Below are 57500 nucleotides of genomic sequence, written 5' to 3'. Positions count from 1 at the left end.
GAGGGATGGGGTAAGAAGGGTTGAATCTATATGTGTGTGCGTGTATGCGTATCAAAGTTTATATATGTTTGGTGTGCTTATCTATCTAAATATCTAGACCTCATTAATTGACGGGTTGCTTACACTGGTAATCATAATTTATATTCTTTATGGTATGCTTTTCCATAAACTATTTCTGTAAAAAAAATATTGTATCTTTACTTTTTATGTATTAATGTTCTATATATTCAATATACTCCAAAGTTCTTCCTATTTTCCATCTATTTTCTCTTAGTTATCGAGTTTTTATTACCTAGTCTTATTCTATAATTTTGATAAAATGACAACTTTTAGCACTGTAATCTGTCAATTCCTTAAATCCATTATTCAAATAGCTTTTCCATATTTCTTAGTAGTTCTCTGAATGATTTCTCAAACTTACATATCCGTTTGAGAAATCCAAATAAATACATTTTATGTGTGAGTACGATCTATAATCTGGTTATTTTTTACGTATTTATTAATAAATTGTATCAAGCTCAATGTACCATGGTCTTCCATTGTCTTGGGTTAGAGTTCTCTTGCTTGAGGGTGTACTCGAGCACACTATTCTACCTTTTTTCTCTTCCTTCTGTTTTACTAAAGTTTTTATAGTTTATATAGGAGATATTTATTTTAATGTTACTCTTCTTAAAACATTCTATTTTCCTTTTTTCCTTTCCTCACTGGGCTACTTTCCCTGTTGGAGCCTCTGGGCTTATAGCATCCTGCTTTTACAACTAGGGTTGTAGCTTAGCTAATAATAATAATAATAATAATAATAATAATAATAATAATAATAATAATAATAATAATTCTGTACTCAAGTATCATGGATTAGATCTGTCTGTTTCAGGTATTATAATGGATGTATATACGGTTTTTGGTATTGAAATTCCTCATTGTCTTTATTTTTGTCACCTAGTAATATTCATCTCTTTTAATTTGGCTAGTAAATAACGCAGCATTCTGCGAAAAACATTAATGAATATATTTTTATGAAATTTTCACTGATAGCTCCTGGAACTGCTCAAGTGTGTACGTCAACAGTTACTAAAGAACAGTAGTAATATTCATCTCTTATAATTTAGCTAATAAGTAACGTAGCATTCTGCGAAGAACATTGATAAATATCTCTTTATAAAATCTTCACTGATAGCTCCTGGAACTGCTCAAATGTGTACGTCAACAGTTACCAACAGTTACTAAGTGACGTCACCTACAGTCAATACTCAGTGCTACGAAAGCGAGTTCGCTCATTTGCCCTTCGTTCTTCTGGATGCAATGGTTTACCGGCAGCGCTCAAGAGGTTCACCAACCCTAATGGAAACTCGCTGGTTTTAGTGTGCTTAATCACGGGTATTCTTAGTAATATGAACCTTTTATTTCCTACTTTGGTGAGTGGTAGCTAATATAAATAAGGCTGGTGAAAAGAATAAAACCAATTCTTTCTAGAAATATTTTATTTTAAGTAAGTTACCTTAACATGGTGAAAGGGTTTGTGTATTGCCATGATCAATCAAGCTCTACAAGTCAGGGAAATCAATACCAGGTTGGTTTCCTGTGAGCTATCAGACAAAATTCTCCCACCACCACCTATCCATACTGGCCAGCGTGGTGATGAAAACTGGCCAAACCCCAGGCATGAATTGTGAACTAGAAACGGTTGCATTTGCTATTTTGTTGTTGTTATTGTTATATGTCACAGTGAATAGGCTAATCAAAATGGTGGGCAGGGAATTTCATGATATTTAATTAAATAATTTTATTGGTTGCTGATTTAGTTTTTTAATGTATCGATAATTTATCATTGGGTGCCCCATTGGGGTACCAGGGTTTTATGGTGGGGCAATTACCAAAACCGAGTGAATTTTACCAATATGAATAGGTTAAGATGCATAGGCCACATACATAGTCTGGATATACGTAATTTGTATAGATCATTGTTATTCATAACGACCAAAGATACTTCAGGGCTAATCAAAGGTTTACATTATAACCTTACCGTTCACTAACCTAACCTACTCTAGGGCGATAAGTTTCACATAACCTGGGTACCCTTGGATTCACCCTCCTATTATGATAAAGTCTTCCATACAATAATTTATCTATATACTTGGCCAAGCTGAGCATCACTGTCTTCAGTTATTACCTTCTGGAGTGCACTGTAGCCTAACACAAAAGTGATGTGCAGTAAATTTGTTGCCAGTACAGTATGTGGCCTACCACTTTAATTCTAGTATAGTATGTGGCTAATCAGATTTGAATGTGTCCTGCTTAACTAGGATATCTTTCTCTGTATATTTATGAATTGAAGATAGTATTAAATGCGAGCGAAGCAAGTTAAGGCATAACGCAGACCGGGATCAGGTCACTTCGTATCATAGTCAGCTCGTACAATAGTCATCTTATACCCAAATAATCAGTTAATCCAGGCCATCGGGTAGTGTATAAGTGGTTGGGTCACCAATTTTTTGTCTGGCAAAATACTTGCCAGCTTGACTAACGTGCGTATCATAACATGTACCCTTTGCCAAACCAGAGGAGCAATAATGTAATGTTCAATTACGAGCAAAGCGAGCCATGGCGTTAAAAGACATAATTTTGCATAGTGATTGTTCACTAACCAGCATACTCGTTGATACAATTACGGTAACATGTACCATATACATTTGTAATTTTTCTTCTCATTATTTTAGATTTTCACATCAATTTTCAACGCAATGTTCATAGTGCTGGTGCGCATCAGTTATTCTTGTAACCTCGTACCCGCAACTTCGTACCACTGTACAGCAAGTTTTCTGTTTGCCAATATTCAATGTTATTTTGTAAACGTACCTCATATGAATATAATATAGGATCAGTAATAAGTTCTAATGGATTTGCTTACTAAGATAACAGCCATTTTCTATAGTATTTATAAGATACCCACCTGTAGCAGTGAACTGTATTGCAATTTAGGTAAAAAGTGATTTGGGTATGAAGTTACATAGGAGTGTAATTGAACAAAGTCATTAATTAGATAACTTAAAGAAAACTATATCACTTGCCCAAATGGCATTCTCCATTGTTACCAGTTTTTCTATAACCAGCCAATAATGAAATTTGATTTGAGCTCATTATCATATAGTTGGTTATGGAAAAGGAGGAATCGGTAGTCATATTTTAGGGTAGGCATCCCACTATACCAGTTCTAAAATATTGTAGGCCTCGTGCAAAAGCCAAGTTACGTACTGTACTGGCACCAAAATTTCTTACACCCTAACCTTGTGCAATGGGCAATGACCAGCGAATAGCCAGCTTTTCTTACCCTTGAAATCCCCTTCGTGGGGTAAAATTAAATTTCAAACTTTTGAAGATATTGCATTGTATAAAACAAAAGACATTCTAATTTATCTAAAATGAAATTTACCAAAATATTCGGTGACGTTTGTTAGTCGCAATGGGTTTTTCAAGTTCCAATGAGATTTAAACATAACATTTTTAAATATTTAACTTAGCCGGTGAATATATAGCTGCAACTCTGTTGCTCGACAGACAACTCTACGGAAAAACTCGCCAGCGATCGCTACACAGGTTGCGGGTTTGCCCAACAGCGCCATCTGTCGACCAGATACCCAGCTCTCATGTAAACAAAGAGTCAATTTTCTCTGTCGACGTGTCGACAAGACGTACTTTACTCGCTGTGGCTAAACTGGAGTTTTTCACATCTAATTGGTGAAGTACTATATTCTAGTTTTGAGCTTTCGCTGTGCAGGGTTTTTCTTCACACAAATCCTTGAACTCTTTTTTTATATCGGATTCTTTGTTGATGACTTTTTGATCGTTTTTTGGAATTTCCCTTGACCAATTCAAAATGGCTGACCCTTCACAAGTTCCCAAATTTAGGAAATGCAATGCTAGGGACTGTTCTAGGCGTCTTCCGAAGGCTTCTATCGACCCTCACACTGTTTGTTCCAATTGTCGGGATAAAACCTGTCAATTGGAAGATCGGTGTGAGGAGTGCGTTGGCCTTTCGGAATTCGATTTTATCGAATTTCAAAAGTACACACGTAGGCTAGAGAGAGATAGAGTTAGGAGAAGTTCTTCTCGTTCTATTGATGTATCCTCTCCTCATGCCCCACAACCTATTCCTTCCCCTGTAGTGGTTGCTCCTAACCCCCCTCCTGGCACTCAGGAACCATCGATGGCTGACATGATGCGTGCCATCCAGGCTCTGGGTGAGAGAGTTGAGTCCCTTGCTAGTGACCGTAATCAGCTCATGGCTGATGTTAAGGAGCTTAAGTGCCAAAGTGCAGTGGGAAGTGCTAAAGTGCCAAGTGATAGTGTTGTGGACAGTGTTGCGCTTGAGGGTTCGTCTGTTCGTGTCTGTCGTCCTCCTAGTCCGGGACCTCTTGCAAGCTCCCAAGTCCAGGGGAGAAGCAATGTCGTACGACGCATGGGTTCGAGAGGCTTTAATCAGCGAACAGACGTTCCCTCCGTGGTATCGGGCGTATCTCCCCAAGATCGCTCCTACCTACCAAAGACGAGAGAGCCCATTTATACCTCGTCGTCTGAAGGTGTTTCTCGCAAGAAACTTTGGACCAAGGTCTCGCGACCGTTAAAACGTAAATCGGTCCCTTCAGCACAAGTCCAACGGCCCGGTTGTAGCCACTGGGTCAGTTCGGACTCGTTGCCGTCATCCGATGACGGCTCACCGCCTAAGAGAGGCAAAGCGGTACCGCTTCAGACACTAACACCGTCTGTCGCCGCACCTGCTCCCGTAGACCCTAAGTGGTCTCTACTGCAAGACATGCAGTCTAAGCTTACGTCTCTGATGCAGGACTTTCATGCGGAGAAGGTTACTGCCGTACCAGCTAGTGCAGTACCTAGCCTACAACCCTCCAAGCGATCGGTTGTGCGTCCGGTGGACGCTGAGGTAACCTTCTCACGCACACCAGTTGAGAGAGTTCCTCCACCCATGCGTTCCAGTGTGGTCTGCCAGCCGCATGTTGACGTTAAGCGACGCACGGAGGTTGCCTTTGACGTTCTGGATGTTCAACAACCGTCAGAGTTGCCTTGTTTTGACGCGGTGCGTCAACCTCCGCAACCCAGTGTGGTTTCCACTGCGCAACCCAATCAGTCTAGACAGTCTGGGGTAGACGCTGTGCGTCCCCGCGCTACCATGGTTGTTGCCAGCTCACAGACTGGGCAGCAGGTCCATGACGTTGCGTCCGGCTCAGTCACGCATGCACCAGTGCGACCGGACTCAGCGAACCAGCCGTTACCCACTCCGTTGCCATTTCCTCATCAGTTGTCGGATGAGGAACTTTCTGATGATGATGTTGCTGCACATATAGATGAACCACAATCAGAATTGGACGAGCCTAAGTCTACTCAACCCTCTTTGGACTTTAGAAAAGTTTTGGCCATTTTCAAAGAGCTGTTTCCTGACCAGTTTGTTTCTGTGGCTCCTGGTTCTCCGCCTTCAGAGTTTGTTTTAGGCATGTCTTCTACCACTCCTGCCTTTACTAGACTCGTCCTCGCACGCTCGTCCAAGAGAGCTTTGCGGGTGATAGGAGACTGGTTACAGTCCAAGAAGAGTTTAGGGAAGACAGCATTTGCTTTTCCCACTGCTAGACTCTCTTCTAGATCGAGCGTCTGGTATGCCACGGGAGAAGTTCTCGGCTTGGGAGTTCCTGCCTCTGCCCAGGGCGACTTCTCAAGTCTTGTAGACTCTCCCCGCCGCCTTGCCATGAGACGCTCAAAGATTTGTTGGTCATCATCGGACCTGGACCACCTTTTGAAAGGAATCTTTAGGGCCTTTGAAGTTTTTAACTTCTTAGACTGGTGCCTAGGAGCCCTAAGCAGGAAGATCTCTTCCACAGACAAAGAGACTTCTTTGCTCATTATGTCCTGCATGGACAAGGCCGTCCGTGATGGGTCTAATGAGCTTGCTGCATCATTTGTGTCCGGAGTCCTAAAAAAGCGAGAATCTCTCTGCTCATTCCTTTCTGCTGGAGTTACACCGTGCCAGAGATCTGAGCTTCTCTTTGCTCCTCTTTCCAAGTGCCTATTTCCAGAAGTCCTGATAAAGGAAATAGCCGCTTCGTTAGTGCAGAAGGACACTCACGATCTTGTTGCGTCCTCAGCTCGCAAAGCTCCCCCTTTGCCTACCTTGTCAGCTAGACCAAGGATGGACACTCCAGCGTCTCGCTTTATTCCGCCCTTTCGTGGCAGAGCCTCCAGCAGAGGAGGTGCTCGTGCCGAAGGGAAGCGAGGGAAGAAGAAAGGATCCAAGTCCTTTAAGGGCAGAGTCTGACTGCCCGCAACTTCAGACAGCAGTGGGAGCCAGACTCAAGAACTTCTGGCAGGCCTGGGAGAAGAGAGGCGCAGATGCACAATCTGTGAAGTTGCTCAGAGAGGGGTACAAGATCCCTTTTGTACGAAAACCCCCTCTAGCAACGTCTCCCATCGATCTCTCTCCCAGGTACAGAGAGGAAGAAAAGAGACGAGCCTTGAAACGGGAAGTGTCTCTTTTGCTAGAGAAGGGAGCGGTGGTCAAAGTCTCGGACCTTCAATCTCCGGGATTCTACAACCGCCTCTTCTTGGTTTCAAAGAAGACAGGTGGGTGGAGGCCGGTGCTAGACGTCAGTGCGCTGAATGTCTTTGTCACAAAGACGACGTTCTCCATGGAGACCACAAAGTCAGTCTTAGCAGCGGTCAGAAGGGAAGACTGGATGGTCTCTTTAGACCTAAGGGGCGCCTACTTCCACGTCCCCATCCACCCAGACTCCCAACCTTTTCTGAGATTCGTTTTCGAAAAGGTGGTCTACCAGTTTCGGGCCCTGTGCTTTGGCCTAAGCACAGCTCCTCTCGTGTTTACGAGGCTGATGAGGAATGTAGCCAAATTCCTCCATTTATCGGACATCCGAGCCTCCCTTTATTTGGACGACTGGCTTCTCAGAGCCTCTTCCAGTCGTCGCTGTCTGAAGGATCTAAAGTGGACTCTAGATCTGACCAAGGAATTGGGTCTCCTTGTCAATTTGGAAAAGTCGCAACTGGTCCCATCCCAAACTATTGTGTATTTAGGGATGAAGATTCACAGTCTAGCTTTTCGGGCTTTTCCGTCGGCCCCCAGAATAAGTCAAGCCCTGTTATGCATCCAGAACATGCTGAAGAAGGAACGCTGCTCAGTCAGGCTGTGGATGAGTCTGGTAGGGACGCTATCATCCCTGGAACAATTTGTGTCATTAGGAAGACTACACCTCCGTCCGCTTCAATACCATCTAGCTTTTCACTGGAAAAAGGACAAGACGCTAGAAGCGGTCTCGATCCCCATTTCCGAAAAGATGAAGTCTTGTCTGACTTGGTGGAAGGACAGTATCAACTTAAGAGAGGGTCTTCCCCTGGCTGTTCAGACTCCCAACCACGTTCTCTTCTCGGACGCATCGGACGTGGGCTGGGGCGCGACATTAGACGGTCGGGAATGTTCAGGACTGTGGAACTCGAGTCAGAGGATCATGCATATCAACTGCAAGGAGCTGTTGGCAGTACATCTGGCCTTGAAAAGCTTCGGGTCTCTCCTTCGAGGCAAAGTGGTGGAAGTGAACTCAGACAACACCACTGCCTTGGCGTACATCTCCAAGCAAGGAGGGACCCACTCACTGACGTTGTACGAGATCGCAAGGGACCTGCTCATCTGGTCAAAAGGTCAAGACATCTCGCTAGTAACGAGGTTCATCCAAGGCAACTTGAATGTCATGGCAGATTGTCTCAGTCGGAAAGGGCAAGTAATTCCAACAGAATGGACCCTCCACAAGGATGTATGCAAGAGACTTTGGGCCACTTGGGGCCAACCAACCATAGATCTCTTTGCAACCTCGCTGACCAAGAGGCTCCCAATTTATTGCTCACCAGTCCCGGACCCAGCAGCAATACATATAGATGCCTTTCTCCTAGATTGGTCACATCTAGATCTCTACGCATTCCCACCGTTCAAGATTGTCAACAAGGTACTGCAGAAGTTCGCCTCTCACGAAGGGACAAGGTTGACGCTAGTTGCTCCCCTCTGGCCCGCGAGAGAATGGTTCACCGAGGTACTTCGATGGCTAGTAGACGTTCCCAGAAGTCTTCCTCTAAGGGTGGACCTTCTACGTCAGCCACACGTAAAGAAGGTACACCAAAGCCTCCTCGCTCTTCGTCTGACTGCCTTCAGACTATCGAAAGACTCTCGAGAGCTAGAGGCTTTTCGAAGGAGGCAGCCAGTGCGATTGCTAGAGCAAGGAGAGCATCCACCCTTAGAGTCTACCAATCGAAGTGGGAAGTCTTCCAAGACTGGTGCAAGTCAGTCTCTGTATCCTCGACCAGTACCTCTGTAGCTCAAATAGCTGACTTTCTCTTATACCTGAGAAAAGGAAGATCCCTTTCAGCTCCCACTATCAAGGGCTACAGAAGCATGTTGGCAACGGTCTTCCGGCATAGAGGCTTAGATCTTTCCAACAATAAAGATCTTCAGGACCTCCTTAAGTCTTTTGAGACCACTAAGGAGCATCGTTTGGTTACACCTGGTTGGAATTTAGACGTGGTACTAAGATTCCTCATGTCAGACAGGTTTGAGCCGCTACAATCAGCCTCCCTGAAAGATCTCACTTTAAAGACACTTTTCCTGGTATGCTTAGCCTCAGCTAAAAGAGTCAGTGAGATTCATGCCTTCAGCAAGAACATCGGATTTTCGTCAGAAAAAGCCACATGTTCGCTACAACTTGGTTTTCTAGCCAAAAATGAGCTGCCTTCTCGACCTTGGCCTAAATCGTTCGGTATTCCCAGCTTATCGGAGATTGTAGGCAATGAACTAGAAAGAGTCTTATGCCCTGTGAGAGCTCTTAAATTCTATTTAAAGCGCACTAAACCTTTACGAGGCCAATCTGAAGCTTTATGGTGTTCAGTTAAGAAACCATCTTTGCCTATGTCAAAGAATGCTTTATCCTACTTTATCAGACTGTTAATACGAGAAGCTCATTCACATCTGAGTGAGGAAGACCAAGCTTTGCTTAAGGTAAGGACACACGAAGTTAGAGCTGTTGCAACTTCCGTGGCCTTTAAGCAAAATGGATCTCTGCGAAGTATAATGGACGCAACCTATTGGAGAAGCAAGTCAGTGTTCGCGTCTTTTTATCTAAAGGATGTCCAGTCTCTTTACGAGGACTGCTACACACTGGGACCATTCGTAGCAGCGAGTGCAGTAGTGGGTGAGGGCTCAACCACTACAATTCCCTAATTCCATACCCTTTTAATCTTTCTCTTGAAATGTTTTTAATGTTGTTTTTTGGGTTGTCCGGAAGGCTAAGAAGCCTTTCGCATCCTGGTTGATTTGGCGGGTGGTCAAAGTCATTTCTTGAGAGCGCCTAGATTAGGGGTTTGATGAGGTCCTGTTGTATGGGTTGCAACCCTTGATACTTCAGCTCCTAGGGGTCGATCAGCATCCTAAGAGGATCGCGAGGCTCCGTAAGGAAGACGTACTTAAAAGGCAGAGTAATTGTTCAAGTCGACTTCCTTACCAGGTACCTATTTATTTTGTTTTTGTTATTTTGATAACTTCTAAAATGAAATAAAAAACTCTTAGCTCATAAAATGTAAACATATATTACTGGTCTCTACCCACCATCCTGGGTGTGAATCAGCTATATATTCACCGGCTAAGTTAAATATTTAAAAATGATATTTTGATTATAAAATAAATTTTTGAATATACTTACCCGGTGAATATAAATTAAATGACCCTCCCTTCCTCCCCAATAAAGACGCAGTGGGACGAGGAGAAAATTGAGTCTTTGTTTACATGAGAGCTGGGTATCTGGTCGACAGATGGCGCTGTTGGGCACACCCGCAACCTGTGTAGCGATCGCTGGCGAGTTTTTCCGTAGAGTTGTCTGTCGAGCAACAGAGTTGCAGCTATATATTCACCGGGTAAGTATATTCAAAAATTTATTTTATAATCAAAATATCATTTTGGGGCTCCTGATTGATTTTGGTGTTGTATCAGTGCATATCTTTTAAGAGATTAGGATCATATTTGTTTTTCCCGTGTTGAAATATAAATGGATAATGCTCAGAACCAATTCGTCCTTTTATCTTAGGTACAATCTTGAAAATCCGCTTTAATTGACCGCGAGCGATGACTTTTTAATGTGCATAATCAATGCATTTTTCCTTTTGCTGTTTTGGTAAATTCTATACTAAATTTGATGATTTCAAAGGCTAAGCTTTACGTCTGACTAGCTTCGGTAAAGTTATTCTATTGTGTCCTTAGTAAAGGCATCACACCTCAAGGTTTCTTCTTGTTGTTGTAGATTGCCTGACCCTTACGGCCAGGCACGGGCCCTTGCACATTGCAGCCTGTAGGTCAAGGTTTCCCCTACTACTGTATTTATAGCTGATCTACAGGTACCGGAAATTTCCACTTGTATCTTAAGACATGCAGTATACCCTTGGCTTGAAATAATGGCTCCATGATTTGGTAAATTTTTAGTTTTGGTAGACACGGCTATATCCTGTTCCTAGCTTAATTAAGATGTCATGCATGCTGTTTTTGGTTATGCATTTGAGATTGTATGTATATTATGAGAATTAGGTTATAGAAGTGCTAAGTTGAGATAGCTTGAGCCTTTCTCTCACTTGGTGTGTTGGTTAGATAAGTGTGATATTCTATGGTAGCCTATACAGTAATAATCGGAAATCTAAATTGTTGAAGTTAATTGTAAGTTTTCTTATTATTTTAGTTCTCCAAATATGTTTTCTGTACATCAATCAGAAATTAATAGGTTTTTATGATAGCTCCCTCCACAACCACCAATAATAAAGAGCCTCTATTTGGGTAAGTTGAATTGATCACATGGTTTACAGTACATTCATTTTCACCTAGTGAGGAAGAAAATTATCTATGAAAAAGGAGGATACATCCTTATCTAATGTAGCTCTCGAAAGGGCTGCAAAAGCCATGGGCAAAATATATGTAATGCATCAAATTTTGGACTATTTTGCTATTTTGTCTGCCTGAACAACACAGAAAAATTAGTGTCACATATGAAACAAAGGTTCTAGAATGTTTGGTCTAAACAAATTGCTGGATTGTATGGCTGTTTTGGTTAACTGGTTCCACAAATTTTTCTGACTTTCCCATCAAATGATGTTTGTAGGCAAGATTGGTTAGGGATGTTTATGTTGACCACTTACCAGCAAAAGGGTCAAGTTGAGATAAACGTCTAGGTAAGGGCCTAAGCTCACTATCATAAATAAACCTACTAATATCAGATGGCAAGGAGGCACCTTGACAACCTAACATGTTGCACCGCAGTAGAGTCCTTTCAGAGTTGCTATACTAATCAACCTCAATGACTACCCTGATTAATTATGTAGTGATGTTCAGAATGCTGGGATTAAACAATATATGAAGTATGTGGCATATTGAATCAGAAAACTACTAGCAGACAGGTAATGTCAGGGGTAAACATTATCTATGCACAGAATATCTTACTGCTAACCTCAAAGGCCTAACTGGGAATTAGTATGGTAAACTCATTTTTAAAAAGTAATTGCCTGCCATTAAATGTTTTGTGGTATTTGTAATTTTATTTTGGATTCTTGTTGTACTGTAGTATTACAGTATTTTTTTACGTATTTAAGGCTAAAATAAGTCCTGTGAGGAAATGTACGGTACAGTACTGTACTTTATCATTACATGAGGGGTATGAAATAGCTACTACATGCTGTACTGTAATCTCATGAAACTATACAATAACCCAATACAGTATACTAGGATGATAAAGTTTAGTAACTAAAAGTATGGATATTTGCTAAATCTTTAAAAAGAAAAAAATTTAAATGAAATTGCCATTGTCAACTTAACCTTAGAATATACTGCATTTGCCTAAGAAAATAATCTCGTAAATTTAGGTGATGTATTCTGTCAGCATTTTTTTTTTATTTTTTCTTTTTTTGCATGGAATTTTAAATTTTTGGACAAAACAGCCATATTTGACAAGGTTTTACATATAGTCTGTGAGAATATACTGTGCTTTTCCTTATTTTATGTAAGGATGGTGAAATGATCTTAGTATTTAGAAGAAAAATTTTCAAACCCCATACTCTTATTAAGGGGAATATACAACATGCACAAGTTGTGATAGAGTACTATTGGACATTGCTGGCACACAACTCCAGGTCCCATGTGATTTTGTGTGAACTTCTAGGCCTATATTAATAGGTTTATTGATAATCCTCATTAAAATAATTACTATTATGGTTGTCTAATTTCACAAAAATATTGTCCATAAAAATAATGACATATTAAATACTGGTGTTAGCAGCACCCAGATCAATATTTAGCACCAAAAATGCCTACATTATACAAGTTACTAGGTTATTAAAGTTCATCGCGGAGTTACCTTGAGGTTTACTAGCAACTATTTAAGTATACTACCCCTGTGATTTGAATAACCCATATTTGATGCTCTCTAGGTAAATTGAAGGTAATCTGACACCTGTGCTACATATTACATAGGACATTTTTCAAAGCTCTCAGCTTATTTATGACATATTTTTAGGCCATATGGTTCGCTTGTAACAGTTTAAAGATTTTTGCCAACGTTTGGGACCTTACTGACTCTTATGTGGAGTTTTGATAACTTACAACATGAGGGAAGTTTTTGCATCTTGGTGTAGGCTAGTACTTATTTGTAGTGTTTTAGTGGTTGTCTTTATTTATGAATTTTTTGTAAGGTTACTCCCTCAGAGCTCTGGGATTGGACAATTATCCCTTCGTTCGCTCGTTCGTTTTAGAGCAACCAGCACTGAAGGTGCAGACCACGGGCTCTTGCCAAGAGGGAACTTATCTCTCGATTTTTTATCTTGAACTTCCATGGTGTACTTTAGGCAAGATTGCACCCAAACTACAGGTTTTACAGGGATTTGCATTTTATGCTGTTAGGATATAGTGAACAATCTTACATTTTTGGATCTTGAAGTTCTATTGCAAGTTTTAAGAAGCTGGAAGATAAATTTTGTGTTTTCATGAACTTATGGCTTACTTGTGCGGCCTTATTGATCGTACGGCTCAGTTCATGTTTTCAGGGATCTGGCAACTTGTCTATGTGGTTTTGGGGAGGTTATAGCTCAATTGAAAGTTTTAAGGAGGTTACATATCAACCATCGGGGTTCTGTGTGTGTGTAAAATTTGAATATGTCTCTTTCTGGAGCCTGTGGATTAGCTACAGTGTTTGTGGAAGCTTACTGATCATGTGTAAGGGTTTTGTAAGATTAATTGGTGTTTTAGGAAGCTGTGCTTGCTTAACCTAATGAAGCATATGACTTGATTATGAGGCGTTGAATGACTTATTCTACAAGTGTGCTGTTTCATTGAGCTTAACAATTTTGCGTAGAGGTTTATGAATTTTAAACCTCAATTGGGGTTTTATGCGCTTACAGCTCAGTGATCTAGTTTATAGAGCCTCGATGTTTATTTTCTGGGATTTTCTTGGTTGTAACTGATTTTGTGTAACAAAGAATTGGTGGATTTTATGAGTATTCCTTGATGCAGGATTTTCTAGAGGTTATAGTTAAAATCTCAGGTCTTAAGGACTTAGAGCTCAGTTGTAAGGTCTTTGAAAACTTTGATACAACTGTATGATTTGGGACATTATTTGGTTCAGTCGCAGGTTTTAGGAAAGATGATAGCTAACCAGGTGACTTTTGGGCAAATTTCAACTAGACGATGTTGTTTGGCACTTTTCACAGCTTCAACTTGTACTAGAAATAGCTTACGGATCTACTCTGGGACTTTGTTACAATGAAGTTTTCGGTTCATTTAAGCTTTTCTTCAACAGTTTGAAAAGGAAACCAAATAGTTATTGAACTGAGTTATAAAGATAATTTTTAATCCAGGGCAAATCCATTTGGAAGGGAATGAATGTAGTTTAAAGACTAGGAATATATAGTATACAATATATCGATGCCGTTGAATTTGGTATATTGATTGTATATCTAATAAAAATATTTTTTTTCCAGGAGAGTTCTCTCACCATTCCGTTCTAATATGATCTTGAAATGGATACTATCCCTCCAAAGGAACAACTTGACTCTGACCCCTCAAGAGGAAATCTCCAAGACTATCTTTGAAATGACATCTGCTGCAGCTGGAGTTTTTGATGTTAGTATTAAACTTGTTTTATGGTCGTTTGAAAATGTTTTCAATGGGTGAAATTATTCCAGCTATAGAAATCTGAAGAATTTGTTTGGTAATTGATAGGATTAACATCTAATTTGTTAAATTTCAGTCAAATCTAGCATCTTCCTTGATCAAGTAATCTCGACTTAGAACATGAGGTTGCCAAAGTTCAAGGTCAAAGACGTTGACTTAAAAACCTCAACCTAAGATTTCAGCTTAATAGAAGACCTCGGCTTATCACATCTAAACTTAATTGACCCCAAATTAATTGATCTTGAAAAATCAACTTGATTGCTTTACTTGAATGATCTTAACTTAATTGACCTACTTGACCTCAAACTAATTGACACACTTAATTGACCTACTTGACCTCAAACTAATTGACCTTATCTTAATTTACCTCATCTTGATTGACCAACAATTTGATTCACTTCGACTTAATTGACCAAATTAATCTACTTCAGCTTTATAGACCAAAACTTAATTAACTTTGAATCATTTGACCTAGGTTTAAGTTCCCTTAAGTCTATTTTCAACAATGCTAAAGTGACCGGGCTTATCAGGCGTCATAAAACTGATATCAATTGGCCTATTGTAAATACAAGATAGTGGGCATTTTTCAAGATGGCTGCCAAATTAGTACCCTGAAATTGATGTATTGCTTATGAGTATTTGTAGTTGTCTGATTTACATGATCTTGGTACGGATTCCTATGTTTTCAAGCCTACTGAAGAATATTCTAGAATTTATAGAGCAAAATTACACATTCTTAAGATATACTTTATATCGTAAAGTGACCTATTTTTCAAGATTTTACTTTTTTTTTTTTTCAAGATGGCTACCAAATTGCCCGTTTTTCTTATAAGTTTTGCACCATAGTGTTCAAACCATGCCACTGGTCCTCTAGCTGCTACTTGGTCACATACACAGCTGCAGAGTGATGTGCATTTGAGTTGCCTCTTCCTGTACAGCCTTTCTTACCTGTACAGCAATTCTTACCTGTACAGCCTTTCTTACAAGAACACTTAGTCCACGACAGTTCATTGCATTAATACGTAGTGCGGTCTAACGTATCTGCTATGTGTCTCCTTTGTGTCTTTGTGTATCCGCCCTCATTCAGCTGACTGCTCGACTTCTCATATCTGCACTGAAGAAGGTTGCCTGGCCAGATGATCCCAGCCTGATAGGCTGTATGCTTTGTGTGTTCTCTGAGGGTCTTCCTGTGTTGGTAGAATTGAGATGAATGGCCTTTGCTTGCAGGCAAAGAGATCTAGTCATGCTTCATGTTCACTAGCATTTGTACTTGATTTCTAGTACACGAGAACCCCGAATCTATCCAGTCTCTGCAGGTCAAGATCATGAACTGGTGGATCTTTTTCCTTTGTTGCTCACACCAATCGTCAAAGGTTTTATCTGATATACCAGACTCTTCAGAGCAATAATCATGGTATATACTGTAGTTTTCATAAGCTTGTATAAGCTACATTCAGTCATCTGGCGTGTTTGTCTTGTTCTGGTGATACTGAATGCATACAGGCAAGACTCTGCAACTCTCATGATATAGTGCCTTCTTTTGAGTGAAGGTTTCTTTTATCCCACCACCCTCATTTTTTGCAGAGCCATCTTGATTAGAAGATGGGGGAAACTGAAATATTCTTTGGCAAGTTCACATATTAATCAATCCCACTTCAGGCAGCATTAGTCTGGGTGGCGGGGGAGGGGGGAGACTTTAGATCATCTTTAACCTGATATCAACATAACTGATTCAATCAGTGTTCCACAATTTTCTGGTAAAAGTAGCTTTTATGGTCAGTATGATGTTCAGGGCCAAGGGTTGATCCTTTTATCACCATGTACATGTATGATACACTTTCCTGTATGGCCTGTATGGAATAAAACTAGGCTCTTACACTGTTGCGTACATCTAGTTTGATTGTTCACCAGTGTCATAAGTCCCTTATGACCTGTACACCATCTAAGCCCTGTTGTACTTGGCTCGGGTTTCGCAGATCTTCACATGCTGTCCATTCAGGTGTGGCTGACTAACTGATTTAGGGTTTGTTAGGAGGCATTTGGGATACTAGTAGGTTATTCCAGCATAATGCTGAGATTGAAGCTCATGCTGAGGTTTACTGCAGTATGTCACCAATGTGCCTTGGTAGTGCCCAACAACCACTCTTACAAGAACTTCATCAATTTCATCCAGTTGAAGGTTTTGGAGCTAGACATACTTTTTCAGATGCATACTGTACAGACCTTTTTTGTGCTACCGTCATCTAGTTTAGCCCATCAACCAATGTGGTTCACCACGGATCTGCATTGTTTGTGCTTTACAAACAAGAAAATCTTGAAACATATATTTCTTTATAAACTGTAAATGATTTTGGAAAATGTGTCATTGTGGTTTAAAAATGTTAAAATTTACTTCAGTAGCCTTGAAAACATAGGAATCCATATCTAGATTATGCAACTTGGACTACAGCAAATACTTCTAAGCAGAACTTTAACTTACGGTGGCTAATCTGGTGGCCATCTTGAAAAAAATGGATGCCATCTTGGATTTTTATTTGGCCAATAGGGCATATTTGATTAGTATTACTCAGAGAATAAGTGCGCCTAATTTGATGCTTGTATCATCATTTGCATGATTTTTGCCTTATCTCATACATTACTAAATTAGAGTACCTTTAGACAAAATGCATTATGGAGTTATGTAACATGCCTTGACTAAATCGTAGGTTTCGTAAAGGGGTAAGAAATCTTAATTATGGACATCTTGAAGCACCAAATATAGGCCAGTCTATAGGATCTCTGTTAGTTAACAGATTGTACTGCCCAAGCTTTTAACTTTTTCCTCATAGTCCAAGTCCTAACACTTACCCCCATCCCTCTTACCTAGTTTAACCTCAGCTGATAGGTCTCCTTTGAACATCGATAAATTTTCCCTCAACCCTGTTTGGTCTCCATTTATTGGCATCCCTTTAAATTCATTGTTATCCCATTCCTCAGTTTTATCTCCTTTGCCTGCCTCCATACAAAATCTTCCCATCCCTCAGTTTAATCTTCCCATCCCTCAGTTTAATCTTCCCATCCCTCAGTTTAATCTTCCCTGATTAGCCTCACCAGAATATCTCCCCACCCTTTAATATAATTCTACTGATTGGCTCCTCACCCTTAGCGTAATCTCCACTGACTGACCTCTTTAAAAAATCAACAAATCTCCCTAACCCATTCAGTTTGACCTCAACTAATAGGTCTCCTTCTAAAATATTCTCCCTCCCCCATTACAGCTTGACCTCAGCTGATTTTGTTTCCCTTGAAAATAAATAAAATATCTCCAACCTCTTCAGTTTGACACTAGTTTCCCTAGAAAATAAATTAATCTCTCCCCTTTCAACTTGACCTCAGCTGATAGGTCTCCTTAAAAAAATAGATTAATCTTCCCCCTTTCAGCTTGACCTCAGCTGATAGGTCTCCTTAGAAAATAAATTATTGTCCCCCCTTTCAGCTTGATCTCAGCTGATAGGTCTCCTTAAAAAATAAATTGTCCCCCCTTTCAGCTTGATCTCAGCTGATAGGTCTCCTTAGAAAATTAATTGTCCCCCCTTTCAGCTTGATTTCGAGTTATAGGTCTCCTTAGAAAGTAAATTATTGCCCCCCCCCCTTTCAGCTTGATCTCAGGTGATAGGTCTCCTTAGAAAATAAATTATTGTCCCTCCTTTCAGCTTGATCTCAGGTGATAGGTCTCCTTAGAAAATAAATTATTGTCCTCCCTTTCAGCTTGATCTCAGCTGATAGGTCTCCTTATAAAATAAATTAATGCCACCCCCCCCCCTTTCAGCTTGATTTCAGGTGATAGGTCTCCTTAGAAAATAAATTGTCCCCCCCTTTCAGCTTGATCTTAGGTGATAGGTCTCCTTATAAAATAAATTAATGCCCCCTCTTTCAGCTTGATCTCAGGTGATAGGTCTCCTTAGAAAGTAGATTATTGTACCCCCTTTCAACTTGACTTCGGGCGACAGGTATCCTTTGAAAATAAATTATTGTCCCCTCTTTCAGCTTAATCTCAGGTGATATGTCTCCTTAGAAAGTAAATTATTGTCCCCCCTTTCAGCTTGATCTCAGGTGATAGGTCTCCTTAGAAAATAAATTATTGTCCCCCCTTTCATCTTGATCTCAGGTGATAGGTCTCCCTAGGAAGTAAATTATTGTCCCCCCTTTCAGCTTCATCTCAGGTGATAGGTCTCCTTAGAAAATAAATTATTGTCCCCCCTTTCAGCTTGATCTCAGGTGATAGGTCTCCTTATAGAATAAATTATTGTCCCCCCTTTCAGCTTCATCTCAGGTGATAGGTCTCCTTAGAAAGTAAATTATTGTCCCCCCTTTCAGCTTGATCTCAGGTGATAGGTCTCCTTATAAAATAAATTAATGCCCCCTCTTTCAGCTTGATCTCAGGTGATAGGTCTCCTTAGAAAGAAGATTATTGTACCCCCTTTCAACTTGACTTCGGGCGATAGGTATCCTTTGAAAATAAATTATTGTCCCCTCTTTCATCTTGATCTCAGGTGATAGGTCTCCCTAGGAAGTAAATTATTGCCCCCCCTTTCAGCTTCATCTCAGGTGATAGGTCTCCTTAGAAAATAAATTATTGTCCCCCCTTTCAGCTTGATCTCAGGTGATGGGTCTCCTTATAGAATAAATTATTGTCCCCCCTTTCAGCTTCATCTCAGGTGATAGGTCTCCTTAGAAAATAAATTATTGTCACCCCTTTCAGCTTGATCTCAGGTGATAGGTCTCCTTAGAAAATAAATTATTGTCCCCCCTTTCAGCTTGACCTCAGGTGATAGGTCTCCTTAGAAAATAAATTATTGTCCCCCCTTGCAGCTTGATCTCAGCTGATAGGTCTCCTTAGAAAATAAATTATTGTCCCCCTTTCAGCTTGATCTCAGGTGAGAGGTCTCCTTAGAAAGTAAATAATTGTCCCCCCCTTTCAGCTTGATATCAGATGATAGGAATCCTTTTATAAATTATTGTCCCCCTTTTCAGCTTCATCTCAGGTGATAGGTCTCCTTAAAAAATAAATTAATCTCCCCCCTTTCAGTTTGACCTCAGGTGATAGGTCTCCTTAGAAAATAAATTAATGTCCCCCCCTTTCAGCTTGATCTCAGGTGATAGGTCTCCTTAGAAAATAAATTATTGTCCCCCATATAAGCTTGATCTCAGGTGATAGGTCACCTTAGAAAATAAATTATTGTCCCCCCTTTCAGCTTGATCTCAGCTGATAGGTGTCCTTATAAAATAAATTAATGCCACCCCCCCTTTCAGCTTGATCTCAGGTGATAGGTCTCCTTAGAAAGTAAATTATTGTCCCCCCTTTCAGCTTGATCTCAGGTGATAGGTCTCCTTATAAAATGAATTGATGCCCCCTCTTTCAGCTTGATCTCAGGTGATAGGTCTCCTTAGAAAATAAATTATTGTCCCCCCTTTCAGCTTGATCTCAGGTGATAGGTCTCCTTAGAAAATAAATTATTGTCCCCCCTTTCTGCTTGATTTCAGGTGATAGATCTCCTTAGAAAGTAAATTATTGTCCCCCCTTTCAGCTTGACTTCGGGCGATAGGTCTCCTTAGAAAATAAATTATTGTCCCCTCTTTCAGCTTGATCTTAAGTGATTGGTCTCCTTAGAAAATAAATTATTGTCCCCCCTTTCATCTTGATCTCAGGTGATAGGTCTCCTTAGAAAATAAATTATTGTCCCCCCTTTCTGCTTGATTTCAGGTGATAGGTCTCCTTAGAAAGTAAATTATTGTCCCCCCTTTCAGCTTGACTTCGGGCGATAGGTCTCCTTAGAAAATAAATTATTGTCCCCTCTTTCAGCTTGATCTTAAGTGATAGGTCTCCTTAGAAAATAAATTATTGTCCCCCCTTTCAGCTTCATCTCAGGTGATAGGTCTCCTTAGAAAGTAAATTATTGTCCCCCCTTTCAGCTTAATCTCAGGTGATAGGTCTCCTTAGAAAGTAAATTATTGTCCCCCTTTTCAGCTTGATCTCAGGTGATAGGTCTCCTTAGAAAGTAAATTATTGTCCCCCCTTTCAGCTTGATCTCAGGTGATAGGTCTCCTTAGAAAATAAATTAATCCCCACCTTTCAGCTTAATCTCAGGTGATAGGTCTCCGTATAAAATAAATTATTGTCCTCCCTTTCAGCTTGATCTCAGCTGATAGGTCTCCTTAGAAAGTAAATTATTGTCCCCCATTTCAGCTTGATCTCAGGTGATAAGTCTCCCTAGAAAGTAAATTATTGTCCCCCCTTTCAGCTTGATCTCAGCTGATAGGTCTCCTTAGAAAGTAAATTATTATCCCCCTTTCAGCTTAATCTCAGGTGATAGGTCTCCTTAGAAAATAAATTATTGTCCAAACTTCCAGCTTGATCTCAGGTGATAGGTCTCTTTAGAAAATAAATATTGTCCCCCCTTTCAGCTTGATCGTAGGTGATAGGTGTCTTTAGAAAATAAATATTGTACCCCCCTATCAGCTTGATCTCAGGTGATAGGTCTCCTTAGAAAATAAATTATTGTCCCCCTTTCAGCTTGATTTCAGCTGATAGGTCTTCTTAGAAAGTAAATTATTGCCCCCCCTTTCAGCTTGACCTCACGTGATAGGTCTCCTTAGAAAATAAATATTGTCCCGCCTTCAGCTTGATCACAGGTGATAGGTCTCCTTAGAAAATAAATTATTGTCCTCCCTTCCAGGTTGATCTCAGGTGATAGGTCTCTTTAGAAAATAAATTAATTCCCCCCCTTTCAGCTTGATCTCAGGTGATAGGTCTCCTTAGAAAATAAATTATTGTCCCCGTTTCAGCTTGATCTCAGGTGATAGGTCTCCTTAGAAAGTAAATTATTGTCCCCCCTTTCAGCTTGATCTCAGGTGATAGGTCTCCTTAGAAAGTAAATTATTGTCCCCCCTTTCAGCTTGATCTCAGGTGATAGGTCTCCTTAGAAAATAAATTAATGGCCCCCCTTTCAGCTTGATCTCAGGTGATAGGTCTCCTTAGAGAGTAAATTATTGTCCCCCCTTTCAGCTTGATCTCAGGTGATAGGTCTCCTTAGAAAATAAATTATTGTCCCCGTTTCAGCTTGATCTCAGGTGATAGGTCTCCTTAGAAAATAAATTAATGGCCCCCCTTTCAGCTTGATCTCAGGTGATAGGTCTCCTTAGAAAGTAAATTATTGTCCCCCCTTTCAGCTTGATCTCAGGTGATAGGTCTCCTTAGAAAGTAAATTATTGTCCCCCCTTTCAGCTTGATCTCAGGTGATAGGTCTCCTTAGAAAATAAATTAATGGCCCCCCTTTCAGCTTGATCTCAAGTGATAGGTCTCCTTAGAGAGTAAATTATTGTCCCCCCTTTCAGCTTGATCTCAGGTGATAGGTCTCCTTAGAAAATAAATTATTGTCCCCGTTTCAGCTTGATCTCAGGTGATAGGTCTCCTTAGAAAATAAATTAATGGCCCCCCTTTCAGCTTGATCTCAGGTGATAGGTCTCCTTAGAAAGTAAATTATTGTCCCCCCTGTCAGCTTGATCTCAGGTGATAGGTCTCCTTAGAAAGTAAATTATTGTCCCCCCCTTTCAGCTTGATCTTAGGTGATAAGTCTCCTTAGAAAGTAAATTATTGTCCCCCCTTTCAGCTTGATCTCAGGTGATAGGTCTCCTTAGAAAGTAAATTATTGTCCCCCCTTTCAGCTTGATCTCAGGTGATAGGTCTCCTTAGAAAATAAATTATTGTCCCCCCCCCTTTCAGCTTGATCTTAGGTGATAGGTCTCCTTAGAAAATAAATTATTGTCCCCCCTTTCAGCTTGATCTCAGGTGATAGGTCTCCTTAGAAAGTAAATTATTGTCCCCCCTTTCAGCTTGATCTCAGGTGATAGGTCTCCTTAGAAAGTAAATTATTGTCCCCCCTTTCAGCTTGATATCAGGTGATAGGTCTCCTTAGTAAATAAATTATTGTCCCCCCTTTCAGCTTGATCTCAGGTGACAGGTCTCCTTAGAAAATAAATTATTGTCCCCCCTTTCAGCTTGATATCTGGTGATAGGTCTCCTTAGTAAATAAATTATTGTCCCCCCTTTCAGCTTGATCTCAGGTGACAGGTCTCCTTAGAAAATAAATTATTGTCCCCTCTTTCAGCTTGATCTCAGGTGATAGGTCTCCTTAGAAAGTAAATTATTGTCCCCCCTTTCAGCTTGATCTCAGGTGATAGGTCTCCTTAGAAAGTAAATTATTGTCCCCCCTTTCAGCTTGATCTCAGGTGATAGGTCTCCATAGAAAATAAATTATTGTCCCCCTTTCAGCTTGATCTCAGGTGATAGGTCTCCTTAGAAAATAAATTATTGTCCCCCTTTCAGCTTGATCTCAGGTGATAGGTCTCCTTAGAAAATAAATTATTGTCCCCCTTTCAGCTTGATCTCAGGTGATAGGTCTCCTTAGAAAATAAATTATTGTCCCCCCTTTCAGCTTGATCTCAGGTGATAGGTCTCCTTAGAAAATAAATTATTGTCCCCCTTTCAGCTTGATCTCAGGTGATAGGTCTCCTTAGAAAATAAATTATTGTCCCCCATATAAGCTTGATCTCAGGTGATAGGTCTCCTTAGAAAATAAATTATTGTCCCCCTTTCAGCTTGATTTCAGCTGATAGGTCTCCTTTGAAAATAAACTAATGCCCCCCCCCCTTTCAGCTTGATCTCAGGTGATAGGTCTCCTTAGAAAATAAATTATTGTCCCCCCTTTCAGCTTGATCTCAGGTGATAGGTCTCCATAGAAAATAAATTATTGTCCCCATATAAGCTTGATCTCAGGTGATAGGTCTCCTTAGAAAATAAATTATTGTCCCCCCTTTCAGCTTGATCTAAGGTGATAGGTCTCCTTAGAAAATAAATTAATGCCCCCCCCCCCTTTCAGCTTGATCTCAGGTGATAGGTCTCCATAGAAAATAAATTATTGTCCCCCATATCAGCTTGATCTCAGGTGACAGGTCTCCTTAGAAAATAAATTATTGTCCCCCATATAAGCTTGATCTCAGGTGATAGGTCTCCTTAGAAAATAAATTATTGTCCCCCCTTTCAGCTTGATCTCAGGTGACAGGTCTCCTTAGAAAATAAATTAATGCCCCCCCCTCCCCCCCTTCAGCTTGATCTCAGGTGATAGGTCTCCTTAGAAAATAAATTATTGTCCCCCATATAAGCTTGATCTCAGGTGATAGGTCTCCTTAGAAAATAAATTATTGTTCCCCCTTTCAGCTTGATCTCAGGTGATAGGTCTCCATAGAAAATAAATTATTGTCCCCATATAAGCTTGATCTCAGGTGATAGGTCTCCTTAGAAAATAAATTATTGTTCCCCCTTTCAGCTTGATCTCAGGTGACAGGTCTCCATAGAAAATAAATTATTGTCCCCATATAAGCTTGATCTCAGGTGATAGGTCTCCTTAGAAAATAAATTATTGTCCCCCCTTTCAGCTTGATCTCAGGTGACAGGTCTCCTTAGAAAATAAATTATTGTCCCCCCTTTCAGCTTGATCTCAGGTGACAGGTCTCCTTAGAAAATAAATTAATGCCCCCCCCCCTCCCCCCCTTCAGCTTGATCTCAGGTGATAGGTCTCCATAGAAAATAAATTATGGTCCCCCATATAAGCTTGATCTCAGGTGATAGGTCTCCTTAGAAAATAAATTATTGTTCCCCCTTTCAGCTTGATCTCAGGTGATAGGTCTCCTTAGAAAATAAATTAATGCCCCCCCCCCCCTTTCAGCTTGATCTCAGGTAATAGGTCTCCATAGAAAATAAATTATTGTCCCCCATATCAGCTTGATCTCAGGTGACAGGTCTCCTTAGAAAATAAATTATTGTCCCCCATATAAGCTTGATCTCAGGTGATAGGTCTCCTTAGAAAATAAATTATTTTCCCCTTTCAGCTTGATCTCAGCTGATAGGTCTCCTTAGAAAATAAATTATTGTCCCCCCTTTCAGCTTGATCTCAGGTGATAGGTCTCCATAGAAAATATATTATTGTCCCCCATATAAGCTTGATCTCAGGTGACAGGTCTCCTTAGAAAATAAATTATTGTCCCCCCTTTCAGCTCGATCTCAGGTGACAGGTCTCCTTAGAAAATAAATTAATGCCCTCCCCCCCCTCCCCCCCTTCAGCTTGATCTCAGGTGATAGGTCTCCTTAGAAAATAAATTATTGTCCCCCTTTCAGCTTGATCTCAGCTGATAGATCTCGTTAGAAAATTGATTATTGTCCCCCCTTTCACCTTGATCTCAGGTGATAGGTCTCCTCAGAAAATAAATTATTGTCCCCCCTTTCAGCTTGATCTCAGGTGATAGGTCTCCTTAGAAAATAAATTGTCCCCCCTTTCAGCTTGATCTCAGGTGATAGGTCTCCTTAGAAAATAAATTATTGTCCCCCTTTCAGCTTGATCTCAGGTGATAGGTCTCCTTAGAAAATAAATTATTGTCCCCCATATAAGCTTGATCTCAGGTGATAGGTCTCCTTAGAAAATAAATTATTGTCCCCCCTTTCAGCTTGATCTCAGGTGATAGGTCTCCTTAGAAAATAAATTATTGTCCCCCCTTTCAGCTTGATCTCAGGTGATAGGTCTCCTTAGAAAATAAATTATTGTCCCCCATATAAGCTTGATCTCAGGTGATAGGTCTCCTTAGAAAATAAATTATTGTCCCCCCTTTCAGCTTGATCTCAGGTGATAGGTCTCCTTAGAAAATAAATTAATGCCCCCCCCCCCTTTCAGCTTGATCTCAGGTGATAGATCTCCATAGAAAATAAATTATTGTCCCCCATTCAGCTTGACCTCAGGTGATAGGTCTCCTTAGAAAATAAAATAATGCCCCCCCTTCAGCTTGATCTCAGGTGATAGGTCTCCTTAGAAATAAATTGTTGTCCCCCCTTTCAGCTTGACTTCAGGTGATAGGTCTCCTTAGAAAATAAATTATTGTCCCCCCCTTTCAGCTTGATCTCAGGTGATAGGTCTCCATAGAAAATAAATTATTGTCCCCCCTTTCAGCTTGATCTTCAGCTGATAGGTCTCCTTAGAAATAAATTATTGTCCCCCTTTCAGCTTGATCTTAGCTGATAGGTCTCCTTAGAAAATAAATTATTGTCCCCCCTTTCAGCTTGATCTCAGGTGATAGGTCTCCTTAGAAAATAAATTGTCCCTTCTTTCAGCTTGATCTCAGGTGATAGGTCTCCTTAGAAAATAAATTATTGTCCCCCCCTTTCAGCTTGATCTCAGGTGATAGGTCTCCATAGAAAATAAATTATTGTCCCCCATATAAGCTTGATCTCAGGTGATAGGTCTCCTTAGAAAATAAATTATTGTCCCCCCTTTCAGCTTGATCCCAGGTGATAGGTCTCCTTAGAAAATAAATTATTGTCCCCCCTTTCAGCTTGATCTCAGGTGATAGGTCTCCATAGAAAATAAATTATTGTCCCCATATAAGCTTGATCTCAGGTGATAGGTCTCCTTAGAAAATAAATTATTGTCCCCCCTTCAGCTTGATCTCAGCTGATAGGTCTCCTTAGAAAATAAATTAATGCCCCCCTTTCAGCTTGATCTCAGCTGATAGGTCTCCTTAGAAAGTAAATTATTGTCCCCCCTTTTCAGTTTGACCTCAGGTGATAGGTCTCCTTAGAAAGTAATTATTGTCCCCCCTTTTCAGCTTGATCTCAGCTGATAGGTCTCCTTAGAAAATAAATTAATGCCCCCACCCCCTTTCAGCTTGATCTCAGGTGATAGGTCTCCTTAGAAAATAAATTATTGTCCCCCCTTTCAGTTGATCCAGGTGATAGGTCTCCTTAGAAAATAAATTATTGTCCCCGTTTCAGCTTGATCTCAGGTGATAGGTCTCCTTAGAAAGTAAATTATTGTCCCCCCTTTCAGCTTGATCTCAGGTGATAGGTCTCCTTAGAAAGTAAATTATTGTCCCCCCTTTCAGCTTGATCTCAGGTGATAGGTCTCCTTAGAAAGTAATTATTGCCCCTTCCCCTTTCAGCTTGATCTCAGGTGATAGGTCTCCTTAGAAAGTAAATTATTGTCCCCCCTTTCAGCTTGATCTCAGGTGATAGGTCTCCTTAGAAAATAAATTATTGTCCCCCCTTTCAGTTGATCCAGGTGATAGGTCTCCTTAGAAAATAAATTATTGTCCCCGTTTCACTTGATCTCAGGTGATAGGTCTCCTTAGAAAGTAAATTATTGTCCCCCCTTTCAGCTTGATCTCAGGTGATAGGTCTCCTTAGAAAGTAAATTATTGTCCCCCCTTTCAGCTTGATCTCAGGTGATAGGTCTCCTTAGAAAGTAAATTATTGGCCCCCCCCCCCTTTCAGCTTGATCTCAGGTGATAGGTCTCCTTAGAAGTAAATTATTGTCCCCCCTTTCAGCTTGATCTCAGGTGATAGGTCTCCTTAGAAAGTAAATTATTGTCCCCCCTTTCAGCTTGATCTCAGGTGATAGGTCTCCTTAGAAAGTAAATTATTGCCCCCCCTTTCAGCTTGATCTCAGGTGATAGGTCTCCTTAGAAGTAAATTATTGTCCCCCCTTTCAGCTTGATCTCAGGTGATAGGTCTCCTTAGAAAATAAATTAATGGCCCCGTTTCAGCTTGATCTCAGGTGATAGGTCTCCTTAGAAAATAAATTATTGTCCCCCCTTTCAGCTTGATCTCAGGTGATAGGTCTCCTTAGAAAATAAATTATTGTCCCCGTTTCAGCTTGATCTCAGGTGATAGGTCTCCTTAGAAAATAAATTATTGTCCCCCCTTTCAGCTTGATCTCAGGTGATAGGTCTCCTTAGAAAGTAAATTATTGTCCCCCCTTTCAGCTTGATCTCAGGTGATAGGTCTCCTTAGAAAATAAATTATTGTCCCCCCCTTTCAGCTTGATCTCAGGTGATAGGTCTCCTTAGAAAATAAATTATTGTCCCCCCTTTCAGCTTGATCTCAGGTGATAGGTCTCCTTAGAAAGTAAATTATTGTCCCCCCTTTCAGCTTGATCTCAGGTGATAGGTCTCCTTAGAAAGTAAATTATTGTCCCCCCTTTCAGCTTGATATCAGGTGATAGGTCTCCTTGAAAATAAATTATTGTCCCCCCCTTTCAGCTTGATCTCAGGTGATAGGTCTCCTTAGAAAATAAATTATTGTCCCCCCCTTTCAGCTTGATCTCAGGTGATAGGTCTCCTTAGAAAGTAAATTATTGTCCCCCCTTTCAGCTTGATCTCAGGTGATAGGTCTCCTTAGAAAATAAATTATTGTCCCCCCCTTTCAGCTTGATCTCAGGTGATAGGTCTCCTTAGAAAGTAAATTATTGTCCCCCCTTTCAGCTTGATCTCAGGTGATAGGTCTCCTTAGAAAATAAATTATTGTCCCCCCCTTTCAGCTTGATCTCAGGTGATAGGTCTCCTTAGAAAATAAATTATTGTCCCCCCTTTCAGCTTGATCTCAGGTGATAGGTCTCCTTAGAAAATAAATTATTGTCCCCCCCTTTCAGCTTGATCTCAGGTGATAGGTCTCCTTAGAAAGTAAATTATTGTCCCCCCTTTCAGCTTGATCTCAGGTGATAGGTCTCCTTAGAAAATAAATTATTGTCCCCCCTTTCAGCTTGATCTCAGGTGATAGGTCTCCTTAGAAAATAAATTATTGTCCCCCCTTTCAGCTTGATCTCAGGTGATAGGTCTCCTTAGAAAATAAATTATTGTCCCCCTTTCAGCTTGATCTTAGCTGATAGGTCTCCTTAGAAAGTAAATTATTATCCCCCCTTTCAGCTTGATCTCAGGTGATAGGTCTCCTTAGAAAATAAATTAATGCCCCCCCTCCCCTTTCAGCTTGATCTCAGATGATAGGTCTCCTTAGAAAATAAATTATTGTCCCCCTTTCAGCTTGATTCAGGTGATAGGTCTCCTTAGAAGTAAATTATTGTCCCCCCTTTCAGCTTGATCTCAGGTGATAGGTCTCCTTAGAAAGTAAATTATTGTCCCCCCTTTCAGCTTGATCTCAGGTGATAGGTCTCCTTAGAAAGTAAATTATTGTCCCCCCCTTTCAGCTTGATCTCAGGTGATAGGTCTCCTTAGAAAGTAAATTATTGTCCCCCCTTTCAGCTTGATCTCAGGTGATAGGTCTCCTTAGAAAGTAAATTATTGTCCCCCCTTTCAGCTTGATCTCAGGTGATAGGTCTCCTTAGAAAGTAAATTATTGTCCCCCCTTTCAGCTTGATCTCAGGTGATAGGTCTCCTTAGAAAATAAATTATTGTCCCCCTTTCAGCTTGATCTCAGGTGATAGGTCTCCTTAGAAAATAAATTAATGGCCCCGTTTCAGCTTGATCTCAGGTGATAGGTCTCCTTAGAAAATAAATTAATGTCCCCCCTTTCAGCTTGATCTCAGGTGATAGGTCTCCTTAGAAAATAAATTATTGTCCCCCCTTTCAGCTTGATCTCAGGTGATAGGTCTCCTTAGAAAATAAATTATTGTCCCCCCTTTCAGCTTGATCTCAGGTGATAGGTCTCCTTAGAAAGTAAATTATTGTCCCCCCTTTCAGCTTGATCTCAGGTGATAGGTCTCCTTAGAAAATAAATTATTGTCCCCCCCCTTTCAGCTTGATCTCAGGTGATAGGTCTCCTTAGAAAATAAATTATTGTCCCCCCCTTTCAGCTTGATCTCAGGTGATAGGTCTCCTTAGAAAGTAAATTATTGTCCCCCCTTTCAGCTTGATCTCAGGTGATAGGTCTCCTTAGAAAATAAATTATTGTCCCCCCTTTCAGCTTGATCTCAGGTGATAGGTCTCCTTAGAAAATAAATTATTGTCCCCCCCTTTCAGCTTGATCTCAGGTGATAGGTCTCCTTAGAAAATAAATTATTGTCCCCCCTTTCAGCTTGATCTCAGGTGATAGGTCTCCTTAGAAAATAAATTATTGTCCCCCCTTTCAGCTTGATCTCAGTGATAGGTCTCCTTAGAAAATAAATTATTGTCCCCCCTTTCAGCTTGATCTCAGGTGATAGGTCTCCTTAGAAAATAAATTATTGTCCCCCCTTTCAGCTTGATCTCAGGTGATAGGTCTCCTTAGAAAATAAATTATTGTCCCCCCTTTCAGCTTGATCTCAGGTGATAGGTCTCCTTAGAAAGTAAATTATTGTCCCCCCTTTCAGCTTGATCTCAGGTGATAGGTCTCCTTAGAAAATAAATTATTGTCCCCCCTTTCAGCTTGATCTCAGGTGATAGGTCTCCTTAGAAAGTAAATTATTGTCCCCCCTTTCAGCTTGATCTCAGGTGATAGGTCTCCTTAGAAAATAAATTATTGTCCCCCCTTTCAGCTTGATCTCAGGTGATAGGTCTCCTTAGAAAATAAATTATTGTCCCCCCTTTCAGCTTGATCTCAGGTGATAGGTCTCCTTAGAAAATAAATTATTGTCCCCCTTTCAGCTTGATCTCAGGTGATAGGTCTCCTTAGAAAGTAAATTATTATCCCCCCTTTCAGCTTGATCTCAGGTGATAGGTCTCCTTAGAAAATAAATTAATGCCCCCCCTCCCCTTTCAGCTTGATCTCAGGTGATAGGTCTCCTTAGAAAATAAATTATTGTCCCCCCTTTCAGCTTGATCTCAGCTGATAGGTCTCCTTAGAAAATAAATTATTGTCCCCCCCTTTCAGCTTGATCTCAGGTGATAGGTCTCCTTGAAAGTAAATTATTGTCCCCCCTTTCAGCTTGATCTCAGGTGATAGGTCTCCTTAGAAAATAAATTATTGTCCCCCCTTTCAGCTTGACTCAGGTGATAGGTCTCCTTAGAAAATAAATTATTGTCCCCCCTTTCAGCTTGATCTCAGGTGATAGGTCTCCTTAGAAAATAAATTATTGTCCCCCCTTTCAGCTTGATCTCAGGTGATAGGTCTCCTTAGAAAATAAATTATTGTCCCCCCTTTCAGCTTGATCTCAGGTGATAGGTCTCCTTAGAAAATAAATTATTGTCCCCCCTTTCAGCTTGATCTCAGGTGATAGGTCTCCTTAGAAAATAAATTATGTCCCCCCTTTCAGCTTGACTTCAGGTGATAGGTCTCCTTAGAAAATAAATTGTCCCCCCTTCAGCTTGATCTCAGGTGATAGGTCTCCTTAGAAAATAAATTATTGTCCCCCCTTTCAGCTTGATCTCAGGTGATAGGTCTCCTTAGAAAATAAATTATTGTCCCCCCTTTCAGCTTGATCTCAGGTGATAGGTCTCCTTAGAAAATAAATTATTGTCCCCCCTTTCAGCTTGATCTCAGGTGATAGGTCTCCTTAGAAAATAAATTATTGTCCCCCCTTTCAGCTTGATCTCAGGTGATAGGTCTCCTTAGAAAATAAATTATTGTCCCCCCTTTCAGCTTGATCTCAGGTGATAGGTCTCCTTAGAAAATAATTATTGTCCCCCCTTTCAGCTTGATCTCAGGTGATAGGTCTCCTTAGAAAATAAATTATTGTCCCCCCTTTCAGCTTGATCTCAGGTGATAGGTCTCCTTAGAAAATAAATTAATGCCCCCCTTTCAGCTTGATCTCAGGTGATAGGTCTCCTTAGAAAATAAATTATTGTCCCCCTTTCAGCTTGATCTCAGCTGATAGGTCTCCTTAGAAAATAAATTATGTCCCCCCTTTCAGCTTGATCTCAGGTGATAGGTCTCCTTAGAAAATAAATTATTGTCCCCCCTTTCAGCTTGATCTCAGGTGATAGGTCTCCTTAGAAAATAAATTATTGTCCCCCCTTTCAGCTTGATCTCAGGTGATAGGTCTCCTTAGAAAATAAATTATTGTCCCCCCTTTCAGCTTGATCTCAGGTGATAGGTCTCCTTAGAAAATAAATTATTGTCCCCCCTTTCAGCTTGATCTCAGGTGATAGGTCTCCTTAGAAAATAAATTATTGTCCCCCCTTTCAGCTTGACTCAGGTGATAGGTCTCCTTAGAAAATAAATTATTGTCCCCCCTTTCAGCTTGATCTCAGGTGATAGGTCTCCTTAGAAAATAAATTATTGTCCCCCCTTTCAGCTTGATCTCAGGTGATAGGTCTCCTTAGAAAATAAATTATTGTCCCCCTTTCAGCTTGATCTCAGGTGATAGGTCTCCTTAGAAAATAAATTATTGTCCCCCCTTAGCTTGATCTCAGGTGATAGGTCTCCTTAGAAAATAAATTATTGTCCCCCCTTTCAGCTTGATCTCAGGTGATAGGTCTCCTTAGAAAATAAATTATTGTCCCCCCTTTCAGCTTGATCTCAGGTGATAGGTCTCCTTAGAAAATAAATTATTGTCCCCCCTTTCAGCTTGATCTCAGGTGATAGGTCTCCATAGAAAATAAATTATTGTCCCCCATATAGCTTGATCTCAGGTGATAGGTCTCCTAGAAAATAAATTATTGTCCCCCATTCAGCTTGATCTCAGGTGATAGGTCTCCTTAGAAAATAAATTATTGTCCCCCTTTCAGCTTGATCTCAGTGATAGGTCTCCTTAGAAAATAAATTAATGCCCCCCTTCAGCTTGATCTCAGGTGATAGGTCTCCTTAGAAAATAAATTATTGTCCCCCTTTCAGCTTGATCTTAGCTGATAGGTCTCCTTAGAAAGTAAATTATTATCCCCCCTTTCAGCTTGATCTCAGGTGATAGGTCTCCTTAGAAAATAAATTAATGCCCCCCCTCCCCTTTCAGCTTGATCTCAGATGATAGATATCATAGAAAATAAATTATTGTCCCCCTTTCAGCTTGATTTCAGCTGATAGGTCTCCTTAGAAAATAAACTAATGCCCCCCCCCCCTTTCAGCTTGATCTCAGCTGATAGGTCTCCTTGGAAAGTAAATTATTGTCCCCCCTTTCAGCTTGTCTCAGGTGATAGGTCTCCTCAGAAAATAATTATTGTCCCCCCTTTCAGCTTGACCTCAGGTGATAGGTCTCCTTAGAAAATAAATTGTCCCCCCTTTCAACTTGATCTCAGGTGATAGGTCTCCTTAGAAAATAAATTATTGTCCCCCCTTTCAGCTTGATCTCAGGTGATAGGTCTCCATAGAAAATAAATTATTGTCCCCCATATAAGCTTCATCTCAGGTGATAGGTCTCCTTAGAAAATAAATTATTGTCCCCCCTTTCAGCTTGATATCAGGTGATAGGTCTCCTTAGAAAATAAATTAATGCCCCCCCCCTTTCAGCTTGACTTCAGGTGATAGGTCTCCTCAGAAAATAAATTGTCCCCCCTGTCAGCTTGATCTCAGGTGATAGGTCTCCTTAGAAAATAAATTATTGTCCCCCCTTTCAGCTTGATCTCAGGTGATAGGTCTCCATAGAAAATAAATCATTGTCCCCATATAAGCTTGATCTCAGGTGATAGGTCTCCTTAGAAAATAAATTATTGTCCCCCCTTTCAGCTTGATCTCAGGTGATAGGTCTCCTTAGAAAATAAATTATTGTCCCCCCTTTCAGCTTGATCTCAGGTGATAGGTCTCCTAGAAAATAAATTATTGTCCCCCCTTTCAGCTTGATCTCAGGTGATAGGTCTCCTTAGAAAATAAATTATTGTCCCCCCTTTCAGCTTGATCTCAGGTGATAGGTCTCCTTAGAAAATAAATTAATGCCCCCCCCCTTTCAGCTTGATCTCAGGTGATAGGTCTCCTTAGAAAATAAATTATTGTCCCCCTTTCAGCTTGATCTCAGCTGATAGGTCTCCTTAGAAAATAAATTATTGTCCCCCCCTTTCAGCTTGATCTCAGCTGATAGGTCTCCTTAGAAAATATTATTGTCCCCCCTTTCAGCTTGATCTCAGGTGATAGGTCTCCTTAGAAAATAAATTATTGTCCCCCCTTTCAGCTTGATCTCAGGTGATAGGTCTCCTTAGAAAATAAATTATTGTCCCCCCTTTCAGCTTGATCTCAGGTGATAGGTCTCTTAGAAAATAAATTATTGTCCCCCCTTTCAGCTTGATCTCAGGTGATAGGTCTCCTTAGAAAATAAATTATTGTCCCCCCTTTCAGCTTGACTCAGGTGATAGGTCTCCTAGAAAATAAATTATTGTCCCCCATTTCAGCTTGATCTCAGGTGATAGGTCTCCTTAGAAAATAAATTATTGTCCCCCCTTTCAGCTTGATCTCAGGTGATAGGTCTCCTTAGAAAATAAATTATTGTCCCCCCTTTCAGCTTGACTCAGGTGATAGGTCTCCTTAGAAAATAAATTATTGTCCCCCATATAGCTTGATCTCAGGTGATAGGTCTCCTTAGAAAATAAATTATTGTCCCCCCTTTCAGCTTGATCTCAGGTGATAGGTCTCCTTAGAAAATAAATTATTGTCCCCCCTTTCAGCTTGACTCAGGTGATAGGTCTCCTTAGAAAATAAATTATTGTCCCCCATATAAGCTTGATCTCAGGTGATAGGTCTCCTTAGAAAATAAATTATTGTCCCCCATATAGCTTGATCTCAGGTGATAGGTCTCCTTAGAAAATAAATTATTGTCCCCCCTTTCAGCTTGATCTCAGGTGATAGGTCTCCTTAGAAAATAAATTATTGTCCCCCCTTTCAGCTTGATCTCAGGTGATAGGTCTCCATAGAAAATAAATTATTGTCCCCCATATAGCTTGATCTCAGGTGATAGGTCTCCTTAGAAAATAAATTATTGTCCCCCATTCAGCTTGATCTCAGGTGATAGGTCTCCTTAGAAAATAAATTATTGTCCCCCCTTTCAGCTTGATCTCAGTGATAGGTCTCCTTAGAAAATAAATTAATGCCCCCCTTCAGCTTGATCTCAGGTGATAGGTCTCCTTAGAAAATAAATTATTGTCCCCCTTTCAGCTTGATCTTAGCTGATAGGTCTCCTTAGAAAATAAATTATTGTCCCCCCTTTCAGCTTGACTTCAGGTGATAGGTCTCCTTAGAAAATAAATTGTCCCCCCTTTCAGCTTGATCTCAGGTGATAGGTCTCCTTAGAAAATAAATTATTGTCCCCCCTTTCAGCTTGATCTCAGGTGATAGGTCTCCTAGAAAATAAATTATTGTCCCCCCTTTCAGCTTGATCTCAGGTGATAGGTCTCCTTAGAAAATAAATGATTGTCCCCCCTTTCAGCTTGATCTCAGCTGATAGGTCTCCTTAGAAAATAAATTATTGTCCCCCCTTTCAGCTTGATCTCAGCTGATAGGTCTCCTTAGAAAGTAAATTATTGTCCCCCCTTTCAGCTTGACTCAGGTGATAGGTCTCCTTAGAAATAAATTATTGTCCCCCTTTTCAGCTTGATCTCAGCTGATAGGTCTCCTTAGAAAATAAATTAATGCCCCCACCCCCTTTCAGCTTGATCTCAGGTGATAGGTCTCCCTAGAAAGTAAATTATTGTCCCCCGTTTCAGCTTGATCTCAGGTCTTAGGTCTCCTCAGAAAATAAATTATGTCCCCCCTTTCAGCTTGATCTCAGGTGATAGGTCTCCTTAGAAAATAAATTATTGTCCCCCCTTTCAGCTTGATCTCAGCTGATAGGTCTCCTTAGAAAATAAATTATTGTCCCCCCTTTCAGCTTGATCTCAGCTGATAGGTCTCCTTAGAAATTAAATTATTGTCCCCCCTTTCAGCTTGACTCAGGTGATAGGTCTCTGTAGAAATAAATTATTGTCCCCCCTTTTCAGCTTGATCTCAGCTGATAGGTCTCCTTAGAAAATAAATTAATGCCCCCCCCCTTTCAGCTTGATCTCAGGTGATAGGTCTCCTAGAAAGTAAATTATTGTCCCCCGTTTCAGCTTGATCTCAGGTCTTAGGTCTCCTTAGAAAATAAATTATGTCCCCCCTTTCAGCTTGATCTCAGGTGATAGGTCTCCTTAGAAAATAAATTATTGTCCCCCCTTTCAGCTTGATCTCAGCTGATAGGTCTCCTTAGAAAATAAATTATTGTCCCCCCTTTCAGCTTGATCTCAGGTGATAGGTCTCCTTAGAAAGTAAATTATTGTCCCCCCTTTCAGCTTGATCTCAGGTGATAGGTCTCCTTAGAAAGTAAATTATTGTCCCCCCTTTCAGCTTGATCTCAGGTGATAGGTCTCCTTAGAAAATAAATTATTGTCCCCCCTTTCAGCTTGACTCAGGTGATAGGTCTCCTAGAAAATAAATTATTGTCCCCCCTTTCAGCTTGATCTCAGGTGATAGGTCTCCTTAGAAAATAAATTATTGTCCCCCCTTTCAGCTTGATCTCAGGTGATAGGTCTCCTTAGAAAATAAATTAATGCCCCCCCCCTTTCAGCTTGATCTCAGGTGATAGGTCTCCTTAGAAAATAAATTATTGTCCCCCTTTCAGCTTGATTCAGCTGATAGGTCTCCTTAGAAAATAAACTATTGTCCCCCCCTTTCAGCTTGATCTCAGGTGATAGGTCTCCTTAGAAAATAAATTATTGTCCCCCCTTTCAGCTTGATCTCAGGTGATAGGTCTCCTCAGAAAATAAATTATTGTCCCCCCTTTCAGCTTGACTCAGGTGATAGGTCTCCTTAGAAAATAAATTGTCCCCCCTTTCAGCTTGATCTCAGGTGATAGGTCTCCTTAGAAAATAAATTATTGTCCCCCCTTTCAGCTTGATCTCAGGTGATAGGTCTCCTTAGAAAATAAATTATTGTCCCCCCTTTCAGCTTGACTCAGGTGATAGGTCTCCATAGAAAATAAATTATTGTCCCCCATATAGCTTGATCTCAGGTGATAGGTCTCCTTAGAAAATAAATTATTGTCCCCCCTTTCAGCTTGATCTCAGGTGATAGGTCTCCTTAGAAAATAAATTATTGTCCCCCCTTTCAGCTTGATCTCAGGTGATAGGTCTCCTTAGAAAATAAATTATTGTCCCCCATTTCAGCTTGATCTCAGGTGATAGGTCTCCTTAGAAAATAAATTATTGTCCCCCCTTTCAGCTTGATCTCAGGTGATAGGTCTCCTTAGAAAATAAATTATTGTCCCCCCTTTCAGCTTGACTCAGGTGATAGGTCTCCTAGAAAATAAATTATTGTCCCCCATATAAGCTTGATCTCAGGTGATAGGTCTCCTTAGAAAATAAATCATTGTCCCCCATATAAGCTTGATCTCAGGTGATAGGTCTCCTTAGAAAATAAATTATTGTCCCCCCTTTCAGCTTGATCTCAGGTGATAGGTCTCCTTAGAAAATAAATTATTGTCCCCCCTTTCAGCTTGATCTCAGGTGATAGGTCTCCATAGAAAATAAATTATTGTCCCCCATATAGCTTGATCTCAGGTGATAGGTCTCCATAGAAAAATAAATTATTGTCCCCCATATCAGCTTGATCTCAGGTGATAGGTCTCCTTAGAAAATAAATTATTGTCCCTCCTTTCAGCTTGATCTCAGTGATAGGTCTCCTTAGAAAATAAATTAATGCCCCCCCCCCCTTCAGCTTGATCTCAGGTGATAGGTCTCCTTAGAAAATAAATTATTGTCCCCCTTTCAGCTTGATCTTAGCTGATAGGTCTCCTTAGAAAATAAATTATTGTCCCCCCTTTCAGCTTGACTTCAGGTGATAGGTCTCCTTAGAAAATAAATTGTCCCCCCTTTCAGCTTGATCTCAGGTGATAGGTCTCCTTAGAAAATAAATTATTGTCCCCCCTTTCAGCTTGATCTCAGGTGATAGGTCTCCATAGAAAATAAATTATTGTCCCCCATATAAGCTTGATCTCAGGTGATAGGTCTCCTTAGAAAATAAATGATTGTCCCCCCTTTTAGCTTGATCTCAGCTGATAGGTCTCCTTAGAAAATAAATTAATGCCCCCCTTTCAGCTTGATCTCAGCTGATAGGTCTCCTTAGAAAGTAAATTATTGTCCCCCCTTTCAGCTTGACCTCAGGTGATAGGTCTCTGTAGAAATTAAATTATTGTCCCCCTTTTCAGCTTGATCTCAGCTGATAGGTCTCCTTAGAAAATAAATTAATGCCCCCACCCCCTTTCAGCTTAATCTCAGGTGATAGGTCTCCCTAGAAAGTAAATTATTGTCCCCCGTTTCAGCTTGATCTCAGGTCTTAGGTCTCCTCAGAAAGTAAATTACTGTCCCCCCTTTCAGCTTGATCTCAGGTGATAGGTCTCCTTAGAAAATAAATTATTGTCCCCCCTTTCAGCTTGATCTCAGCTGATAGGTCTCCTTAGAAAATAAATTAATGCCCCCCTTTCAGCTTGATCTCAGCTGATAGGTCTCCTTAGAAATTAAATTATTGTCCCCCCTTTCAGCTTGACCTCAGGTGATAGGTCTCTGTAGAAATTAAATTATTGTCCCCCCTTTTCAGCTTGATCTCAGCTGATAGGTCTCCTTAGAAAATAAATTAATGCCCCCACCCCCTTTCAGCTTAATCTCAGGTGATAGGTCTCCCTAGAAAGTAAATTATTGTCCCCCGTTTCAGCTTGATCTCAGGTCTTAGGTCTCCTTAGAAAGTAAATTACTGTCCCCCCTTTCAGCTTGATCTCAGGTGATAGGTCTCCTTAGAAAATAAATTATTGTCCCCCCTTTCAGCTTGATTTCAGCTGATAGGTCTCCTTAGAAAATAAATTAATGCCCCCACCCCCTTTCAGCTTAATCTCAGGTGATAGGTCTCCTTAGAAAGTAAATTATTGTCCCCCGTTTCAGCTTGATCTCAGGTCTTAGGTCTCCTTAGAAAGTAAATTATTGTCCCCCCTTTCAGCTTGATCTCAGGTGATAGGTCTCCTTAGAAAATAAATTATTGTCCCCCCTTTCAGCTTGACCTCAGCTGATAGGTCTCCTTAGAAAATAAATTATTCTTCCCTCTTTCAGTTTGACCTCAGCTGATGGGTCTCCTTAGAAAATAAATTAATTCTCCTCCTTTCAGCTTGACCTCAGCTAATTGGTCTCCCTGGAAAATCTATAAATCTTGGATATACTGAAAATTAGGGTTCACTAGGAGGGACACTCCTCAAGACATTCATTCATGAAAATGTGTTCAGTAGATAGAATTTATAGTGATAACTGTCGAATGCAGAATAAAAAAGTTATTTTCAATTACTATTTAACGTTTTTGCTTATAGGAGGTATTGTAACGCTTGGCAAGATTAACTGCATGCGTGCGTTTGTCTGTTTGTGTTTGAGCATTTCTTTTAATGGTTGGAAAATGTGGCGAACATGGTATCTCTCCCCTTTGTTTATTCTTCCCCTTCACATTTTACATGCACTTTAATCAAACGAAAAAATTTAGCTTTTCTTTTGAATTTTATTTTGGTTCCTGAACGATTGAGGGGTGGTGATAATTTATATACTGTATATGGTTGTTTTTAATGGTTCTAAAACTATTTGTTACTGAAAATTCCAATGTTTTGTCGGTAAAAGAAAATTAATTTTTTTAAAAATAATTACATACTTATACTTTTCTGAATAAATTGCTGTTATACTGTGAATCCATGTTAAAATCGCTTTCATTTGACTAACATAATGATAACATGCAAAGTAAGTTTAACTATCATTCAACCTTATAACGAACGAATGACCAACATTCTAAGAAAATTTTATGATCTTTGAAAGACTAAGAACTTGGAAGGAATTACAAATGTAGTTATATTTATTCACTGAATTTTATATACGTAAACTATAGAAACTAAGTAGAATCGGCTACGAAGTCACAGTGGCAGCTTTTAACCCAAGTTCTGAAATCCAAATCCAGTCTTTAAACTAATATCTTTATCTGCATTAAATTATCTGTTAGATATGACACATTAATAAACATCAGTAATTGTGTGTGTGCGTGTGTCTGACAGCTCACTTAATTAGTTTTCGATTTGCCCAAGGAAGTTTTGCCTTCTGATTTCCAGTTCTAAGTTTTTTTCTCTTAAATCTAAAAATCTTGAATATTTTCAAGCAGTGTGTTTTAGTTTTCCTCGCTATATTACCAATTATTAATTTAGGTTCCTAGTATTCAAAGTGACAATTCCAGTAACCAGTATATGCATTGTATTCAAGTTCCATTAATACATATTTCTTGGAGGTTATATGGTATGTTTCATTTTTAAAAGGTTAAATTTATAAGTGGTTAGTATTCTTGTATTCGGAGTAGCTTCGTTTCCTACTCACTGATTATTCACAAGCTGGTAATTTTCAATGTCATCCTTATTAAAGTTTCGTTTTATATATTCTAATTTTTAGTTTTAACTTGTTTAATTTGTTAGTAATCCTTTTATTTGGTGTAGCACATCTCCCACTGACTGATTGAATAAGCTAGTAATTTTCTCTATCTCCCTAATTGACTTTTTCGTTTTATATATTTCAGGTTTTAAAATTTTTTATTATGCTATGAAAGAGCTGTTTTAATTATTCACATTCTCTTATACACTCCTTGTTTCTATACATTTCAATTTGATTAATTAACTAACTTTTATTTATTGAGAGATTTGTTTCTAATTATTTCTTTCTATTACAGGTGCGATTGGTAATGGTCCACTTATTGACATCGGTGAAGTTTTCTGGCCTTCAATGAAGACGCAAAGTTTCAAATTGATTGCCCCCTTGGAGAGATGAAGCTGCAAACGCCCTACTAACTTCTGAAGACACGAAGTTCCATCTAATTTCCACTTACCATCGGAGACATGAAGTTACAAACATTTGCTGCTTTCTGCTTGAGACGTGAACAGACATTTTCTGCCTTTCGATGCAGACAAGAAGTTGCAAACTTTTTCTATCATCCGATGGATGGAAAGTTTCAAACCATCTATTGCTCGACGATTTAGTTGTCCAAGGGGGACACTTAACTATCAAAATGCTTAATTAATATAAGCAGAGAGATACATTAACTGCATTTAATGCAGTTAAGGCACCTTTGTTCCTTTGCTGTGTATTACCTTGGCATTTTGATATTAAAGTGGCTCCTTTGGGCAATTGAGAGGTTGAGCATGTAGAGGTTTTGAACTTTTTTTTCCAATGGAGGACATGAAATGTTTTGAACTTATCTGCATCGAAAGAAAGAAAATGTCTGTTAATGTTATTAGCATTAAGCAGCTTTTGTTTGTAACTTTTATCAAGAAGAATATTTTTTTTAATTGTTAAAATTTATTATGTACAACTTAATGAAAGAAATAAAAAAAAACGGATAACTTACGGACGCTCTTTTATTTAAATTTTTAAAAATACCAACAAAATGGTGGGGGAGGTTACAATTTTTTTTCAAATAAAAAAAAGTATTTTAAATTTTTTTCTCCTACTGGAGTCAGCACTACAGTGACCCGGGAGACGAGTGTGTGTTCTCAGCATATGAGGTGACCAGAAAAGTGTCATTGTACATTTTGGAAAGTTCCAAACTCGAAGACATTCAATTAAAAGTTTCTAGTTAGTTAATCTAATTGTTCAGTGAAAGAAAGGACTCGTTCCTTCCTTGTGCCTTTCTTTTGAAATATATGAGTTTCTCTTACCAATGGTGAATAATGAAACCATTTTCTGTTATGGTATACAATGAAATATTTCTATTCAAGTTTCAAACAGTACTCATTACTGGTTAAGTCAAGTGTGTTATCAATAGTCTCAGTATATGGAACTTTCTTTTATATACTTCAGTACAGCAATTGATCTTTAAATCTATGTTTAAAATAGTTATACTAAGATCTGATTCGTGTCCTAGTTAGGCTCTAACTATTGATTATTTCAAATGAGCATCACTAACTAAAAGTTAAAGTTATAAAACTATTTGACAACTTAGTGAAAAGCATAAGCTTATATAAGTATATCGTCCTTTTCTAAGGTAAGTCCTTATTCTAATTATGAATTCAGTTATTAATTGATTTACATAAAAATTAATTGCTACATTTGAACGTTAGTTAGTCTTAAAATATATTTTTTATCTGTATTATCTTAGTCTTTACTAAAATACTATAGTTTATCCTATGGTTTTATTGCATTTCCCATTTTCTTATTTCCCCTTCATTTTCAAGATACAGAAAACGTTACCTGGCAAGGATTTTGAGCAGTAACTACGTTATTTCTTTTCTTAATGTTTTACTTATAGAAAACGTTATCTGCCGACAAATTTTCATACAACTTAGGCATTTATTAAGCAATTTCAATACTTTAAATGGAAAGTTTTGCTTTATAAATAGCAATATTAAATAGCAACTCATAAAAAACGTTAAATTACTTAAAATAAAATTTAAAATGTTAATTGCAAGAGGTAGAACAATCACTATGGGGAAATTATGACAAAAGAAACTAAGGAATACAATCATATATAAACTATCTTTAAATTATTTGCTTTATTAACAAGTCATCCAGAACACTACATCAACTATGGTACATTCAGAAGCCAAAGGTCTGTCCAGCCACCCCAAAAGCAGACAAGAAAACGTAAAGCACCAAAATCGCTTCCTGACGATTGTCCTTCGTCCCATGTAAGTGATTGAGTTGGGTAAAGAGGAAGAGATGCGAAGCGAATGTTCTCATTATCTCGGCTTCTTCCACCAGCGAGATAATCAAATCGGACTTAAGTCGCCTTCTACTCGCATGGACCACCAGCCAAGTTCGACATATTTGCGAAATGGATTCTCCAATGTGCATTCTATTTTGCGATTCGTGAATTTGGCTATTCAGTGTCCTATATCATTTTAGATATGCTCCTTGTATTATAATTTTCATGATATTTACATATTCTATACTTACAAACTTAACAATCTTAACAATCGCATATATTAATTTGATAAATATATCAATTATTAGATAAATTCTATTCAACGGTTTGAGAATTTGGGTTATAGGCCTATAAGCACAGTGATCTTTGAGGCTATTCAGTGGTCTATCCAATTTTAGATAATGTTCCCTGTACTTTTTTCTAACATTCACATAGCCTATACTAGCTAGGCTAAAAAGTAATAATGTTCACTGTACTTTTTCTAACACTCACATAGTCTATACTAGCTAGGCTGATACGTGATAATGTTCCCTGTACTTTTTTCTAACATTCACATAGTCTATAATAGCTAGCCTGAAAAATGAGAATGTTCCCTGTGCGTTTTTCTAACATTCACATAGCCTATACTAGCTAGGCTGAAACGTGATAATGTTCCCTGTACTTTTCTAACATTCACATAGTCTATACTAGCTAGGCTAAAAAGTGATAATGCTCCCTGTACTTTTTTTTCTAACATTCACATAATCTATACAAACTAGGCTAAAAAGTAATAATGTTCCTTGTACTTTAGGCTAAAAAGTAATAATGTTCCTTGTACTTTTTCTAACATTTTCATAGCCTATACTAGCTAGGCTGAAACGTGATAATGTTTACTGTATTTTTTCTAACATTCACAGTCTATACTAGCTAGGCTGAACCATGACATGTACATTTATGTACATTGACACATATATTATATCATGATTTTAATTAATTAATTTCTCATACTTACTACAATAACATTTAGTAAACAGCTGAACACTTCAAGTTTAGATTACGACAAAATTTTACTGAACAAATTGATACAATATTAACCTACTTCCTAACTAACTTTAACTTAATTTCTCATATTCCTAGATTAGTTATCTAATATCATAACATGGTGACTGACATAATACGTCTAGATATATTTATGAGTACACTAAACTCTGATAGAAAAATCTTATTTCCTGTATCAAATAATTCGTATGAGAGAGAGAGAGAGAGAGAGAGAGAGAGAGAGAGAGAGAGAGAGAGAGAGAGAGAGAGAGAGAGAGAGAGAGAGAGAGAGAATTTACGAGGCTGTTTAGGGCCAAAGAGCATTTTTAGTTATGAAATCTTTTTTTTAAATTAGCTGATACGATACGGTCATGAACGATGATTTATTTTTGCAGTCAGTGAAATTTTAACTACGATATCAATATTGCTAATTATTACACAGTGTATACATATATATATATATATATATATATATATATATATATATATATATATATATATATAAACACGATTCGTTACTTTTATCATTACGATTAACGGTTGAAATTGAAGTCGCGAAGAATAATAAACTTAATCGAATATTGTTCGATGTACAATCACGACTGGTAGTAAGATATGGTGTTACCCTTGCTAATCTAACTTCTATATTGTCTGTGTCATTCCGGAGTTTAATTCATTTACACAATGATGATTCTTTTTATAAACTGTCAATATCTTGGAATTTTATCAGTAATTTAAATATTTTAATTAATTAACTTGAAAAAAACCTTTAAACTTAAATTAGATATGAAAGACAACGCTCATTAGCTATGATAAACTTTGGTCTTTATGAGGCTAATCAGTAAATGACCACTTAGCAAAAATGATGTATTAAATGCGTTAGCAATATTGACAGTTTTATATAGGGGGGTTTGATACACAATTGACTAATATTGAATAATAAAAACATTCAATTCAGATAATTAATCGGTTCTTAGTTAATGAAAATTTAAATCACAGCGTTTCGTAAATATTCAATTTATCATTATATGAAAATTCATATTATTGCGCCTCGTGAACAATTGTAGCACAATTTCAAAATTAGTTTGATTAAAGGCAATTCATGAATATTAAGAGAAAATTTCTTATCTTGAATGTCTGAACGATCTGTTTATTAGAAAGTAGAATAATTAGAGAGTTGAATAATTAGAAAGCAGAATAATTGGAATTACAGTATGCAGAAAAACACAATGAAAGAAAAAAAATCTAGAAAAAAAATAAATAAAGATATTCTAAAAGTCCCTAATTCTAAGTTATGGTTTATCCCTTTTTTTCTTTTCTAATAAACTGTTCTTAAACTGTTCTATTACAACCTATCTAGCCTCAAGTTGTATGAAATAATAATGACATTCACTAGCTTATGATATATCTAATTCACCGTATTCCTACTTAAAAATATATGGTATAGTTATAATAAAGGTGCCGATGGTATAAAAATGATGGAGCAATAATTTGGCTATTGACGCCAGCTTCTTTTCAATTCATCTTGTGATAAATATATGTACTTTGGTTGCTCCTAAAAAAAAAAAAAACCGTATACACAGTATGAGGGCAATAGCATTGTTTTCGTTAAGTTGGTCTTTTGGATCGTATTTGCGAAATAATTTGGACGCAAGTGCTAAGAATGTATGATCACGAGTTTATTGCTTCAAGGCATATCATGTGAACCATTGAATAAAATTTGATAAAATATTGAAACGTTCGAAGGGACTATCTTAAACTTTAAATTGAACTGATATTAAAAACCGTCTCAATATCAATTAATTATTATAGTAATTATTGTCTATGTAAGTTGTTAACGCCTTTGAATATTTGAATATACTTTTAGTTAAAGGTAATCTATAAAACGTTCAAAAGGACTATCTTCAATTTGAAATTAAAGTGACATTAAAACCCGTTTTATTTCTAATTAATTATTATAGTAATTATTGTCTTTTGTGAGTTGTTAACGCCTCTAAAGATTTGAATATACTTTTGTTTAAAGGTAATCTAGCATTAAGACTTTATATGGATAAATATTCATTATTTTTAAATGTAATATGGTTTCAATAATTCTTCTAACAAAACTCAACTTAAACTAATTTTCGCAATATACTTTGAATTGTGTTAGTATTTTATTACAATGTAAATTTAACTTTCGATGGAAAAGATCAAGGAGGAGAAACTTGAATTAAATGAAACAAAGACTTATAAACTCGGGAAAACAATTAAGAAAAGTCTCCTCTACTGATTTAGTAAAATTTATCAAGACAATCTCTTTGAATAATATAACGTAATTATAAATAAAATGACCCTCAATTTAAGGAAAGGGAAATTTATTAAGCTTTCGAAAGGACCATCTCCCTTCCTATTCAGAAAATAAAACATTTTTTTTTTCTGAAGAGGAAGGAGATGGTCCTTTCGAAAGGTATATTAATTTAATTTTTCATAAATTGTGGGTTTTTTTATTCATCATATATAAACAAAAATTTGTGTATCAGTGCAAAGTAATTATGAACCTAGTAGACAATAAAAAGTGAAAATAATGGCACAAAAAGAAAACCTCACCTATAATATAAAGCGCATTGCAATTAGTCTAAGGAAGGTATATAAATCATATGTCAATAATAAAGGAAACCTCAAAGTAGTTGCTTCTAAGTGTGCCCTAGATTTTATAGAATATATTTATCTCAATGAATATTTACAAGACTTTACTTCTAGTGAACAATGCTATGCCCTCATAAGTTCTTGTAGAATATGAGCCCTTATACTGCGGTTTTTTTGTTTTTTTTTCATAAGGCCAAAATGGCTATCTAAAAATATTTTGTATGTAAAATTGATTTTCTTTTAATTCTAAATCTGGAAGTATGGAAATAAAAACCCTTTTAGTTAATCTTAGAAAACAAGCAACGCATCTTATGTACACTCGGTTAAACATTTTGAAACTAGTGACGATAAATATTGAGAAACGAGATTTGTTTAAGCCAACGTTCTCAAAAATCACAGCCCCGAACGAATGATTTCTAAATTATCGATCATAACATGAACCCATTTTCGGAATGGACGTACCTTAATACTCTAAAAATTTCCTTTTATAAAGCTCTCTTATCTCATATCCCTTTATTCCATAACTTGTACCGGTACTTTTAAGAGAGATTGTACTTTTCTAAATATTCTTATAATATGGCTTTTCTTATCTCATATCTTTTACCTAGTCCATAACGTGCACCAATAATTTTGGAGCCATTGTACCTTAATACTCTAAATATTTCCTATAATATATCTCTCTTATCTCACATTTCTTATCTATTCCATAAAGTGCACCAATACTTTTGGAGCGATTGTACCTTAATACTCTAAACACTCCTATGATAAAGCTATCTTATCTCAAATCTCTTATCTCGTCAAAGTCTATAGAATGCAATTGAAGGATCCCCAACACAAGGATATCTGAAAGTGGCTGTTGTGATATTTTATCCCTCCTCCTATGTCAAATACATGGAACGAATGGATGTCTGAAGGCGAATCAGTGTTTACGCCACAAGCTGGTACCCCCTTTTGTGGCAGCCCACAGACCATACATTACAAATAACTGTACCATAAAAGCAAGATATTAAGGATGACTTGAACAAATTATTGATTTAATTGGTAATAAGAAATGTTAAGAAAGGGGAGTTGTTACATTTAACACTGAAATTTATAAATTAGCACTAAAAGTTACGTGAAATGCAAAACTTTAAATTACGTGAAATGCAAAACTTTAAATTACGTGAAATAAGAAACTTCATATTGCAATTTACTAATTGCCACTGACAATTGCGTGAAATGCAAAACTTTAAATTACGTGAAATAAGAAACTTTTAGGTTAAAATTTACAAATTACCACTGAAAATTACGTGAAAAGCAAAACTTTAAATTACGTGAAATATGAGACTTTTAGGTTATAATTTTATAATTACCACTGAATACTATGTGAAATAAGAAACTTTTCCCAAAATGCAATAAAAGCATAAGTGTTAAATTCATACAGATATCAAGAAAATTTCCAAAATATTCTTATGATACAGAAACATGGATAAACTGAAAACTAAATTGACTAATATTAATTAAATTGTGATGCTTCATTATTTTATATTATGAAATTACTTTATATAGCTTTTTCATGAACTAACTATTTCAATGTACATCATTGAGCAAAATCTAAGTTAAAAGTATTTCAATAGAAGTATTTTCTCGTATTAAAACTACAGCTAAATCAAAAATAAAATGTTCGATATATCTTGACTATTGATAACACACTTAGCTAACCTTGTAACAAGTACAGTTTAAAACTTGAAAATAATATCATTGTTTACCAAAACAGAAATAATACAGCTATTCACCATTGAGAAGAAAAATACAAATATTTCAAAAAGAAAAGCACAAGGGTGGAAAGGGTCCTTTCCTTCACTGAACAATTAAATTAATTAACAAGAAACTCTTAATTGAATGTCTTCGAGTTCGGAACTTTCCAAAATGTACAATGACACTTGTCTGGGTCACCTCATATGCCGAGAACACTCGCTCGTCTCCCGGGTCACTGCAGCACTGACTCCGAGGAGTTTTTTTTATTTTTAATCTTTCCAAAATTTTCACAAACATGATGACCTGTGTTAACAGAATGTTAGTTAACAGAATTATCACAATTTCAATCTATAGTAACAGTTTAGAGAACTACTGTATGACTGCAATTATACAAATCAAATATATTTTAGCTTCTCATTTAGTCCTCCAAAGGAAAATAAGTCTAATGGCACTGAATACAATTAATGCATTTTGAAAACTAGGCATTAATTACTATGTAAAATCTGCTATTTAAATGCATTAAGAGGAAATTAGTTTAGGAATAAAAAGCTTTTTTAAAACAAAGAACCAGTATGCACTCGATTATGGAGAACCTAAAGATTTTTGTCCTCCATACAGAAAAGACCTCAAGCTATTTGTCCTCTCAAGAAAGACCCAAAAGTCTTTTGTCCTCCAGACAGAATAAAACCTCAAGTTATTTGTCATCTCAAGAAAAGACCTCCAGTTATTTGTCATCTCAAGAAAAGACCTCAAGTTATTTGTCATCTCAAGAAAAGACCTCAAGTTATTTGTCATCTCAAGAAAAGACCTCAAGTTATTTGTCATCTCAAGAAAAGACCTAAAAGTTCTCTGTCCTCCAGACCGAATAAAACCTCAAGTTATTTGTCATCTCAAGAAAAGACCTCAAGTTATTTGTCATCTCAAGAAAAGACCTCAAGTTATTTGTCATCTCAAGAAAAGACCTCAAGTTATTTGTCATCTCAAGAAAAGACCTCCAGTTATTTGTCATCTCAAGAAAAGACCTAAAAGTTCTCTGTCCTCCAGACCGAATAAAACCTCAAGTTATTTGTCATCTCAAGAAAAGACCTCTAGTTATTTGTCATCTTAAGAAAATACCAAGTTATTTGTCATCTCAAAAAAAGACTAAGTTATTTGTCCTCTCAAGAAAGACCTAAAATTGTTTTGTCCTCCAGACAGAAAATACCTCAAGTTATGTATCCTCCTAAGAAAGACTCAAAAGTTTTATGTCCTCCAGACAGAAAAGACCAAGTTATTTGTCCTCCCCAAAAAGACACAAACAAAAATGACCCATAATTTAAAGGATAATAGCAAATGAACCATTGGTATTTATCAAAATTACAGTTACCATCTTTTTGAAGTAAAAACAATGGCCATCCAGACTTACTTTCTTATGTGTAATGAAAGTAATATTCCAATTTATGTAAGTTAAACTCTGGAGGAAAGACATTTTTAAAAATCTAGTCAATTGGTACAGCAATTTTTTTAAAGGTGCATACTTCAGCAATATTGAGAGCAATTTGATAAAGCAGTTAAATTTTAGAGAATTTACCAGTGCCATGGAAATGGAGGACCCAATGAGAGCTTTATGAAATTAATACAATTATAGCAGTTCTCTTGTTCACAGCAATGAAGACAAAAATACAGGCATCATGAAATAAACAAGAGTAGCTTATACTATGCCAACTCTTCTATAAAAAATTAATATTTACAATAGCATATTAATATTTTATCTGGAAATTTGGTGATATGTTACATTTGAAAATAGAATTTGATTTTGATAATTAAAGTAATACTTCTAGAACAGTGAATCATCTGTGAATTATGGTTTTGACTAAGCAGGTTACTCTTTGCATACTTCAAGGCATTGTAACGGGAATTCTAAGCATATGTGAAGATATTTTTTAATTATCAAGGACTAAGGAGGAATAATGCTCAACTGTTTTTCCAATATTGATATATAATCTTTGCAGTGGAAAACCTGACCGGAAATTTAGCCCAGAATATATTTTATGCAATAGTAGTTTCTTTAAAATCATGTTAGTAAATGGACAGGAAGATTGAGTTAAAATTCCTCTACGTTAGAACCATGGCCATGAAAATTATGTAATTTACTAAATTCCTTCAGGGAATATTTTTCATTTATTTGTCAGGATAACTAGTGGTTATTTGAAGCAATTATACAATGTTGTGAAAAGACTAACTTTGGAAAAATTATAAACTTTGGAGAAGTGATAAACTTTTGCAGATGTATAAAGTAAAAGACTAATTTTGGAGAAGTGCTTAGCTTTTGCAGATGTATCAAGTAAAGGACTAACTTTGGAGAAGTGATAAACTTTTGCAGTTGTAACAAGTAAATGACTGACTTTGGGGAAGGGATAAACTTTTGCAGATGTATAAAGTAAAAGACTAATTTTGGAGAATTGATAAACTTTTGCAGATGTATCAAGTAAAAGACTAATTTTGGAGAAGTGCTTAGCGTTTGCAGATGTATCAAGTAAAGGACAAACTTTGGAGAAGTGATAAACTTTTGCAGTTGTAACAAGTAAATGACTGACTTTGGAGAAGGGATAAACTTTTGCAGATGTATAAAGTAAAAGGCTAACTTTGGAGAATTGATAAACTTTTGCAGATGTATCAAGTAAAAGACTAACTTTGGAGAAGTGATAAACTTTTGCAGATGTATCAAGTAAAAGACTAACTTTGAGGAAGTGATAAACTTTTACAGATGTATCAAGTAAAAGACTAACTTTGGAGAAGTGATAAACTTTTGGAGATGTATCAAGTAAAAGACTAACTTTGGAGAAGTGATAAACTTTTGCAGATGTTTAAAGTAAAAGACTAACTTTAGAGAAGTGATAAACTTTTACAGATGTATAAAGTAAAAGACTAACTTTGGAGAAGTGATAAACTTTTACAGATGTATCAAGTAAAAGACTAACTTTGGAGAAGTGATAAACTTTTACAGATGTAACAAGTAAATGACTAACTTTGGAGAAGTGATAAACTTTTCCAGATGTATCAAGTGAAAGACTAACTTTGGAGAAGTGATAACCTATTACAGATGTATCAAGTAAAAGACTAACTTTGGAGAATTGATAAACTTTTGCAGATGTATCAAGTAAAAGACTAACTTTGGAGAAGTGATAAACTTTTGCAGATGTATCAAGTAAAAGACTAACTTTGAGGAAGTGATAAACTTTTACAGATGTATCAAGTAAAAGACTAACTTTGGAGAAGTAATAAACTTTTCCAGATGTATCAAGTGAAAGACTAACTTTGGAGAAGTGATAATTTTTTGCAGACGTATTAAGTAAAAGACTTACTTTGGAGAAGTGATAAACTTTTACAGATGAAGCAAGTAAAAGAATAACTTTGGAGAAATAAAATAAATTCGTAGATGTATTATGTAACTAAAATCAATATTCAATACTCTAGATTTATAATTCACTTGATCAGAACATCAAGTTTAATCCAACACTTATTCTCTCAAATGAACTAGAAGTTACACAAGAAAAAATTAAAGACTGGCCACATCTAGAAATGTTATTTTTATAATAAAATAAATTTTTGAATATACTTACCCGGTGATTATAATAGCTGCAACTCTGTTGCTCGACAGAAAACTCTAAGGTAAAATTCGCCAGCGATCGCTACACAGGTTGCGGGTGTGTCCAACAGCGCCATCTGTCGTCCAGATACCCAGTACTCAATGTAAACAAAGAACTCAATTTTCTCCTCGTTCCACTGCGTCTCTATTGGGGAGGAAGGGAGGGTCCTTTAATTTATAATCACCGGGTAAGTATATTCAAAAATTTATTTTATTATAAAAATAACATTTTTCAATATTTAACTTAGCCGGTGATTATAATAGCTGATTCACACCCAGGGGGGTGGGTAGAGACCAGCACTATATGTTTACATTATTATGAGCTAAGAATTTTTATTTCATTTTAGAAGTTATCAAAATAACAAAAACAAAATAAATAGGTACCTGGTAAGGAAGTCGACTTGAACAATTACTCTGCCTTTTTAAGTACGTCTTCCTTACGGAGCCTCGCGATCCTCTCAGGATGCTGATCGACCCCTAGGATCTGAAGTATCAAGGGTTGCAACCCATACAACAGGACCTCATCAAAACCCCTAATCTAGGCGCTTCTCAAGAAATGACTTTGACCACCCGCCAAATCAACCAGGATGCGAAAGGCTTCTTAGCCTTCCGGACAACCCAAAAAACAACAATAAAAACATTTCAAGAGAAAGATTAAAAAGGTTATGGAATTAGGGAATTGTAGTGGTTGAGCCCTCACCCACTACTGCACTCGCTGCTACGAATGGTCCCAGAGTGTAGCAGTCCTCGTAAAGAGACTGGACATCCTTAAGATAAAAAGACTCGAACACTGACTTGCTTCTCCAATAGGTTGCGTCCATTATACTTCGCAGAGATCTATTTTGTTTAAAGGCCACGGAAGTTGCGACAGCTCTAACTTCGTGTGTCCTTACCCTCAGCAAAGCTTGGTCTTCCTCATTCAGATGGGAATGAGCTTCTCGTATTAACAGTCTGATAAAATAGGATAAAGCATTCTTTGACATAGGCAAAGATGGTTTCTTAACTGAACACCATAAAGCTTCAGACGGGCCTCTTAAAGGTTTAGTTCGTTTTAAATAGAACTTAAGAGCTCTCACAGGGCATAAGACTCTTTCTAGTTCATTTCCAACCATATTCGATAAGCTTGGAATATCGAACGATTTTGGCCAAGGTCGAGAAGATAGCTCGTTTTTGGCTAGAAAACCAAGTTGTAGAGAACATGTAGCCGTTTCAGATGAGAAACCGATGTTCTTGCTGAAGGCATGAATCTCACTGACTCTTTTAGTAGCTGTGGCTAAGCAAACCAGGAAAAGAGTCTTTAAGGTGAGATCTTTCAGGGAGGCTGATTGTAGCGGCTCGAACCTGTCTGACATGAGGAATCTTAGTACCACGTCTAAATTCCAACCAGGTGTAACCAAACGACGCTCCTTCGTGGTCTCAAAAGACTTAAGGAGGTCCTGTAGATCTTTATTGTTGGAAAGATCTAAGCCTCTGTGACGGAAGACTGATGCCAACATGCTTCTGTAACCCTTGATAGTGGGAGCTGAAAGAGATCGTTCTTTCCTCAGATATAAGAGGAAGTCAGCTATTTGAGTTACAGAGGTACTGGTCGAGGATACTGATACTGACTTGCACCAGTTTCGGAAGACTTCCCACTTCGATTGGTAGACTCTAAGGGTGGATGTTCTCCTTGCTCTAGCAATCGCTCTGGCTGCCTCCTTCGAAAAGCCTCTAGCTCTCGAGAGTCTTTCGATAGTCTGAAGGCAGTCAGACGAAGAGCGTGGAGGCCTTGGTGTACCTTCTTTACGTGTGGCTGACGTAGAAGGTCCACCCTTAGGGGAACTGTTCTGGGAACGTCTACTAGCCATCGAAGTACCTCGGTGAACCATTCTCTCGCGGGCCAGAGGGGAGCAACTAGCGTCAACCTTGTCCCTTCGTGAGAGGCGAACTTCTGCAGTACCTTGTTGACAATCTTGAACGGAGGGAATGCATATAGATCTAGATGTGACCAATCTAGGAGAAAGGCATCTATATGAACTGCTGCTGGGTCCGGGATTGGTGAGCAATATATTGGGAGCCTCTTGGTCATCGAGGTTGCGAAGAGATATATGGTCGGCTGGCCCCAGGTGGCCCAAAGACTCTTGCATACATCCTTGTGGAGGGTCCATTCTGTTGGAAGAATTTGTCCCTTCCGACTGAGACAATCTGCCATGACATTCAAGTTGCCTTGGATGAACCTCGTAACTAGCGATATGTTTAGACCTTTTGACCAGGTGAGGAGGTCCCTTGCGATCTCGTACAACGTCAGTGAGTGGGTCCCTCCTTGCTTGGAGATGTACGCCAAAGCCGTGGTGTTGTCCGAGTTCACCTCCACCACTTTGCCTTGAAGGAGAGACCTGAAGCTTTTCAAGGCCAGATGTACTGCCAGTAGCTCCTTGCAGTTGATATGCATTGTCCTTTGACTCGAGTTCCATATTCCCGAGCATTCCCGACCGTCTAATGTCGCGCCCCAGCCTACGTCCGATGCGTCCGAGAAGAGAACGTGGTTGGGAGTCTGAACAGCCAGGGGCAGACCCTCTCTGAGGCTGATACTGTCCTTCCACCATGTCAGGCAAGACTTCATCTTCTCGGAAATGGGGATTGAGACCGCTTCTAGCGTCTTGTCCTTTTTCCAGTGAAATGCTAGGTGATATTGAAGAGGACGGAGGTGTAGTCTTCCTAATGCTACGAACTGTTCCAGGGATGATAGCGTCCCTATCAGACTCATCCACTTCCTGACTGAACATCGTTCCTTCTTCAGCATGTTCTGGATGCATAACTGGGCTTGGCTTGTTCTGGGGGCCGACGGAAAAGCCCGAAAAGCTAGACTGTGAATCTCCATCCCTAAATACACAATAGTTTGGGATGGGACCACTTGTGACTTTTCCATATTGACAAGGAGACCCAATTCCTTGGTCAGATCTAGAGTCCACTTTAGATCCTTCAGACAGCGACGACTGGAAGAAGCTCTGAGAAGCCAGTCGTCCAAATAGAGGGAGGCTCGGATGTCTGCTAAATGAAGGAATTTGGCTACATTCCTCATCAGCCTCGTAAACACAAGAGGAGCTGTGCTTAGGCCAAAGCACAGGGCTTGAAACTGGTAGACAACCTTTTCAAAAACGAATCTCAGAAAAGGTTGGGAGTCCGGGTGGATGGGGACGTGGAAGTAGGCGTCCCTTAGGTCTAACGAGACCATCCAGTCTTCCCTTCTGACCGCTGCTAGAACCGACTTTGTGGTCTCCATGGAGAACGTCTGCTTTGTGACAAAGACATTCAGCGCACTGACGTCTAGCACCGGCCTCCACCCTCCTGTCTTCTTGGACACCAAGAAGAGACGGTTGTAGAATCCTGGGGTTTGATGGTCCAGGACTTTGACTACCGCTCCCTTCTCTAGTAAGAGAGACACTTCCTGTTTCAATGCCCGTCTCTTGTCTTCCTCTCTGTACCTGGGAGAGAGATCGATGGGGGACGTTGCTAGAGGGGGTTTTCGTACAAACGGGATCTTGTACCCCTCTCTGAGCAACTTCACAGATTGTGCATCTGCGCCTCTCTTTTCCCAGGTCTGCCAGAAGTTCTTGAGTCTGGCTCCCACTGCTGTTTGAAGAAGTTGGCAGTCAGACTCTGCCCTTAAAGGACTTGGTTCCTTTCTTTTTTCCACGTCTCCCTTCGGCACGAGCACCTCCTCTGCTGGAGGCTCTGCCACGAAAGGGCGGAATAAAACGGGACGCTGGAGTGTCCATCCTTGGTCTAGCTGACAAGGTAGGCAAAGGGGTGGCTTTGCGAGCAGAGGACGCAACAAGATCGTGAGTATCCTTCTGTATCAAAGAAGCGGCAATCTCCTTAATCAGGTCCTCTGGAAAAAGGCACTTAGAAAGAGGAGCAAACAGAAGTTCGGATCTCTGGCATGGTGTAACTCCAGCTGAAAGGAATGAACACAGGTTTTCACGCTTCTTAAGGACTCCGGACACAAAGGATGCAGCAAGCTCATTAGACCCATCACGTACGGCCTTGTCCATGCAGGACATAATGAGCAAGGAAGTCTCCTTCTCCATCGGAGAGATCTTTCTGCTTAGAGCTCCTAGACACCAGTGTAAGAAGTTAGATACCTCGAAGGCTCTAAATATCCCTTTCAAAAGGTGGTCCAGGTCCGAAGATGACCAACATATCTTCGAGCGTCTCATGGCTAGGCGGCGGAGAGAGTCTACAAGACTTGAGAAGTCGCCCTGGGCAGAGGCAGGAACTCCCAAGCCGAGAACTTCTCCCGTGGCATACCAGACGCTCGATCTAGAAGAGAGTCTATCAGGGGGAAACGTAAAAGCTGTCTTCCCTAAACTCTTTTTGGACTGCAGCCATTCTCCAATCACTCGCAAAGCTCTCTTGGACGAGCGTGCGAGGACGAGTCTAGTAAAGGCAGGAGCGGTTGACGGCATGCCTAACACAAACTCTGACGGAGGCGATCGCGGAGCTACAGAAACAAACTGGTCCGGAAACATCTCTTTGAACAGGGCCAAAACTTTCCTAAAGTCCAAAGAGGGTTGCGTAGACTTAGGCTCGTCCAGTTCTGAGTGCGGTTCATCTTCATGTGCAGCACCATCATCATCAGAAAGTCCCTCATCCGATAACTGATGAGGGAACGGCAACGGAGTGGGTAACGGCTGGTTGGCTGAGTCCGGCCGCACGGGTGCATGCGTGACTGAGCCGGACGCAACGTCATGGAACTGTTGCCCAGTCTGTGAGCTGGCAACAACCATAGCAGCGCGGGGACGCACAGCGTCTACTCCAGACTGTCTAGACTGATGTGGGTGCGCAGTGGCAACCACACTGGGTTGCGGAGGTTGACGCACCGCGTCAAAACAAAACAACTCTGACGGTTGTTGAACCTCACGGACGTCAACGGATACCTCCGTGCGTCGCTGAACGTCAACATGCGGCTGGCAGATCACACTGGAACGCATGGGTGGCGGAACTCTCTCAACTGGAGTGCGTGAGAAGGTTACCTCAGAGTCCCCAGGACGCACAACCGATCGTGTGGGTGGTTGTAGGCAAGGAGCTGCACTAGCTACTGGTGCGGCAGCAACCTTCTCCGCACGAAAGTCCTGCATAAGCGACGTAAGTTGCGACTGCATGTCTTGCAGTAAAGACCACTTAGGGTCTACAGGAGCAGGTGCGGCGACAGACGGTGTAACTGTCTGAAGCGGTACCGCTTTGCCTCTCTTAGGAGGTGAGCAGTCATCGGATGACTGCAGCGAGTCCGAACTGACCCAGTGGCTACAGCTGGGCCGTTGGACTTGCGCGGAAGGGACCGACTTGCGCTTTAACGGTCGTGAGACCTTGGTCCATGGTTTCTTGCGAGAAACCTCTTCCGCAGACGAGGTATAAATGGGCTCTCTCGTCCTTGTTAGGCAGGGGCGATCTTGGGTAGATACGCCCGATACCACGGAGGGAACTTCTGTTCGCTGATTAAAGCCTCTCGAACCCATTTGTCGTACGACATTGCTTCTCCCCTGGACTTGGGAGCTTGCAAGAGGTCCCGGACTAGGAGGACGACAGGCACGAACAGACGAACCCTCAAGCGCAACACTATCCACAACACTATCACTCACTTTAACACTTCCCACTGCACTTTTACACTTCAGCTCCTTGACATCCGCCATGAGCTGATTACGGTCACTAGCCAGTGACTCAACTCTCTCACCCAGAGCTTGGATGGCACGCATCATATCAGCCATCGAAGGTTCCTGAGTGCCAGAAGGGGGATTAGGAGCAACCACTACAGGGGAAGGAATAGGTTGTGGGGCATGAGGAGAGGAAATGTCAATAGAACGAGAGGAACTTCTCCTAACTCTATCTCTCTCTAGCCTACGTGTATATTTTTGGAATTCGATAAAATCGAATTCCGAAAGCCCAACGCACTCCTCACATCGATCTTCCAATTGACAGGTTTTATCCCGACAATTGGAACAAACAGTGTGAGGGTCGATAGAGGCCTTCGGAAGACGCCTTGAACAGTCCCTAGCATTGCACTTCCTAAATTTTGGGACTTGTGAAGGGTCAGCCATTTTGAATTGGTCAAAGGGGAATTCAAAAACTATCAAAAAGTCATCAACAAAGAATCCGTAATCAAAAAGAGTTCAAGGAATTGCGAAGAAAAAGCCTGCACAGCGAAAGCTCAAAACTAGAATAGTGTACTTCACCAATTAGTTGTGAAAACAAATCCAGTTTAGCAACAGCGAATAAGCACGTCTTGTCGGGAGCACGACAGAGAGAAAATTGAGTTCTTTGTTTACATTGAGTACTGGGTATCTGGACGACAGATGGCGCTGTTGGGCACACCCGCAACCTGTGTAGCGATCGCTGGCGAATTTTACCTTAGAGTTTTCTGTCGAGCAACAGAGTTGCAGCTATTATAATCACCGGCTAAGTTAAATATTGAAAAAAAGAACAATAAGGGTAGCCTCCGGGTTGAGAGAAAGCTAATTGTAAAAATATTTGCCAAAAATACACTAATCAAGACAGGCTAATGAAATTTTGAGGCATTATTAGCACTATAATAAGGCATATCCTCTGTAAGTTTTATCATCCTACAGGGAAAATAAAGGATTTTATGAATAAAAATGTGAAAATTGGAGCTAGCGACTAAAGTTGTTTGGTGACCAGTGAGAAACTAATGTCTTGAATTGAAATTCGCTCTGTCATTATGTTTGTTTATCCATATGGAACAAGCAGACCAAGTTTTATCAAAATCGAACAGTAAATAAGCACACAGAAAGAAAAAAACGAGGAGGTTAGGTAGTGAAACCCCGGCTGGTGATGGAGGGATACCTAAAAATAAATATTCACCAAAAATTAAAATT

At 39.1% G+C, this 57500-nt stretch overlaps 1 long non-coding RNA gene across 1 annotated transcript; it reads left to right on the top strand.

The window, feature by feature from the left end:
* Window positions 1-1271: 1271 nt before the first annotated feature.
* Window positions 1272-40266, top strand: LOC137617034 (uncharacterized). The gene is made up of 3 exons (XR_011039549.1): window positions 1272-1415; window positions 14062-14203; window positions 39651-40266. It is a non-coding gene; the product is annotated as an uncharacterized lncRNA (long non-coding RNA).
* Window positions 40267-57500: the final 17234 nt, after the last annotated feature.

This window comes from Palaemon carinicauda, chromosome 23 (genome assembly GCF_036898095.1).
Source record: "Palaemon carinicauda isolate YSFRI2023 chromosome 23, ASM3689809v2, whole genome shotgun sequence".
NCBI classification, from domain to species: domain Eukaryota; kingdom Metazoa; phylum Arthropoda; class Malacostraca; order Decapoda; family Palaemonidae; genus Palaemon; species Palaemon carinicauda.
The sequence above is the reverse complement of the archived record's forward strand: the minus strand, read 5'-3'. Positions and strand labels throughout refer to the sequence as shown.